This window comes from Nicotiana tomentosiformis, chromosome 3 (assembly GCF_000390325.3).
Source record: "Nicotiana tomentosiformis chromosome 3, ASM39032v3, whole genome shotgun sequence".
NCBI classification, from domain to species: Eukaryota; Viridiplantae; Streptophyta; class Magnoliopsida; order Solanales; family Solanaceae; genus Nicotiana; species Nicotiana tomentosiformis.
This window is the reverse complement of record NC_090814.1, coordinates 28,249,501-28,321,589: the sequence shown is the minus strand read 5'-3', so window position 1 is coordinate 28,321,589 and position 72,089 is coordinate 28,249,501. Positions and strand designations below refer to the sequence as shown.

The 72,089-nt window shown below is 38.5% G+C and overlaps 4 protein-coding genes across 5 annotated transcripts in view; 1 reads left to right on the top strand and 3 right to left on the bottom strand.

Moving 5' to 3' along the window:
- Window positions 1-531, bottom strand: part of LOC138907533 (uncharacterized) — a 573-nt gene extending 42 nt beyond the window's left edge. Inside the window, exon 1 of the mRNA XM_070198132.1 lies at window positions 1-531. This exon is cut by the window's left edge and continues 42 nt beyond it. Coding sequence (XP_070054233.1) covers window positions 1-531 — 531 coding nt within the window.
- A 29,340-nt stretch (window positions 532-29,871) lies between these two features.
- On the bottom strand, window positions 29,872-44,464 carry LOC104104366 (kinesin-like protein KIN-7D, mitochondrial). 2 transcript variants are annotated; one of them, XM_009612430.4, is made up of 25 exons: window positions 43,819-44,464; window positions 43,588-43,685; window positions 43,313-43,402; window positions 42,949-43,001; window positions 42,652-42,717; window positions 42,392-42,445; window positions 41,999-42,058; window positions 40,707-40,785; window positions 40,548-40,615; window positions 38,341-38,397; window positions 38,158-38,262; window positions 37,566-37,670; window positions 37,266-37,373; window positions 37,060-37,191; window positions 36,099-36,281; window positions 35,513-35,656; window positions 34,815-34,955; window positions 34,178-34,297; window positions 34,036-34,086; window positions 33,856-33,903; window positions 33,570-33,713; window positions 31,947-32,693; window positions 30,445-30,574; window positions 30,242-30,363; window positions 29,872-30,151 (listed from the first exon to the last, which is right to left on the bottom strand). In XM_009612430.4, the coding sequence occupies exons 1-24, from the start codon at window positions 44,145-44,147 to the stop codon at window positions 30,281-30,283; spliced, it is 3,195 nt and encodes a 1,064-aa protein (XP_009610725.1). In that variant the 5' UTR covers window positions 44,148-44,464; the 3' UTR covers window positions 29,872-30,151; window positions 30,242-30,280. The 2 variants fall into 2 exon arrangements, with proteins under 2 accessions (XP_009610725.1, XP_009610726.1); XM_009612431.4 differs by having other exon boundaries at window positions 35,513-35,653.
- A 6,942-nt stretch (window positions 44,465-51,406) lies between these two features.
- On the bottom strand, window positions 51,407-51,853 carry LOC138907532 (uncharacterized). Its single transcript, XM_070198131.1, has one exon. It carries the CDS (start codon window positions 51,851-51,853, stop codon window positions 51,407-51,409), a length of 447 nt encoding a protein of 148 aa, XP_070054232.1.
- A 17,674-nt stretch (window positions 51,854-69,527) lies between these two features.
- On the top strand, window positions 69,528-70,070 carry LOC138907531 (uncharacterized). The gene has a single exon (XM_070198130.1). The coding sequence runs from the start codon at window positions 69,528-69,530 to the stop codon at window positions 70,068-70,070; it is 543 nt and encodes a 180-aa protein (XP_070054231.1).
- The last annotated feature ends 2,019 nt before the right edge of the window (window positions 70,071-72,089 follow it).

Sequence of the window (72,089 nt, the reverse complement as noted above, 5' to 3'; positions counted from 1 at the left end):
TTCCACTTGGTAGTCCCCAAGGCATTCCGCTTCTTGGATCGCCTTGGGTAAAGTGTCTACTCTTTGTCTTTGCAGCTCCATAAGGGCATAAGGTTTCAAACCTTCTAGGAATATGAAGAGTTTATCTTTGTCCCCCATATCCCGTATGTTCAGCATAAGTGCGGAGAATTCCCGCACATAATATCGGACTGACTTGGTCTGGCGGAGCTCCCAGAGCTTTCTCTGTGCATTGTACTTAACATTTTTGGGGAAGAACTCTAAGCGTATGGCTGCCTTCAGGTCTCCCCATGTCTCAAGAGTATCTTCACCAGCCCTAATGGCTTCAAATTTCACCCGCCACCAGAGTTTAGCATCACCCTGAAGATACATAGCAGCACTTGCTACCTTTTTTGCTTCTTCTAACTCCCCCACAACATCGAAGTATTGTTCGACGTCAAAGATGAAGGTCTCCTCTTTTTTGGCATTTTGAGCCCCATTGTAGGGCTTTGGTTCAAGAATCATCAGCTTTTGTGACAAAGGGGCGAGGTTCATTGCACCCCCGATGTGGTTTTTGCCTCCTCAGAGTAGGCCTTGTACTGCAGTGTTGACAACATTGACTTGGACCATCAAGTTGTCTATGGTTTGCTGCATGGCAGTCATCCTATTTGCCTCTTGAGCCTTGTAGGCTAAATCCTCGATCCGCTCCTTTTGGAGCCCCTCAAATTTATTGATAATTTCTACTTCCTCTGTGGCTGCCATTTGTCGGTCTCCTTTAGAGTTACCGCTAATGTTAGCAATGTCTTATTTGGCATGCCACATCCTGTGGTCCAGGTCATCCAACCTATGCACTAGGCTAGTTCTTAGACCATGCATTCTATTCACAATGGATCATAATACGTTAACCGTCTCTTCGAGGACCGCAATGCGGTCCCCATGATTCACCATGGTCAAAATGGTGGCAATGACAATTTGTTCCCTTGTCTGATGTCAAGTGTATGCTCTGATACCAACTATTACGTGGCACCTTCCTGAGATATCTTTTAAGGGCGACGTAAGGCTAAGCAACCGATGTCTGTGTGGTTACTATCCGTCAACTAGGGTCCTCTCGGTACGCTAGATGAGATTGTTAGTGTCGTACGGGAAAACCGATGTCAAGAGCAATTGAGAGAACAAAAAGGAGAATGAGAATGAAAGAAAGCTTAATTGCATTAATGAAATCTATTACAGAAGGAAACACGGTGTCAAGGGGGAGAGACACCAATACAGAGAATTATTTTCTTACTTGAAAGTCTGACTACTTGATCCCCTCCCCCCCCCCCCCAAATAATGCTTAAAAAAATAAATCAAAGTTACATAACTTGACATAAATAAGATAGAGAATCAATGGAAATACAGGAAGTAAAACTGCTCTATATTTACAATAAAAAAGGACTTAGATTCCTACAAGGTAAAAACAAGTCTGTTGGAAGTAACCTTGTCTTTAGCATCTGGGTCTGTGCACGCGATGCTGGCTGCACGGCATGGATCGATTGCGCTGACAACGGGCGCGCGTTGGGGCGCAGCCTGCCTAGGAGAGATGTTAGCATCTACTTGCGGCTGGGCGCTGGCAAGGGCTATGGGCTACATAAGCACATGCGCGCTTGTCACTTGACGCGGCCAAGACCATGTGGCCATCCATGGCCCTAGGCATTGGGAGGCTTTCTAGGATGCCATAGGGCACGTCCAAGGGGTCATGGGGCATGGCTAGAAAGCCGCCCAGGACAGTATGCATGTTGCCTCATATTTTACTCAAATTTTATTTATTCTTATGTGTGTTGCAATTAGATGAGCTTTATTTTGTAATTAATGTGTAGGGACAAATCGGGAGGGAAACATAAAGAAAGTGCACAAATGTAAAACTAAAATGAAATAAAATAGAGGAAGTACCATTTCAGCGTCCAGGTTTATGCATTGCACCATCCTGCATGCCAAAGGCAGAAAATAGGAAGCATGAGGAATTTTGGCGCCTAGACTGGTGCCTTGCACCTCTCAAAATGGCAAAGGCAGCGAGAAAAAAAGTTTAGTTGTCGAGGTTGGTGCATTGCGCCCATTATGGCGCCCAATTCCGGGATTTATCCTATTTTGCCCCAGACAAGGTTTTCTCGATCCTATATGCCCCTAACTTGTATAAAAAGGGTTCTAAAACTAATTTGGAGGTATTATTCACGTTGGAGACCTATTGGGAATGCATCATAGCAGCAAAGGTACTTTAGCTGTTATATATAATAAGTAGTCCCAAACTGGAAAAAAGTTACACAATGTTCAAGTAAAAGAGAAATAAAATCAAGCAAAGAAAGCCAATTGCTATTGCTACTAAATATAATGTAGCAGTAGCATACAGATAAATGGAAAGTACTAAGCTGCTAATTTGAAACATCCAATTGTTGCTGACGACAATGAATTCGCACACCAGTTGCAAATAAATTCCTTGTAGCACCTACAAAGCTCTCACCAGGCGCCATTTGTTGCATTCCAAAGGAGTCGGTATGTATTAATCCACTAGTTGTAAAGCAAAGCAATTTGGACATCTTTATTTTGGGGCTGAAGAACTCCAACAGCATTGTTGATACAGAAAACAGGCATTTGATTTTTCTTTGCTTGATATCAAGTTTGAAGTGGTAAAATTTGAACAAACCAGCCAAGGACAATTGAATCACTGGGAAATGACTGTGTTGGTAGCAGCACAATAGCAGTGGAACAACCACTGCAACTCCTTCCATATGGTGAACTATCATACCCAGAATGATCATTGTGAAATGCTAATACCATTGAACAGTTGCCATCTGGTAAATGTCGAGGCAGTGTTGCTTTTGTTACCACTGGGAGGAAGTATTCTAAATTATATACTGGAGGCTGCCTAGTTGATGCATTATTGTTGTATGTTGTCGAATTATCCTCAGATTAAGCATGATAACATACTAATACCACTGGGAGATAGTAAGACAGCACACAAGTAGTTAATACATCCTAAATCACACTAGCCAGAGTAGGTGTAGGATAGAACCAGTTGAGATTTCGCTTCCTGTTAGATGGTGTGTTGTTGATGTATTGACAACAGCAAAACATCAGTTGTAGCAAAACTAGATGATATGTATTTGTGGAGAAACCACTTATGTTTTGGTGTTTCAGATGAAATGTATGAACGTAGTGCTCAATGTTCACTGCTAATGTCCTTTATGTTAGAACAGAACTTAGTTGATGTAGAACTTATAGAATATGGAACCTCCTAATATCCAGAATGTGTGTTAAACCAAGGTAACACCACGCGACAATGAAAAGGTATTCCACTGCTTGTCAGATGTTTGATATCATCTAGAATCCATTGTAATTTTGTTTGAATAACTTGAGTGATAGAAGATGATGAGTAGTTGAAGCTTGCAACTGAATAACTGAAGAGCTTAGAAAACTTCAGTCTGGGGCCTTCCTCTTTGCCACCCTTATCCCAGATTAGGAATATGGGCCTTGTCTAGGTTGATTATCTTCTTACCTGCATTTGGCAACTCAAAAAATGAGTTAAAAGATAATGTACCTGCAAAAGAGAAGGCTAGGTTAGTCAAATAATCTGCCAGTGTGTTGCCTTCCATTGGAAAATCATATTGTAATTGTCTTTCATCCCTTTGATCCTATTCACCTCCTTGCTTATGCACCAGGGTGTTTCCCAGTCTCCTTCTATGATCTGTATCATACCCAATGAGTCTGTCTATATTATTAGAGGGTGAATTTTTTTAGTAACACAGAATGTCAGCCCGTGTGCAATTGCATTTTCTTCTATAACCATGTTAGTGGTAACTTCTATCTTTTCTGCCCTAGCAAAAACTAAATCACCTCTCCAATCTCTAACACATAAACCATATGAGCTCTGGCCAGGATTGCCTCTTGATACTCCATCAGTGTTGTATTTGAATCATCCTTCATAGGTGAATGCTAGAAAACTCTCTTGGTCACTACATATGGTTTGTAGCCTTCAAAGAATGCAATTATTTGTGGCCATAGCAGTGGTATGTTTGATAGCCAGGGATATCTGATTTTTGCCAAGTTATGCAGTGTTTTCTTAACCTCATGGATTACTCTGTTATAGGACATTGTTCCTCCATGCTTCATGTTGTTTCTCCTCTTCCAAAGTTCCCATGTTATCACTGTCGGGGCTGCTTGAAACAGTGGCTTCAATTTGGGACAACATGTTACATTCCACCAAGTTCTTATTGCTTGATGAAGATGTACTAGATTACCTACTATACCTGATGCCTGCCCAAAGGTTTTCCATACTCTGTCAGCTGTTGAGCTTGTAAGGAATAGGTGTTGTGGTGTATCTATTTCAGGTAGCATGCAACACCAACATTTTGACACCACAATGTAATAATTCCTGCTCCACATATCATATATTGGTATTTTGCCTTTCCACAATCTCCAAAGGAAGAAGGATATCTTGAAAGGTAATCCCTTAGTCCATAATTGCTTATATTCAGGAATTGTGGGTGCTCTGTGCCTCATTAATTGTCATGCAGTAGTTACTGAAAATCTCCATGATGCAGTTCGCATCCATTTAGGTGAGTCCCAATTATCAGAATTGTTTTTATAATATAATTCCTTTCTAATATGTTCTGTAATTTCTGCTGGAAAGGTTTGTTCTAGGAGATTTTGATTCCAATCATTTCCTTCTCTCAGTTCAGCTACTTCCTGAATGTTTTCATTGATGACAAAGTCTGGTGGGACAACATGATACAAAGCACTTAGGCTTGTCCAGTTTTCATGCCATATGTTGGTTGTGCCACTGTTCATATCCTATAAGATTTCATGTTCCACTTCTTCCCTTGCCTCCAACATCTTTCTCCAAACATGTGAGCCTTCTCTGAATTAGACAGTAGTGGGTAGTTCTTTTTTGCAGTATTTATTCCACATGAAATTTGACTATAGTGATTTTGTGGTCCTAAACTTCCACCACAGATTACCAAAAAGTGCCTTTGAAACATCAAACAGAGATCTGAAACCCAGTCCACCTTCCTCATGTGGTAAGCACAAATTCTACCACTTATTCCAATGTCTGCTTCTTCCTTCATCTTTGTTGCTCCAGAAGAACCTTGCAAATGTTTTATGTAAATGTTCTATAATGTTGTTTGGTGGATCAAGGACTGATAGTAGGTGAGTGGGCATGATTTGAAGCACAATTGAGATTAAGGTTGCTTTGCCTCCATACGGTAGTAGTTTTCCTTTCCATGAAAGCAATTGAGCCTTGACCTTTTTAATGAGTTCATTGTAGTATTCCTTTCTTCTTTATTTGTAGAATATTGGACATCCAAGATATGTGAAAGAAAATTCCCCTTTTGAAAAGACAGTGAGGGTTCCTACTGTATCAAACAATGCTCCAGCAGTATTTGCATGCATGTAATATGATGTTGTTTCCTTGTTAATCAATTGATCAGAAGTGTGCTCATATCTGGCCAGGACGTCCACAATCCTTTGTATAGAGTAATGATCAGTAGAAGCAAAAATAATAGTGTCATCAACATAGGCTAAGTGGTTATGTGGGTCGGTACACTTAGGCATGCCATATCCTTTGAACCTCTTGTCCACAAATAATCTATTTAAAGATCTAGATAATAGCTCGGTTGATAGTATGAACAGGGCTGGAGAAAGTGGATCACCTTGTTTGACACCTCATGTTGAGTGGAAAAAGTTTGCATCTTGGCCATTAATCAGGATTGAATACCAGTTGTTGGAAATGAGATTTCACACCATGTTGATGAAGCATTCTGCAAATTTCATTTTTCTCAATACATGCATCAAATATTTCCAGGACACCCTATCGTATGCCTTTGCCATGTCAGGTTTGATGACTACATTAGCAGGTTTACCCCTTAATCTTATATTATTAATAATTTCCTGAGTTAACAAGATGTTTTCAAAAATACTTCTCCCGTTAACAAAGTCTGACTGATTGGAAGAAATCAGAAAAGGCAAAATCTTTTCCAGCCTATCATGGATTACTTTGGAGATTACCTTGTTTATGAAGTTGCTCAAACTTATCGGTCTCAAATCAGAGAATGTTTGGACATTTGTATTTTTTGGAAGCAATACAAGGTTTGTGTGAGTTATAGATTTAGGCAAAGATCTTCCCCCGTAAAATAGTTTAATCATATTGTGTATATCTTCAGCTACTATATCCCAGCACACTTGGAAGAAGATACCAGTGAAGCCAACTGGGCCACTTGCACTTTCGCCACTTAACTCAAAAATTATTGCCTTGACCTCCTCTTTTGTTGGAATTCTACAGAGCTCTAAGTTCTTCTCAGTAGATACCATGCTAGGAATATTGTCAAGAAGGTCAAAGTTTGTGGGCTCATCTTGTTGGGTGAATTGCTTCTGGAAAAATTCAGCTGTAGTATCAGCCATAGTTGTCTGTGTATCAGTCCGTGCACCAGCATTATTGTGAATCCCTTTGAGTTGGAATTTCTGCCTCTTACCATTGATATGGTTATGAAAAAATCTGGTATTTCTATCGTCTTCTACAAACCAAGTCATTCCTGCTTTTTGTTTCAAGAATTGTTCCTCAATGCTCGGGTATCTCTTCAATTCAGCTTGGGCCTGCTGAAGTTCAATGCGATTCTCAACTGTTGGATTGTCTTCAAATAACATTTCTTTTACTCTGACTACATTTTCCCTTAAATCCAGTTGTTTGAAGATGTCCCCATAGGTAAGCTTGCTCCATATGGGGAGATCAGTCTTTACTTTCTTTAATTTCTATTTGAACATCAAGAAGGGGTCTACTATGCAATTAGCCTTCCAATTGTGTCTAACTATCTATATAAATGTTTTATGTTTTATCCAGAAATTCAAGAATCTGAATGGTTTGGTAACTTGTAAAGTCTGATCTCCACAGCTCATCAAGAGTGGCACATGATCTGAGCCTGTTCTAATTAGATGCTCCACTTCTGTAGTGGGGAATAAAGTCTGGAAAGGCATGTTGACAAGAATTCTGTCCAATCTTTTGAATAAGCATTCTGCATTTGGTCTCCCATTCCACCAGGTGAATGGGCTGCCTTTATAACCATTGTCAAACAGTCCACATGAGTTTATACAGAAGGCAAAATCTCTTGTATTCTTGAGGGTATACTGGGAGGCCTCCGATTTTCTCTTCTTCATTAAGAACTACATTAAAATCCCCTCCAACCACCCAAGGTAACTCCATGTCACTAGCAAGATAGTATAGATTATCCCATAATTCTAATCTATCCAGAGATGGGCACTTTACATATACAAAGGTCATCATGATGTACTTTCCAAGGTCTTGATGGTATACCTTTATAGTTAGTTGTTGCTCAGTGTCAATCAACAAATCCCACTCAACGACTGCATCTAGAAATAGCCAAATCTTGCCATTGACATTGGATATTGTTGATTCCATTCCTAGTCTTCTCCTGTAGTTCTGAATTAACCTTTACTTTTGGAAACGTTCCATGAGTGCTATAATGAAAAAACCATGTTCCTTTTGCATGTTGATAACTCTTTAAAAGGTTTGTTGAGTCTTGACAAACCTTATGTTCCATATGAGGGTTTTAATCATCATCTAGTCGAGGAGGTTACCCTCTTGGGTAGAATTCTTGTTGGTGGGAGTTGTTCCTTTGATTGAGTTTGCTTCTTTCCTTTCTTTCCATTCCTAGTTGAAACCCTTGGTGATAAATCTCCTTCCCTGGCAATAGCTTTGAAGTTCCCAACAGTAGATTCATCATCAACTTCATCTTGGACTTGTTCTCTATGGTCCTGGACTGTTTGAATTTCCATAGGTAGCTCCTTATGTGTAATAATCTCATGCATTACCAGATTAGGAGATTTCAATGGTACGTTGATTTGAATATGCATTGGAGACCCAGTCCCTGATGCACATTCCAAAGGTACTGGTTGGATGGTACCTATCTCCCTGGAAACTATATCTGACCCTATCTGCTCATACAATATGACTTGATCCTTCCCACCAGCACTTTGGGAATCTGTCTTCATTGTATCTTGTGACTTCTCTACTTCAACATTAGTAGTATGTTCTGATATTAAGTGATCCATTTGGTCAGTAGGTCTTATTGTTGCAGTTGTCTCTGAACTGTACCCATGTTGATACACTGCAGCATGCCCTTGTTGTGTAGAGCATGTATTGTTTCCATTGGACTTAGGAGATTCCAGAAATGTCTGAAAAGGTATTTCTTGGCAAGAGTGGTTTAAGTAACATTATTCTCTCATTGTGCATTCCAAAGCACCTTTGGACCCAATCAATTGTATTATCTTTTGTAGCTGCTTCAGTATTCCCAGTAGTACCTGGAGCAAGGCTCCTGATTATCCCAGGATCTTTAGGATTGGAGCTGGAATTTTCAATTGTCCTGTCTTGTTGGCTCTATTCATTCTTGTTGGTGCTCAAGGTGTGATGGTTCATATATAGAGATTTGTTGTTGGCCTTGACTTTGTTGGCAGAGTCATTAATCACCTTGGTCCCATTTCAACTGCAAGAGATTTCTGGAGGCATTGTTGAGTGGAATCATCAGGGAGTAAGTTATCCATTATGAGGATTTCATGTGCAGCAGCACTGTCATGCAAAATAGTAGAAAAATCCACCACAACTGGAGCTCCTGGCTGATCAGGTGATTCCTCATTAGTCACCTTTCATGCAATTGTTTCAGTAGTAGTAAGAGCAGGAATGGGAACGGGATCTGTCTCAATCTCCACAGCAATTTAGGGAGCATTGTGTAATTTGGAAGCTGGAGCTGTGATATGGAGTGGCCTGGTCCCTTGCGATTTATCTATAAGTGCAGTTGTTTGATTGAGTTTCTGTTGCTTATTTCTTTGGTTGATACTTTTGAAATTCTTCTTCTTTTGAGAGTGCCACTGGTCGTTGGAGTGGTTTACCTTGTTCTGGTTATTGTGGTGTTGCCCTGTGTTCTATTTTTTCTTGTTGTTCCTCACTAGTATTTTGCTCTACCATTTTTTATTTGTGATTCTGATCTTTGTTCTAACCCTGTGACATTTGTTGTTGTTGAGGGTTTTTTCCATTTGATCTTTCAGATTTGTTTATTATGGGATTGGCATAATGTTTAGATATTTCTGTTGCTGCTTTCTTCTTTTCTTATTCTTCCTTTTAGCTAATAGAGCAGGAGTATTCTTCATGTCCCAGGTGCTTGCAGTGTGAGCAGAACTCTGGGATATCTTCATACACAACTTCCAGACACTGGCCATCTCCATTTACATCATGATCTTCATCAAAGCCAAACCAAACATGATGAGCCATGTCTTTAGTCAAGTCTATCTGCATTTTTACTTTTGCTACACTTCCCTTTGTTTTTGCATTGATGCTAGGTCAAGATGTAAGACCTTACCAATTGTTGACAATAATACCGATAAGACCTCCCTGTAGTAGAAATGCCATGGTAGTGCTAGAATGACTATCCAAATAGGGACAATGGGATTATCCTCATTCGGTTTGAAATTGGGTGTCCAAGCCTGTAATTCCATTCTTTGACCCTGGATGTACATGAACATTTTTGTCCACACAGTGGTATGATCATACTCATTGTTGAGGTCGATATACACAATTCTTGCATTGAAATGAGCTATTTAGCTCCTCCTCTGAGTTCTGTTTGTTCTATGAAGCTCCACCTTATTTGTTACATTCTAGGCATTGTGTTAAGGAATTTGCCCACAATTGTGTATTGGCATCTGCTAGCTAGTGTGACCATGTAATCTGTCCCGGTGAAGATAACAACTGGTTGGCCCTGTTTTGTGGTTATTCTGGGTGGTGTGAACTCTATTGGGGCTATCTCTGCAGCTTGCCTAGCTCTTAACTTTTAGCTAGGGATTGAGTGATCGTAGGATGTGGTGGAGCAGGGTAGGTAGTTGGTTTATTTGGCTGGCCAGTGTCAGTGTGTTTTGGTTGATCTAACTTGGCTGAGTTATTTGTGGTTGGTGCAGTGGTTTATTGGATTTGTGCTTTGGCTTGGGGGTTGTGTTTTTTGGCATTAATCTAGGATTTGTGGTTTCCTTGTGTTGGCTTGTAGTTAATATTTGATTCTTAATAGCAGGAGGAGGTTTGTCAAAGTTAGTAGTGATTTTAGAAAAGTGTGATGTGTTGGTATCTGAGGGAGTTGAGGATGTGGCTAAGCATCTACATTCCTAGTTAATGCCTTTTTTGGTTGGGAAAATATGCTACAGAGAGAGTACCTGAGTGTGCTAATTCTGTTGGCAAAGGGGTTGAACACAGTTGATCAGTAGAGTTTGGTTCAAATGTCTTCTCATTATCTACAGCAAGCTGCTTGATTGATCTCTGAGCAGTTGAAAGAGTAGGAAAAGTGTGGGCATTCAGCTGCACAGCATGAAGGATAGCATTTGGTCGAGTACCATTGGTCTGAACTTGTGATTGGAACTGGATATTCCGGAGATTCTCAGCAACCTGTATTGGAACTTTTCCATCCAATTGCATTGGAGGAACTGGGTGAGGCATTTTGTCGAATAGCTTGGGTGGTGGGATTTGTAGATATATTTGTTTTGATTGTTGTATTAATTGAATCGATGCAGGGATGATATGCGTCCTCAGGTATGTTCTCCAAATGGGAAGAATCGATTTTCCATTGGTTTTGATCTGTGTTGTTACCTTCATCGCTGTCTTCACCAGCTTTGGGTTCATAACTGATCTGGGAACGGCTGAAGGTCTCAATTCTCTCAGTCGAAAGCTCTAGAGCTTGGTTGGGAGGGAGTGTTTGAATTGGAAAATAGAATTCACCTCTTTGCGTTGTTCGAATTGAACCAGAGCTGATATGCGCATCTTTTGGAGATTCCAAATGATGCGCCGCTACAGAGGACCCGTCACTTTTTTGTAAATTTGTAACCAAGCGTTTGGAATTTTCGAATGAAACCAATTGTGGTTTGTTCGTTGTGTTACTGGGTCTCGGTTGAGACAAATCTAGAAGAATTCCAAAGCGTAATGGCGGATCTAAGGCCATAAAGGCATTGTATTTTACTGTAGAAATATATCGCCTTTGCTAGAGATAAAAATCGGCGGGGTTTGGGGGGGTTTGGTTTTGCAGCAACAGTACTTGGATCTCGATGACACGAGTTTTTCTTCTCTTCTTTTTTCATTAATTTTATAGTATATTAGTTCTAGGGTTGTGGGTGCTACATGAACCTTTTAGTTGTTGAATTATTCTTATTATTTTTATCATATTGATTTATCTAATTCAATCTTGCATTTAATTATTTGATTGTTTGATCACTAATTGAATATAATCTACGAATCTAGTATTGAACTCGAAAGTGAGAATTCTAGATTTCATATAAGATTGAGTAGAGCAAGATTCTGAACGTGTGCCTCGGGGAACAGATTTATGATTAGGATAGAAATATACCTAATTTCCTTGCTTGGTTACTATACATGAATTATTAATGTGTTCTTGTTAGTTCTAATTCCATAAGAATATAGGTGTTAGATTAGCTTGAATAAGCTAGTAGTACTTCGAGAGAATGCTACGAGTAATATTGACCCTGTCAATCAATAAACCAGATAATTTAATTAGTCAACTTAAGTGAAAAACTCAACGGGATTTTTAGCTGACCTATAATCCTGAAATATTTTCTCTTATTAAGTTCAATCTCTAAGCTTGCCGACTTGTTTTCTTTAATTTTTTAGTTTACTGATCTAGATTAATTTTAGTTAAATAATCAAACTTTAGAAAATCGCTTGAATGGATAAATTTTTTTATTTTAATTTAGTTGATAGTTGACCACAAGTACTCGTGGGATCGATACTCTACTCACTCTTTACTACTTGTCGACAACGTATACTTACGTGTGTATTTGGGAGCAACAAGTTTTTGGCGTTGTTTTCGAGGACTTAGTAATTAACTATTTTTCTAGAATAGATTTTTAGTTTTTATCTATTCAAATTTTTATATTTTGGTTTTGTTTAATATTTTATTTTCTTTCTTGATGTGGAATCTTGCGATGAAAATTTATCGAATAGTGCATGTTCTTATTTTAATAATCCTTGTACATATTATGGAGGACCCCCACTTGTTGCAAAACTGTCAAGAAGTTCCCGATAGTGGATTTTGTGTACTTTCTCAATCCTATGTGTGAAATTTTTGTAATATATATGGTAGTCAAGATGGCTATTGGAATGATTGTCCTAAATCTTTTTATCCTTATCCGAGCACTTATTATGATATTTCTAAAAATATTTGTGAGTCCGATAGGAGCAACAAAGTGAAGGATAAGGAACGTGATACCTGTATTATGGACATGGTGATACAAGTAGCCAAGCAACAAGATAAAATTCAATAACTATAAAAACAATTAGTGTCGCAATCATGAGAATGAAGGGAAAATAGGAAGAATTGGCTGAAGAGAGTGAGTTCCAGCAAGAGAAAAATTGTGAGGAAGTCAAGGCTTTGACCCAAACATGAATAATTGAGGAAGCTTAACAATTAGAAATATATGAGGCTCAACATGAGAAAACTACATATGAGATGAAATGCTCAATAGAAGGAAGAGGTAAGCTTGGGCAAGAGATCAACATATTTGGCATTGATATTCATGACTTGGAGGCTCAACTGAATGCAAAGGTTGTTGCGTCAAATGCCCAACAAATTAGTTATAGGATGTGTGAAGTTGAAAAGGAACTTATAAGCTAGATTGAGGAGATAAAAGTGGAAGTCCAACCAATCAACCATATTGTTATAAATGATGCCTATATTGAGAGAACTACATTAGAATCTAGTGAGTAAGCGAGCAATTTGATTTTTGAAGACTCTAGTATGTGCGTGTTACATCCCGCAATTTCGTACGTTAAAGTTTCGTCGTAAGTTAATCGATGTAAGCTCAGGAATGAGATTATTTTGAGATTATAAGCATTATGCTATTTCAAACCAGTGATAAGTAAATTCGTGAAGGTGAGAGGGCAAGCAAATCGAAGAAAATGAATTTCATCAAAGTTTGACATTTTGGGATAAAATACGGTCCGAACTATAATATCCGGTATTTATGGACTAGTGACATATAAGGTACTACATGACCATGATAGTAAGTTGTATAAGGTGTGATAAAATAAGTAGTATTTTAAGTAATTTCGAATAATTTTTAATTATGTAGATAATTGGGTAATTAATAATTTTTAGTGGGATATTAATTAAAATTTGGATAATTAAAGAATGGGATAAGATTAGACCCTCCCCCTCCCTCCCCACGTGGCAGCAAGCCACCCTAAATATATGAATCTTAAGTCGTAGGAATTATGTGGCAAGATTAAGAATATGTGGTTAAGCCATCACATAAGGTGGGGCCCACATCAATTTTGTTTGCCCACATAAATTTTAACAAAAGACATCTCTAACAAAGAGATATCATATGTAACGTGAGGGCATCTCTACTTCAAGCATATATCAAATGCCAAAATATGGATCTTCAAGAATTCAACGTGATGGCATCTCTACTTTAAGCATATGTCAAATGCCAAAATATGGATCTTCAAGAATTCAACGTGAGATTTCATAGCATCTGATTTTATAGCATCTTCAACATTTCAAAACGTGAGATTTTATAATTATAAGGGAGTACGGTGTAATCTTTATCAAGAATATCATACGGATTTTTTCCTACTCCGATCTTGCCATCACGTGTTTCGTCGCAGTTAACGTGTGTTAGAGGGATTGTCAAGAGAATTGACTCAGGTATGTTAAGGTTATCCCTTCTTTCTTTTTGGCATGATCCATACGATACAAACGATACGAGCAAATGCACAATTTTTATAAATGACTCTATTCATAGAAGTACTAGGGGTGTCTATATTCTTGATTCCCCATGTGAATTATTATTAAATCTTATGTTCATGGGTCTCAGAAAAATACGTATTTGATAAAGTTTATCCGAAAGGCATATTGATTTTTATGACATTTCGAGAAATCTTATTAACGTATTTCTTATGCATTTCATACATTTATACATGTACATTGACCCATGACCAGATGGAGTTATATACGCGTATATTATATGTATATGGAATATGGAAAAAGGTTACGGCGTTATATACGCACCACCACCTGATCAGCTGGTATACGTTGATGATTTTGCCCACAGTGGCCGAGATGATATGATGGAATGCCCTCAGAGGCTTGATGATGTTATGTACGCATATACCTATGCATGGTATGACATTTATACGCATATGAATAGCATTATAAATATGAAATGATTTACAGAGCTATTCAAACTTACATGTTGAGCCTTTTATTCCATGTTTCTCTATGTCTTTTATTTACTGATTTTCATTCCTTACATACTCGGTACATTATTTGTATTGACGTCCCTTTTGCTTGGGGACGCTGTGTTTCATGCCCGTAGGTCCCGATATACAGGTCGAGAGTCCTCCAAGTAGGCTATCAGCTCAGCGGAAGGTGTTGGTGCGCTCCATTTGCACCGGAGTTACTTGTTTGGTCAGTATGATTTAGACGTGTATTTTTTAGTATGGCGAGGCTCTGTCCCGATCTTTATGACAATTATGTAATATTAGAGGCTTGTAGACAGATGTCATGTATGTAAAAGATTGTATGGCCTTGTCGGCCTATGTTCAGTGTACGAGTGATTATTTTGGTCTTATAGGCCCGTGTGTCTTATGTATAAGTTGGTATTTCATGTTATATTCTACTTATCTCACGGTAGCCTCTCTGGCTCAGTTATCTATGATAGTATAATACAAAAAGATATGTTATATTGATACTCGGTTGAGTAAGATATGGGGTGCCCGTCGCGGCCCATCGGTTTGGGTCATGACAGTGCGAAAGAAAGAATATCAAAAGTGAAGCGATGTTGGAGTTAGGACACATTGGTCCCCATTCTAAATATATTTCAACATTATGTTTGGTTGGTAACATGGGAATAGAGACATTTGACCCTATGGAGGAGTCAAGAGAAGAGGAACAAAGTGCATATATTCTAAAAGTTATCATGTCAAAGAGACAAAACAACATTCCTCACTTAAAGGTCAAGAAGTGTAAAATACAATATTGTTTACTTGGTTCTTTTGTATTCGTACCACCACCCCAAAACAATAACCAAAAACTTGAAGTAAAATTGGGGATACAATTTATATCTTCAAGGTGGAGGAAAAAGTAATGAATTTGGTATAAGTCGTGTCACGACTATAAATAGCATGTTGGGAGGCAACCTAACTTTACTGTTTCCTTTTATTTATTTATTTTATTGTGTTACATTTGTAGTGTTGTTTATAATTTTGAAGAAGTAGGAGCATGAAAAACAAAACTATTAGGCGTGTGAAAAAGCAAGTGATGGTTGGAACTAAGTGTGGAGTGCTTACGCAAAAGACTATACCTGGAGAAGTCTGAGTATCCCCTGCGCTGCTAATACTTCGACCATTGACTTGCCACAGAGTCTCTTTTACCCTCTTTTTATTTATGGTATGCATTGAGGGCAATACACAATTTGTTAAGTGTGGGGTGGTAAGATTATTTAGGTAATTTTCTACGCTATCTTAGCTTTGTTGTAGTACTCTTTCGTAGCTTAGTGGATTTTTTATAATAAACCAATTGAAAAAAAGGGAAAAATAAGAAAAATCTGGACTTTTCCCATCGATGGATGTGTTGGACAGCTTTCTTGAGGGATTAAGGTCAAATAAGAAAATCCAAAAATATTTTTATTTTATTTTTTTAGTTAGTATTAGGTAGGTAATAATCCCCCTTGGTTTTTCTTTAGGCATCGGTTTTTTTCTAGGGGATGTAACTTGAACTGAGTATTTTTATCTTTTTAGTTTAGAATAGTAATAGGAAAGAAGACTGAATTTGCTCCCAGATGCCATTTGACTTGTTTGATGCTAGCATATATAGGTTTTGGCATGCAAATTACCTTCCCGACATGTTTTGATGAAAAATTGATGCCTTAATTTAACTGAATAGTCTATTTATGACGCATTCTCTTAGTTTCATGACACGTATGTTCAACTATTGCTTTATTGCTTGATATTTTTTTTTGGCTATGTGATTACTTGCTTTGATTTGAGAGTTAGAATGAAACTGTCCTAAATGGGTCATGTGTGTTGTGTGATGTGAGGTCTAGATTGTATTCTGTGTTATTCTGTATTTGTCTAGAACTTGTCTTGTTTGTTAGCCGAAGCGAAATAATTAAGTTTGTGAGTCTAGGAGATGACATAGGCATTTCTTTGCTTGAACGTGGGGGCAATTTTTCTACCATTGAAAAATATTATTCTTAGTTAGCCCATTTTAACTTGTAAACCTTTTCTTTGGCACCCACATTACAAGTCGAATCTCATTTTTTATTCTTATCCGGATCTTATTGAATTTTTACCTTCGAAAGCACTTACACCGCTAGAAGAGCAAGGAAAGAGTTTGGGGTAGCTTTTGAGTGGAACCATAAAAAAGCCAAAAGGTACACGTATGTTATGAAAGATCACTAACCGGGCAAACCAAACCTATGGAGAGTGGGGGAAAAGAGAGAATAAAAACAAAGAAAAAATCAAAACAATAACCAAAAATAAAAAATACACATCTGATTCTTCTTAATATTGGCTAGTTAATGTATAGATGTACTTATAAAAGGGGCCGAAATGCGTACGATTTTGTGGCAATGCGCTCGAGTTGGTCATGAAGGGTGTGTGCTTGGAAATTAAAGTGTGGTGTATTAAAAGTGTTTAGGAGGATTAGTCACTATTATTCAAATATATTTTACTCATCCCTTAGCCAAGATTACAACCCATAAAGACCTACTTGATCCTAGACTTTGCAAACTTAGATTAGTAGAGATATACACTACGGGCAAGCCTATGGTACAACCACGGGGTGCACATGAATTTCTTTGTGAGAGTGAGTAATGTTTGTTCATATGTGTAATGTCCTTATGTAACGATCCGATCGGTCGTTTTGAGCTTTAGCATTCCATTCGATGGTCTGAGACTTTGAGTAACTTCATATGATGTATTATGACTTGTGTGTTTGGTCAGTTTTGGTTTTCGAGTGGTTCGGGATTGATTTAGAAGAATGACTCTCGAGTTGGAAGCTTTAAGTTGGAAGAGTTTACCAATATTTGACTTTTAGGTAACCGGAATCAGAATTGAGTTTTGATGGTTCCGATAGATTTGTATGATAATTTTGGACTTGTACATATGTTCAGATTTGATTTTAGAGGTTCCTAGAAGAATTCGACATTATTTGTCGAAAGTTGGCAATTTGACGAACTTAAGAGTTTATAAGTTTGACCAAGAGTTGGCTTTGATGTTATTGGACTACAATTGGTGTTCCGAGACTTTGGAGAGGTCTATATAGTTGAGTTGAACTTGTGTTCAAAGTTTGGAAGTAATCTGAAGTGTGTAAGTGTGATTCAGACCCTCTTTTGAAGGGATAAAGATTTAACAACTTAAGAGAAATTCTATTCGGTTTGAGCCTCGATTCTTTGTTGAGATGTTCCTGTGGGTGTTTTGAGGCTTTGGATAAGTTTGGATAATATATTTATACTTGTTTGTATGATTGGATGGTGAACCAAGGGGCTCGGGTGTATTTTGGATCATTGGTTGAGAGACTAGTTAAGTTAAGAATTTGAAGTTTGACCATGGTAAATATCAGGTCAAGATGATCTTTTTTCAGTGTTTTGAGTGCGCGAGCAGGTTGGTAACTTGTTTTATGATTGAAATGCATATATGGTTTGTGCCCAGGAGGTTCAAAATGAGTTTTGGGTGCTAAAACGGAAAAAGAAATATTACTAATTTTTCTGATGTAAATAATAACGAAAATACCAATTATGTCCCTGAAATTTTCAAACTTCCTTTAAAATTTCAAAATATCATATCTCCCACATTTCAAGGCCAAATTGGATGATTCAAAAGGCTATCTTGGGTGTAATCTCGTAAGGAGAATGTTGGGCTTATCAAATATAAGTTTCAAGATCATATAACATCTGATTCAAGTTGGAACAGCTGTTGTATTGTTTTACTTATTTCGGATTTAGTTACTTTTTCTCACAAAGTTTTGGAGCTCGTGAAGAGGCGATTTTGAGGAAGTTTTCAACTACATCATTGTGGTAAGTAAACCTAACTCAAATTTATGATTATAACATGAATCTATCATTGATTTTGGCTCTAAATCAAGGAATCTTAAAAAAGAAAATAGGGTTTTGGCTTGGAAGATAAGAAAGTGCATTATGGAGGTTTTGAAAAAAAATTTCTAAAGTGAATAATTGAGTTTTGAACATCGATTCGGAGTTAGATTTGGATGGAACTTGTATGATTGGACTCATATCCAAATGCATTGTCCGAATTTATGAGTTTTGTTGGGTTTTGCGGTGCATGTCTCGGTTGACTTTTTGGGTTGACTTGAGTATTTGATTAAAGATTCGATCTTTATAGTTTGGGTTTGATTCCTATGGCATTATTTGATATTATTGAGTTATTTTTGGCTAGACTCGAGCCATTCGGAAGTCGATTCGTGCGGAAAGGCGATTTTAGAATATTGATTTACCTTGTTTAAGGTAAGTGTCTTGCCTAACTTTGTTGGAGGAATTTTTCCTAATAAATTATATTGTTTGATATATGCAGGGGTGATGCATATGCGAGCTGACGAGCATATATTCATGTGCAAGGGTTATCCATGCTCGGGGTAAATTATATGCTTCTTTGTACCTTCTTGTACTTTGTGACCTTTTGACCTATGTTTATTTTACTTATGTGACTAAATGAGTTAATTTATCCATGCTAGAGATCCTGTTAAAACATATGACATCTTAAAGGAATTTAATGAGCTATTTTTTAAATTGTCGACGTACTTAACTTGGACGTAGAAATTGTTATATTAAGAACAGACATTTGTACCTGTTATTTCGTATTACTTGAGCTTCTTTATCCATAATAAGAGACTATGATTGGGGACTTAGGGCAATGCTGGCACGATGGGTATTTCAGTGTGGTTTGAAATGAGATTGGCACGTGGGTTTTTTCCGTGCAGAGAGGATGGGAGTTGGACCTTACATTATGGTTACTCATTCCTTAGACACATACATGTACTCTACCTTGATTTATATTTATGTTTTCTACCTTGTGTGTTACTTTCATGTCTATGCTTCCTTACTCAGTTTACTTTTATGTTTCCTATTTGGTTTGTTACTATAGATCTATGTCCCTACCTTGTTTGTTATCGTTACATCTATGCTTTCTACTTGATTTATTACTGTTATATGTACTTACCTATTTTGTGATGTTACTTGTTATGTGCTTTTACTTGCCTTTACTTGTTACCAGACTTTACCTGTAGCATGTATTTACTTGCCACATGTCTTTACTTGCTACATGCCTTCACTTACTACATGCCTTCACTTTCTATATGCCCTTACTTTCTACATGCCCCTATTTGTTACATGATCTCATCGTTTAAATGCCTCTACTTGATACCTTTTTTTTTTACTTGCCATATACCTTTACTCGTTTCATGTCCTACTCTTCTATGCTTAGTCAGATAGGGTGACTATTAGATTGGTTGTTTGTTTATGGTTTGTGAAAGCCTTGTCATTATATATGGGAGACTAACTCTTGGGTACTAGGTTGCACATCTTACTTTGTTTGAGTTTGTATTTTCTAGCTGAATACCGCGTGTTCGTTTTTTTGGTGTTATGTTGTGAACCTTTTTGTGCTTGGTTGTTGTTGTAGTTTCATATGATCTTATTATATATGGGATCGAGTTGCACGCCGCAACGGTATTGATATTATAAATGGGATCGGATTGCACACCGCAACGATATTGATATTATATATGGGATCGGGTTACACACGCACCAATATTTATATATGGGATCGGATTGCACGCTGCAACGGTATTGATATTATATATGGGATCGGGTTGCAATCCACAACGGTATTGGTAATATATATATGTGGATCGGGTTGCACGCCACAACGGAGAAGATATACTATGGTTACTCTTGGTTGTTGATTTCTGTTACCGTATTGTGTTGTGAGATTGAGAAATGGCAATATTTTGGGGCCCTCTGTCATTTATATTCTTGTTTCATTTATTATGTGGTTATTCGTGTCTCTATTTGCTCTTTCTGCTTATCATCTGCACGGATAAAATAATAAGTGAGTATCTTTTAACTTAAACCTCGTCACTACTTCAGCGAGGTTAGTCAAGATACTTACTAAGTACATGAGGTCGGTTGTACTTATACTACAGTTTTGTACCTTGCGTGTAGATCTTGGAGCTGCGTAGCTGTGGAAGACGAAGCCTTGCATTGACGACGTACTAGCATTTCAGATTCAAGATAACTCTTGTTCATAGTAGTTTAATAATTCAATTCTATTTATGTAAACTTCAAATAGATATTATATATTCTTCATATCGGTTTTGTAAATCTAAACCATAGCAGCTCATGACTTGTACAACCAATCCTTGGGATTTCATATAGATTTCAGTTATTTTTATTCTTGTTGTTATTGATCCTTCACTTGAGTTACCTTATTCTATGTTTTGCTTACCTAGCACTGGAGTTAGGTGCCATCACGACTAGGTGAATTTTGGGTCGTAACAAGTTAGTATCAGAGCTCTAGGTTCATAGTCTACGAGTCATGAGCAAGTGTCTAGTAGAGTCTTGTGGATCGGTATGATGACTTTAATACCTATCTTCGAGAGGTTACATGGAATCTAGGAAACATTCCTTCTTTCTTTCCTTATCGTGCTTCTTTGTTTTAGCTTGGAGCCTATATCTTTGATTTCTTCCTATTCACTCGTATATGATGTTGCGCACTCGATATCAACTATGCACTGACGACTTGTTTATGTTGTGGATGGACTACGAGGGGTTATGTATGCTTGATCATTATCTCAAGGTGTTGTATAGGCTTAGATGTGGATGTGTTGGTAGATCTTTCAGTTGTTCATTTGTGGGATGAAGCAAATCCTTGTATCTGGCTGACGAGTACGATCTTAGTAGAATTGATTGGATAGTGGTTGTGATTGTAGAAGTGCCATAGATAGATATCCGTCGGAGGCTAAGCAAATGGGTTAGATCCTACGAAAAGATTTGAGGTTGTGTGATTCGTATGAGGCTTTTATTCAATGGAATGAATATACTACCATTTTAGAGGGATTGAAGAAGTTTGCACGACTATCACAAAGATGAATATGCATTTGGCAGAGTCTTTGGAGTGTTTTATGAGTGGTGTTACAGGAGTTTATAAAGTTGTCAGTTAATTAGAAGTGCGAGATCAGGACAGTTATAAAGGAATGGTACTAGGGGTTACAAATTATATGTTCTATGGGTTTGAGCCAAGTGGGAGAGTCTGCTATCGATGATCGGATTACATGGTCATGCGTATATTAGTTCTTGGAATAGGATGTGCTTGTGGATTGGCTATGATTTGAGAAAGATTTCATCGAGCATGATTTCGAGCAAGGGATAGGTTGGATGTATAATGTACTAAACATTATGGGTATACAGAGGTCTTGGGATGATTCAAGTTTGATACTCATTTTGGAGGTAGTGTGTAAGGCAAAAGGAATCGTTTGGTTGCTTCTTATGGATATTCATGTGCTACTGGAGAGGGGGTCATTCAGTGCGTATTGGATGCGCATTGGGGATTCGAGTAAGGTGAATGACTTTTGAGAAGGTTCCAACGGGATGAGGAATCATATGTGGTATTTAACAATTTTTGGATGTGCGTATTGATAGGACTTGGGACCTGCATTAGATGGTACTGAGACTTGCATTATTTCTATATCATTATTGATTCTACATTGCGGTATTAGGAAGGTGAAAGAAACAACTCTTGATTTATTAAAGGGTTCTTTAGTGCAAGAATTTTCATGTTGAGGTACTCTAGGTTTTAGAAGTCCATGCGACTTGATTGATTTAGAGGGATTTAGTTCTAATGATTTGATTATGTGCAAATGGGTTCCGAAGAGTTGCGATGGTTTGGCCACGACTTGCTTTTGATATACTCCATAGGCACGGTGACTTTGTTATGTGTTGTGACTTTGTTCAACGGAATTGAGTTAGTGGTAGGTTTTCTGTTGATGGGATGTCTATCCTACTTGTAATTCAGATTTGAGAATGGAATCATCGTATTTTCATATGATATCATGATAGAGGTGGTGCGCCATGTGGGATTGATATTTCATGGGCAAGGTTGCAGTTTGGTTTTGAAAGGAAGGTCATGAGTTCTAGACGGCATGGGAGATTTCAGATGTTTAGAGGATATTAGTACAATATTTGTATCGCCTAAGGGATGTATGTGTTAGGAGACGCATTGTATTTTGATTTGCGGATGCTTGACTAATATTACGGTAATCTCTTGGTTGTTAGTTATTGAGGTTCAAGTTTTTCTACGTGGCATAGAAAATTTATGTGAGTATTTTCTACGATATGATTGTGTATAAATTATGTGTCAGTTATTTGAGAAACGGAGTTAGGACATGATTCTTCGTGTGCCTTGCTTCTCCCTTATGAGATGGGTTTATAGCATTGTGCTTTGTGGTGGTATTTGTTGAACTTGTTGGTGCAGTTCTCTTATTTGGCTCTCCTTCCAACTTTGGTTGTATTTGATTTGCTGCTTATTTGGTGCACGTATTACATTGTATGTGACTAGGTGGAATTTGGTGTGGCTTGTCGGTCAAATAGCTTGTGCTGGGGGAGATGAGATCATTGGACATGTAATTTGTGCAATCGGAGTTGGATAAGGTATGTTTGGATAAGAATGTCATTAATCAGCTTAAAGTTTGGCAGTGGTTCTTATCGAGCAAGGGAACTCCACGGCTTGTTGATTGGGTGAGTAGTTATGATTTTCTACATGTTTCTTATATCATTAGCAATATTGTGAAGGTTTGGAACAAGGTTTTATTTGATATGAGGTTTGTTACCAGTACCAGGTTTGGTAGTGGGCAGTTAATATGGTCGAAAAGTATTGCTATAAGCATATGAGTTATGAGGTACATTGTGTGATTTGATATTGGTAGCGTATTGACGGCTTGATGCAACTTTTCGAGATTGATACAGTGTATACATACAAGGACCGGATCATATAAGGAACTCTGGATGTTGGAGCTTGGGTTCTAAGGTTTATGGACTAAGGTTGAAGAAAGGATCTTCAGTTAGGTTGTGTGGACATGCCTATATGGATTGAGGTAACGTGGGATCACCCATAGGTATGTGTATAGTGAGTTTATATAGTAATTTGATGGATTTGGAATGACTCTTGTCACGTTCGAGGACGAACATATGTTTAAGTGTTGTGAGAAAGTAACGACCCGACCGGTCGTTTAGAGCTTTAGCATTCCATTCGGTGGTTTGAGACTTTGTATAACTTCATATAATGTATTATGATTTGCGTGTATCTTCGGTTTTGTTTTTTAAGTGGTTTGGGATTGATTTGGAAGAATGACTCTCGAGTTGGAATCTTTAAGTTAGAAGAGTTAATCAACATTTGACTTTTGGGTAAATGGATTTGGAATTGGATTTTGATGGTTCTAATAGGTTTGTATGATGATTTTGGATTTGTACGTATGTTCAGATTTGATTTTAGAGGTTCTTAGAAGAATTCGACACTATTTGTCGAAAGTTAGCAATTTGAAAAACTTAAGAGTTCATAAGTTTGACCAAGAGTTGACTTTGATGTTATTGGACTCCAACTGGTGTTCCAAGACTTTGGATAGGTCTATGTAGTTAAGTTGAACTTGTGTGCAAAATTTAGAAGTAATCCGAAGTGTGTAAGTGTGATCCGGACACTCTTTTGAAGGGATAAAGATTTAACAACTTAAGAGAAATTCTATTCGGTTTGAGCCTCGATTCATTGTTGTGATGTTCCTGTGGGTGTTTTGAGGCTTTGAATAAGTTTGGATAATGTATTTGTGCTTGTTGGTATGATTGGATGGGGTACCAAGGGGATCGGGTGTGATTTGTATCATGGTTGAGAGACTAGTTAGGTTAAGGATTTGATGTTTGACCATGGTCAATATCGGGTCAAGATGACCTCTTTTCGGTGTTTTGAGTGCGCGAGCAAATTCGTATCGTGTTTTATGACTGAAATGTATGGTTTGTGTCCGTAAGGTTCCGGATGAGTTTTGAGTGCTAAAACGGAAAAAAAATATTGCTGATTTTTCTGGTGTAAATAATTATGAAAATACCAATTTTCAGACTTTCTTTAAAACTTCAAAACATCATATCTCCCTCATTTTAAGCCGAATTGTGTGATTCAAAAAGCTATATTGGGTGTAATCTTGCAAGGATCATGTTGGGCTTATCAAATGTGAGTTTAGAGATAATCTAGCATCTGATTTGAGCTGGAACAGCTACTGTATTTTTTTATTTATTTCAAATTTAGTTATTTTTTCTCACAACGTTTTGGAACTCGGGAAGAGGCGAATGTTTAGGGAGTTTTCATCTACATCATTGGGGTAAGTAAACCTAACTCAAATTTATGATTATAACATGAATCTATCCTTGATTTTGGCTCTAAATCAAGGAATCTTAAAGAAGAAAAGAGGGTTTTGGCTTGGAAGATAAGAAAGTGCATTTTTGGAGATTTTGGCAAAACCTTTCTAAAGTGAATAATTGGGTGTTGAACATCGATTAGGAGTCGAATTTGGATAAAACTTGATGGTTGGACTCATATTCAAATGGGTTATCGGAATTTATGACTTTTGTCGGGTTTCGAGGTACGGGCCCGGGTTGACTTGAGTATTTGATTAAAGATTCGACCTTAATCATTTGGGTTTGATTCCTATAGCATTATTTAATGTTATTGAGTTGTTTTTGGCTAGATTCGAGCCATTCAGAGGTCGATTCGCGCGGAAAGGCATTTTCAGAGTATTAATTTGGCTTGTTTGAGGTAAGTGTCTTGCCTAGCTTTGTTGAGAAATTTTTCCTAATAAATGATATTGTTTGCTACATGCAGGGGGTGATGTATAAGCGAGGTGACGAGCTTATATTCATGTATCAGGGTTATCCATGCTCGGGGTAAATTATATGCTTCTTTGTGCCTTGTTGTACTTTGTGACATTTTGACCTATATTTTATTTACTTCAATGACTAAATGTGTTAATTTATCTATGTTAGAGATCCTGTTAAAATATATGACATCTTAAAGGAATTTAATGAGCTATTTTTGAGATTGTCGACGTACTTAACTTGATCGTAGAAATTCTTATATTAAGAACAGACATATGTACCCGTTATTTTCGTGTTACTTGAGTTTTTTTATTCATAATAAGAGACTATGATTGGGGCCTTAGGGCAATGTTGGCACGATGGGTATTTCCGTGTGGTTTGAAATGAGATTGGCACGTAAGTTCTTTTCGTGCAAAGAGGATGGGAGTTGAACCTTACGTTATAGTTACTTGTTCCTTAGGCACATGCATGTACTCTACCTTGGTTTATATTTATGTTTTCTATCTCGTGTGTTACTTTCATGTCTATGTTTCCTTACTTAATTTACCTCTATATTTCCTATTTGGTTTGTTACTATAGATCTATGTCCCTACCTCGTTTGTTATCGTTACATCTACGCTTTCTACTTGATTTATTATTGTTACATGTACTTACCTATGTTATGCCTTTAATTGTTACGTGCTTTTACTTACCTTTACTTGTTACCAGACTTTACATGTCACATGCCTTTACTTGCCACATGCCTTCACTTACTATATGTCTTCACTTACTATATGCCCTTACATGCTACATGCCCCTATTTGTTACATGATCTCATTTATTAAATGCCTCAACTTGATACCTGTTTTTTTTTTACTTGCCATACACCTTTAATTGTTTCATGTCCTACTCTTCTATGCTTACTCGGATAGGGTGACTATTAGATTGGTTGTGTGTTTATGTTTTGTGGAAGCATTGTCATTATATACGGGAGACTAACTCTTGGGTACTGGGTTGCCCATCCTACTTTGTTTGAGTTTGTATTTCCTAGCTGAATACCACGTTCGTTTTTTTTTGTGTTATGTTGTGAACTTTCCTGTGCTTGGTTGCACGCCGCAACGGTATTGATCGCATCATTATGCTCAATAAAAGGAATGAGGGACACCGCAACGATATTGATATTATATATGGCATCGGGTTGCACACCGCTACGGTATTGGTAATATATATATATATATATATATATATATATATATATATATATATATATATATATATATATATATATATATGGGGGGAGAGTTCAGGTTGCGCGCCGCAACGAAGAAAATGTATTATGGTTATTCTTGGTTGTTTATTTCTGTTACCATATTGTATTGTGAGACTGAGAATTGATAATATTCTGGGGCCCTCTGTCATTTATATTCTTGTTTCATTTATTACATGATTATTCATGTCTCTATTTGCTCTTTCTGCTTATCTTCTGCACAGGTAAAATAATAAGTGAGTATCTTTTAACTTAAACCTCGTCACTACTTCACCAAGGTTAGTCAAGATACTTACTGAGTACATGGGGTCAGTTGTACTTATACTACACTTCTGCACCTTGTGTGTAGATCTTGGACTTGCGTAGCTGTGGAAGACGAAGCCTTGCATTGACGACGTACCAGTATTCCAGATTCAAGTTGCTTCTTGTTCATGGTAGTTTAAGATTTCAATTTTATCTATGTAAACTTCAAACAAATATTGTATTTATTCTTCATATCAGTTTTGTAAATCTAAATCATAGTGACTCATGACTTGTACAACCAGTCCTTGGGATGTCGTATAGATTCCAGTTATTTTCATTCTTGTTGTTATTGATCCTTCACTTGAGTTACCTTATTTTATGTTTGGCTTACCTAGTACTGGAGTTAGGTGCAATCACAACTAGGTAGATTTTGGGTCGTGGCATCTTAAATTATGTTCGGATTCATATTTGAATATGTGGACTATATACTCTGTTATTTATAGTGAGGGCATATGATCTCATGATGGGTATGTGACATTATTAAACTTCTCTTGTTGGGGTGAGTGTGCAAGTTGAGAATGCTTAGTGATGACGAGTCGGTCTTTGATGTAAGGTAATTATGGACAGGTTGTTTAAATGTGTTGAATTGTTTGCTTATAGTTTAGCATATAGAGGTTGAAAGTGTGTGAAATGTGTATTATATAGTGTGCTTAATGGTTATATATTCCCTCGTGATGTGATATTTTGGGTTATTCTTGGGATAACGAAGCTTTAAGTTGCTCAAGTACGAGCAAGAGTTTAAGTATGGGGTGTTGATGTTCGACTAAAAGTATTTACATTTGTATACATATCACCTCCTATTTTACTCAAATCTGGTGTATTTTCACGTGTGTTGCGATTAGCTGAGCTTAATTTTAGTGTTTATATGTGCAGGGACCAATCAGGAGCGAAACAGAACGAAGGCGCACAAGTTTAGAACTACAATGGACAAAAATAAAGGAAGTACCATTTCAGCGTCCAGGTCAGTGCTTTGCACCAACCTGGACACCAAAGGCAGCAAAGAGAAAGCAGCAGGAATTTGGGTGCCCGAGCTGGCGCCCTGCACTTCTCAAAACGCCAAAGGCAGCGAGAAAAAAACTTCAGCGTCTAGATTAACGCCTCGCGCCCATTATGGCGTCCAAATCCGGAATTTGTCCTACTTCGCTCTAGACAAAGTTTTTCGATCATATATATGCTCCTAACTTGTACAAAAGAATTCTAACCTAATTTGAAGGGATTATTCACGTTGGAGACTTGCTGGGAACGCAGTAGAGTAGCAACAGTGCTTGGAGCTCGATGATACGAGTTTTCCTTCTCTTTTCTTTTCTTTAATTTTATAGTTTATTAGTTCTAGGATTGTAGGTGTTACATGAACGTTGTAGTTGAAGCTTGAAAAGTTCTTATTATTTTATCATATTATTTTATTTGATTCAATTATGTGCTTAATTATTTGATTGCTTAATCACCAATTGAATATTATCGACAAATCTAGGATTGAACTCGAAAGTGGGAATTAGATTGCATATAGGATTGAGTAGAGCAAGAATATGAACCTGTGCCTCGGATAATGGATTTGCAGTTAGGATAAAAATATAGACAATCGTCTTACTTGGTTACTCCACAGGAATTATTAATGTGTTCTTGTTAGTTCTAGTTCCATAGAAATATAGGCGTTAAATTAGCTTGAATAGACGAGTAGTACTTCGAGAGAATGCTACGAGTAATATTAATCATGTCAATCAATAAACCAGATAAATTAATTAGGTAATTTAAGTGAAAAACTTAACGGGATTGTTAGCTGACCCATAACCTTAGAATATTTTCTCTCATTAAATTCGTCTCTAAGCTTGCCGACTTATTTCCTTTAATTTCTCAATTTACAACTCTAGATCATTATAGTTAAATAATCAGACTTTAGAAAATCGCTTAAATTAATTAATTATTAGTTGATAGTTGATCACAAGTCCTTGTGGGAACGATACTCTACTTACTCTTTATTACTTGTCGACCACTATGTTTTAGACTTATTTATATCTTTTGGAATATCGAATTGTTGGTTATACTTGTTGACTCGCCTAGTGGGTTGGATTAGGTCCATCACTATCTTTGTGGGATTTTAGATAGTGATCGTTCATGCACGACAACTGGCGTACCTCCCCGACCAGCTAGGCATGTATGCATCGAGGACCCAAGATGACCGACTTACCTCCCGACCGGTTAAGCCAAACACAAGCATCACACAAAAGCATTTCACAATTCATGGCTTTTAGCCGAAATCCATTTCCTTGTCGCAAAATAGCACCAAATTGCTCATTTCATTTTCTTGATTAAAACCAAGTGAAAACGAGTGAAATAATGTCATTTCAAAACGTGCCATGAGCTTCACATCATCAACAAGTCATATAAGATATTCAAGAGTCAAAATGCATTGTAACATTTCGTTTAGTTCATAAGATTATCCCAATATATTTTTCATAAATTCAGCACTTAGCAATTTACGCCGTGACAATATTTATTTAAAATCAAGGAGCAACTCATGCGAGCTTGCCCCTCACGATTTATTTTGTCGTATCAATCGCCTTTGTTGAACAAATTTTGCAAGTGTAGTTTTTCCTGTATATCAAATTTTTAATTAAAAAAACTAACTACTTATCAAGAAGTTGTGTATGCAAATGCGTTTGAGTGCATATAGCTTCTAATGCTTCTTTTTTTTTTTGGTTAGGACGGCCAATATCAAATCCATTGATCTTGAGTACGTTAGTTAATACTTTAGAGCAAAGATCTTTTTTTATACATATGGAAGGTTTGGTTACTTTGGACATATTTCACTATTATTACAAAAATTCCTCATCTACTTTGTGAGCTCAATCACTCTCTATAAGCTGACTTGTTCGAACCAATCAAACTTGGAATACGGCATCAAACCAGATGTGTACTATACCATTTTTGCTATGGATGAGCCACTCTATTTGTAAAGCTAGCGGTAGAGCCCGGTGAGAAAAAAACAATTATTAATACATAAATGAACTTTCTTCCAGTTGCCTGTAATTTGGACTTCTTTATTCACGTCCTTTCTCCATCCATTTAACGGATGTTAGGTGTCAAGATTTAGAAAATCCTTTTTCAGTTAGCTTCTAATTTCATACTTTGAAAGGAATAGAACGTAGATTTTCGATATTGATGCTTGTCAAGGGATCACTCTTTGTGGCATAGAAGATCTGTATCTTCATCAGTAAGTGCCTAATCGTAGAATATGGAAGTTTTTCTGCAAGAGTACAGTGACAATGCTGCTTGGCTAACTTTGGGGACAAGGAAATAGATGGAAAACCACGCACGCTTTCATGAATCAGTTTATCAAATCTTCCTCATTTGATATAATTGACGTTTAGAAATATTTACAGACAATACAACAATAACATGGCATCTTGTATTTGCTTATTTGTTCTATCTATACATTACATTTGACGATCAAGAGGATCATATGGAAACCCCCTGAACTTCAGATTTACTAATTTCCAACCTTTTCTCTTTCCTCTGTTGCTTTGTTTCTTATTCTACAGTTCCTTGGTTAAGTACACAGGAAAAAAATGATATAGCATTTGAATAGCGTTGCAGGAACTTTACATACAGTTGAACTAATTAAAGAATATCATAGAAAATAGCAAGTTGACAAGAATAAACGAACCCCTGCAGTAAAGAGATGAGAGTAAGAAATATTTTTCAGAATGTATGTTTGAACAAAGGTAAGAGCAAAATGTGATTCATGAGGACTCAGACCTTTCGTGCACCATCATTCCAAGCAGGTGAAGCACAAAATCAAGTAAAAGCAAAAATCCTATCTGCAATTTTTGTCCGACAGATTGGACACTCAACGCAGGCAAGGGAACAAGACCTGCACACTGCAATATTAACACCGCATCAGAACAGCCTATGACATGAGAGCACAAATAATGAAAGCACAAAATTAAAAAGTAACTTACAGCAAAAATGTCGGCAAGGAAGAAGCATTGCAGCAGTAGGCGACTCAAAACACACTTTACATATATGTGAATTTGCATCACCATTACCCAAGTACCTGTGTTCCTTCTCCTTCATTTCTTGCATTCGAGCCTGGATATGCAAATGTAAAAACTCATGGAACATTCACATATTTGTTGGAGTCATTATGACACAAAAAAGAAATAACAATAGTTAGCAGCACTTGTACTAAACTAGAACAGTAAGGTGTACTGCCTGATTCTCCATCCTAATTTACATATTACAAAACTTTACTACTGGCACATCCATTTGACATGTTTAAAAAAGTATTTTTTTTAATAGAAGGTGTAAGTTATACAGAAAGTACTATTCTATGCAACTTTCACATATGTCAAGAATCAAATTGACTGTCCAAATGTTTTAGCTGTCCAGTAATATTTTCCCGAAAATACTTACATCTACCACTTTGATTTCTTCCACAACTACAATTAGAATAAACAACAACAACCCAGTAAAAATCCCACAAGTGGGTTCTGGGGAGGGTAGAGAGTAGGCAGACCTTACCCCTACCCCTCCGGAGGGGTAGAGAGGCTATTTCCGAAAGACCCTCGGCTCAAGAAGAAGAAAATAAACAATAGACAATAGATCAGTGACAGCAACAGAAGCCAGAAAAATAAAATAATATCAGCATCGTAAGAAACAAAAAATAAATGTAAAAGCAATAACAATAACCAATACTAATGCCATAGAAAATAGTGTGGAAGCTACATAAACCACTAACAACCCAAGGCGAAACATTATCAGCCTAGTCCCGCCCCCGGAAACAACGTAGAAAAACGCTCGACTCCCTTCTAACCTACAACCCAAATGCTCAACCTCCACATCTTCCTATTCAGAGCCATATCCTCGGAGATCTGAAGTCGCGCCATGTCCTGGCTGATCACCTCACCCCAATACTTCTTAGGCTGCCCTCTACCTCTCATACCTGCCAATGTCAACCGCTCACACCTCCTAACCGGGGCATCTATGCTTCTCCTCCGCACGTGCCTGAACCATCTAAGCCTCGCTTCCCGCATCTTGTCGTCCATGGGAGCCACGCCCACCTTATCCCGAATATCTTCATTCCTAATCTTATCCAGCCTAGTGTGCCACGCCCACCTTATCTCGAATACCATTAGAATAAACAAGTAAAAAAAATTACAAACCGCAGTCAAATGCTTCAAATTGGGTGCAAGGAATAGCATAGAACTATAGAGAGAGTGCCATACCACACAGTAAAGAAAACAGCAAAAATTGCTATCCTACAGTCCTACTTATGATTCTACACAACATTCTACAAGTGTTTATGCAGATAAGTTGGTTTCTGAAGCATGCCGTCAAATGGAAAAATGTGGCTAATAGATAAATATCACCAGAAGATTCAGATTATTGAGAAGGAAATGTCAAACACCTACATTTTGACAAAGGTGCAGAAAACCAATCAGAAAAGGACAAGCTGAATTACCTTCAAGCGGGCGACGAGAGGTTCTTCCTTCGTAACCTCAGCAGCTGCATTTGTATGATCCCCGTCTTGGCTAACATCAGGGATGGGGTCCTTGTGGTCACCATCATTAATTTCTGGATTAATCAAATTGTCTTCTCCACCATTCTGCCAGTCAGCTGCCAGCTTTGAGTCTTGCCTAGCATTATTTTCTTTCTTTAGCTGAGCAACAAGCACCCACATATTTGCCAAATCATTTTCTAAAGAAGCCTCCCTTCTCTTTCCCTCCTCAACTTTTTTCCTGTACTCATCTTCCACAATTTCCTTCTCAGCCAAGGCAGCCTCAAGAAGTGTCTCACGTTGTTTTCTTGCTTGCAACTCCATCTTTAGATCTTCAGGATCTAGGTCCCACGTGTCAAAGTCATCATGAATCGCTCCTGCAAATTCACTTCCTCGGCCAGAGACCCGGCTTTTACGCCCTGGTCTTATGTTTTCACCATGCTTTCTGTTACTAACATTACCAGTTTGTGCAATGGAACTCCTAGAATTCGACATCTCTCGAGCAGCTAACATTTCTTTTTCTAGTTTTGCATTCTGTAACGAGAGCTTTGTGACTTCAGCAGCTAAATTTTTCAGTTCAACAGCAGCAGCAGATGCTAATTCTTTTGCATATGAAGCTTCCTCTGACAATTTCTGGTTCTGCACACGCAACCCACTGTTCTCCTCTGCAATCTGAATATGTTCCAGCTTTAGTTTGTCATTCTCAATATCCTGCTCAAATTGCAAAACAACATATTAGAACCATGATGAATCCATATGAAGCATGTGCAAACAACATTAATGTGCCTGTACAATCATGAAGGCCATATTTGTGTAACATCACAAAAAAAGAGTCGAGAATTAGTCGGATAATAGGGGATAATCCAAGTAATAGAAGATCGAAGGTTTAATATACAAATTCAAGGCAACTTTTATTTTCATAAAATACAGACAACATAAACCTGTATACAAGTTTCATCAAGAAAAAGAAGAGAACAGAAAGTCAATTACAACAAAGAAAATGTGTTTACGCAACATGAAGTGGATTTTTCTGAAGTAAAAGTTTGAGTCACAGAACAGTTAACTATGTCAAAGAGAGATAAAGTTGAAGCTTGCAACACTAACTGAGGGTAAAACGAAGGGAAAAAATAGGCACACCTCATCAGATCCATTAATCAAATCATCCCAATTCCTCAGTTAAAGAAATCTTAAACTAATAATTATTCTGAAACATACCACATCAGGTTCCTATCAATACTAAAATGCATCAACTTGGATAGTGCAGTTTCCTCTTTCTTCTGTTTCAATCAAACTTATATGAAGTTTTCTTATCTTCCTATAGTCCTTGAGTTTCCCTTGTCTTTACTTTGATGCAACGCTAGATGCATTCTGCACCGTGTATTTAAACTTCAGAGATAATCAGGCTTCACTTGCTCCTGAGAGACCCTCCTTCCCGAGGAGGACCACAGCAGAAAAATAATTGCAGAAAATAAAAGAATTTTCTATTCATCAGATCAATAACTACCATCAAAAGTTAATATCTACCTAAAGAACTCGTTAACATATGCAGACCAAATATATTAGAGGGCAGAAAGCTTTAAAAATCACCTGGGACTGAATTCTCCTTCTAAGCTCATCAACATATTCATCAGATAGACATTTTTCTGATGAGGGAAACGATTGTTCTGCCTTGACAGCTAGCTGCCGTTCAAGATGACAAATCTTTTCTTGTAGTTCCTTGTTCTCTAAGCTCTGAAAACAACATAAAATAACAGCCAGATTATGCCTAGGAAAGAAAATTAGCTGTATATGATAAAACAAGTACGGAAAGGTCAATATAATTTAGCAACTAGGCCATTCCATTAGCAACAAGATAAATAATGCCTTTTTTTACCTTGTTTTGCAGCTGTTCCTGGAGAATCCGATTATCTGCGGATTTGATCTGCATCAGAAGGTCAAACTGTAAACACTTCATCTAAAAGAAAGATGCTTACAAACATGTAACAAGAATGAATATTTTATTTTAGATTTAAAAAGGAGGTGTTCTCAGCCGAGCTTTTATAGGGTAACCAACCTCAAGCTCAAAACTCTTCTCACTACAGTGTGTCATCAATTTCATCAAAGTCTGTCAAAGATAGAAATGTGAGACAAAGTATAAAACCACATAAGAGGGGGAGAAAAGCCCACGACAATAGAAAAGGTTAACGTGACATCACCTGTTGCATTTCGACTAAAGATGCATTGGCAACTGATGCTTCACCACTTTCAACAATACGCTGTTCCAACATCCTCATTTGCTTTCTCTTTTCTTGAATTTCATGCTCTAAATTTTGAATCTGTCATACGAGTTAGCACAACAAATAAGTCCAGAACCTTAAAAAGGGACACAACTACTTACAGGATCAAATGAAAATTCCTTTTCTATGTGCTTCAGACAGCAGCAATTGCATAAGGAAGAAACAAATCAGTCGCATTGGAAAAATTCTTACATCTTGTGGTAAGTCATCAAGCATTCAAAATCCTACGAGCTTTGAAGATCAAAGATGCTACGTTGTTTCTAGTGATGATTTCAGAATTAAATATGCTCCACAACTGACACTAATGTAATACACAAGACTTTCTGGAAAGCATCAAATGACAAATTCATTCAAGTTTTAACAACAGAAGATTGAAAGGGGTATACCTTTTGAGAGATACAGAATGCAGAACCTAGTGAGAAGATATTCTATAAGTGACTCACAATCAATTAAGTCCCAGCAGGAAAGCAATCATAAAGATAACAGAGTCTCATTATAACTTGACCAGCACATTGTTATAAAACATTTGAGTCCAGAAAGACAAAAGAGTCTGTACTTGTGTTTTTGAACTCTCTGGATCATCTACGGACTGCTCAACTAAGCGCTTCAATGTACTGGTGCTGAATGCAATCTCTCCAGCAAGCATCTTGACTTGTTCTACGAGGAGGTCCATCTGATCTGACATTGAAATTCCTTCCTATACTCAAATAAAAAGACAATAAAAATGAAAAAGGTAAAGAAATCAAAACCTGATAAATAAGTAACGGACAATATTATTGCACCTTTTTGAGAGTTATTAAACACACTACATAATTGACTAAAAGCTTTACTATCTAAAGCTAGTTTAAATATCAGAGGTACAAGAAGCTCTGTAAATCTATGTAGTGCAAGACTGGACTTGGAATAAATGTAGTATAGCTTATGGGATCCCAAATAACTTCTTGCTCATTATACAAAATGGTGAGCTTGTTGAAATGTAACTTCGGCATAGTAACTTCGTAATTCACAAAGAAAATATATGCAGACACATCAGATTATGCGCAAAGAAAAGACCTCAGAAAGCATATAGAGTAAACTTAAACAACATGAAGCTTAAATATTCAAGTCCTTCAGAGTATTACCATTTAGCAAGATTAAGAACCACTATGGTACTCTCCTCCAATAAAGGGTTTTAAGAATGTGAAATTTAGAGAGGTAAAGACATACTGTGGGCAGCTTTGAACCACAAGCAAAACCAATGATAAGTTCACCCACCTGAGCTGATTCAGTCATTGCACTCCCAACCTGAGATATATCATCATTCCACTTGCTAGAAGATCTTCTGTGTTTGAGATCAGAAGTACATGCTGAAGGGTCTTTCTGATTCTCACCATCTATAAGCATAGAACTGTCCATCTTCTGATGGAAGAACGGGGCAATCAAAGAAAAGAAGATCAATACACAGGAAAAATATTTTTATCATGACATATCATAGAATCTGCAAGCAAGGAATAATATGAAATCTACATATTCTTTGACAGATACTTTTGAAATTGAAAAAAGAATAACAGAAAAAAAAATGTAGCAAGAAGAGGAGTATGTTTAGTCTCCTGGAGTAGATGGATAATCATAAACTGGTATAACAGATGAAAGAAGAAAATTAGTACATGTTAAGTGAAAATATATGTAGTACCTAAACTCAGCTGCAATACTGGGTGAAAGACTTGCGAAAATCAGAAAGCATGATGTATCTTTAAGATCGAATAGAGGATAAAATTCAGAGACTATCTACCAAGGTCCTTGAGGGAACAAACAATGGCATAAAGAAACTGTACTCATGATGAAAGATAGAGCAACCTACATCATCTTCAGAAGGAGGATGACTCCTCTGAGGCCCAGCAACATCACCCAAATACCCAGGGATTGAATTTTTTGAAGAAACAAGGATCAGTTTAGTTAGCCTCTGTATCCTGCTCATTAGAGCTGCCTTGGCTTCCTCCTCCTCTTCCAGTCTTGATTGCATTTTCACTTGCCCTTCTTCCAACTGCAAAAAGACAATGAACAAGTTATACAGCACTAGAAACCAACTACAACCATATATTAATCCCCAAAAGCTAATAAAGCACAGATGTCTTTAAGCATGTAGTTAGCTGAACATAACATATTTGACCTTTAGCTGTAGACGGACTTTACCAAATAGTTTAACTTGAGAAGTTACCCGATGTTTCAAAGTCAAAAGTTCTACAGGATTGACACCTACAAGCATACGCCGACTCATAGTGGGCTAATTCATGAATTGTATCAAGTGGGCCCTTTTACTTTTAACTAATTTGAACTTAATTAAACTAGAGAGTCACGCTCTTTAAACGCCCTATAAGAAGAAAGAGGCTGAAATAAAGAGCTTTCTTATTTCCACGAAAGACCATCCCAACAATTGTTGCAGAGGATATAAATATGAATATGAAAATAAGGGGGGGAAAAAAAGAGGAACCCCCTGGAGAATCGTTTTTTAGTTTTAAGCTATGTTGCGCGGACTCTTCAAAATGCTGTTGCACCTGTGTCGGATCCTCCAAAGGTGTACTATTTTTGGAGGATCCGACACACACCCGGCGATATTTTCGGAAAGTACGGCAACATAGGTTTTAAGTGGAATGTTCACTATCATAATAAGTATTAATTAGGAGAAATGTTATCTCACTACAGAGTAATCCCCAAAAGCTGATAAAGCACAGATGTTTTTAAGCATGTAGTTAATTGAACATGACATATTTGACCTTTAGCTGTAAATAGACTTTACCAAAAAAAATTAATTGACTTGTTACCTGCTGTTTCAAAGTCAAAAGTTCTACAGGATTGACACCTACAAGCATCCCCCTTCTTAGTTGATCAAGCTCTTCTTTAAGACACGAAATTTCCCTTTGATATTTCTTAATCAGGGATTTCTCATCAATAATCTGAAAGAGACATATATCAAGCTTCAGCCTTCACAACTCCAATTCCACAAAACTGAAACAGCAACAGCGCAAACCTTGTTGCGTGATGCATAAATCTCCACACGTTTAGCCCTGCTTGCAAACTTTAACGTATTGTGTGTTTCCTCCATATTGCTCGATGCAGGAGTAACAGTACATATGAGCTACAGAAAACAAGAAAGAAGAGGTGAATTAGACCTATTTGTAATCTTTATCAAGCAACAGGACAATCACGTTAGAACAGATGAAAAGGAGGCTAGGAGGAAAAGATAAACATCAAATAAGGTATAACAGCTGTACAAAGACAAGATAGATCAATAGAATGGAAATGTATAGTATATGCTCATCATACTCACAGACACATGTCCATGCCCACTCAGTGAAGTCTGGAGTAGCCGAGTAAGTTTAGAATCCCGATAAGGAACATGAGATGCCTTCCCTTCACTTAATTTTCCAATGACCTTAATAAATGATAGCACGATCAAAGTGTCAGATTGAAAATTAATAAACATACAAAAATTTACTCTACTCCTCAGTCCAGACCCAAAAATGCAAAAACTGGTAGACCATGAGCAAAAATATATAACTTGTTGAAAGCCAAGAGAATTAAATTTAGTTATTGTTAGAAATTCCTATTCACTTTGTGTTTAGGTTAGTGTCATAGAATATTCTTTCGAATTGTGTCACAATTAGGAATCTAGATATTTAGGTAATTTCCTTATTTAATAGCTTTCGTTGTTTCATTTAAGCTAAATTTGCCTTATTTCTTGCAGCTTAAACTCCTCTATGAGCTGCCCTCTTGTGTATTGTCTACAACCAACTCAAGAAGTAATCTTCTCTCCTTTTTTCCTCTATTTTTCACATAATTGAAATATCACAATATTGTTAAAATGCAACAGTTATAGCAAACTACATAGAAACCATCACCAATGATGGCTTAGTACTTACAGTTCCAAGAGTCAGAAGACTTTTGTTTATATATGATCCTTCCTTTCTCCGCAATCCCGTTGTTTCAGTTTTAGAGCTCTCAGATCCAGCTAAATCAATCAAGTTCTAAGTGGAAAAACAAAAACGTTAGGTGCTATGATGTGCTGTTGTTTAATACTGAACAAATAGTGCCAGTAGTCATACAAGCTGTGAGAAGATCACTCCATCATATTCATCCCCATGAGCACTACTTTCAATCATCTGCACAATTTGTAATAAAGTGGACAATGAGACATGAGTAACAAAACCCAGTAGCAAATATAACCACTAAAATATCTGAACTAGAAGAGTACAAAACTGAAAGTTATAATTAAGGCTATTAAGGAAGATAAACCAAAGTATTTCAGCAATGTGACCTAAATTTCACTAGCAGTTACAGATTGAATACTTTTATTTTTGTATCAAGCAGTTACAGATTGAAGTTTGTATATCAAGATATAAACCATTTAGTGTCACAATGGATGGACCAAACATAATTGAAAGTTTCTCGATAAGGCATAATTGATAGTTTCTTCCACTCAGTATTCACGGAAAGAAAACATTTAGTTACAGCTCCAACAGCTTGTCATCCAACTTTCTAAGAGTGCTAGAGGGTAAATGAGCCTGCAACACAGTTGAATTCCATAATCGCATTTCAGCAGAAGTTTCTTCCCAACACTGAACCGAGGTTTCATGTTATAGAAAAGTTATCTCATCAGTGCTTTACAAATATTCAAGTTGATATAAGACAAAATAAGACATATTTCATGTATATTTCAAGTTGTAAACAAAGACTAAATAAGACATAAGAAAATTTCATATATTTCAGATGATTTTGAGGGCCTCCAGAAAACCATTCATCAACAGTTGCTCGTGCAATTTTCCTAGAACAGGCAGATTAACTGATTATCACAAAGTTTGAGAACTTATTTTGTGATTATGCAAAGGAACAAGATTATGTGGCCAAGCACTTGACAGATTAGTTATCCTGCAAAATCAATAAAACCACGATAAAACATTGCCTAGTTCAAACTTCTATTATGCAATCTCTAGAGTCTAAACAAAAGAGGATACTTCCCATCCAAATAGGATAAGAGTTAAAAACGAAGCTGATTTATTTTAAAAATAAATAAGTAAATAAAATAGAGCATTTTAACTAAGTTCTAACAGTTTTTAGGTCTATTATTCAAAATCCATGAAATGGGCAATTCACATTTACATGGTTAGCAATTTTGGTATTATTCAGTCTAATATCATTTTACCTAGTGTATCTTTTCACAAATGAGTGAAAGAAACCCAAGTTTACTAGGAAGAGTGGCCCAATGCCACAGTAGGTCAAATGCTCCCATCTTACCAATAAGTTATCCATAAGTACTGCATTGAATTGGTGAGAAGGGTCCTTAAGAAAAAACAAAAATTCACGTATGCCTTAAAAGGAAGTGCAACTAACAGCTTGTTTGGATGGTTGTTACCCATTGTATCGAATTGTATTGTTATCCTTATTTAAAATTGATTGTATTGTATTGTTAAATTCATTGTTCCGGAACAATGAAAAGTCCCATTTTATAAAACAACCGATTTGGTGTGGTGGGATTGTTTCCTATTTTTCTTTCCAATTTTATCTTATCCTCTATCTTTTTATTTATTTAATCCACCCAAATACCGTACTTTGTCTTTCTTCTTCCTTCGTCCAACTTTTTGGTTCGTTTTCTTCTTTTTTGTATCGTTTTATCTCAATCTATGTTCTTTGGATACTTTTTGGTGATTAACAACTTAATTTGCTCAGGTTTCAGCCCTTATTTTGAAACTACAGGTACTTGTTTTTGTTCATGACCATATTTTTTTTTGTTCTCCTTATTGTGCTATAACTATGTCTAGTTTTGAAGATTTCATTTTTTATTAAGATATATATTCTACTAATGTAATTTACCAAGTTAAAATTATGGTTTAAAGTTTAGCATAAGCTTATCATGTTTGTTTGCAACTACATCTGGTTTGAAGATCTATATTTACATGTATTTGATTAAACAATATAGTTGGAAATTTGTGCTATGGCATTTGAGGGTATTTTAGTAAATTTATCAATTATAATACAATACGATACAGTCAAACCAAACATAAAAATTTTATTTAATAACAGCAAATGATACTATCTATCCAAACGTTATACTCATAAAAGGATACAATACAATACAATACAATACATTATAAAACGAAGGGTAACAATGATCCAAACAGAGTGTAAGCCGAAAAAGGCTACATATTAGTAACATGATAAAGTCCAGCTTTCATTGGCTTGAAATGTAAGTGCATGATAAAGAAATTTCTGGTCGCAATAAGCAATATATCACAATGAGCCATCATAAACTTACCAGGGTAAATATTGTGTGACTACGGCTACTAAACAAATTGAAATTGTTTGAACCAACATGACGATGCTCTGGAAAAGTCAAATGGTAATCAATACGAATATAGGATAACAAGAACATTGGCTATCAACAAAGACAGACCTGAATAGCTAAACTAATTACCTTCCCCTGCAGCAATGAAAGAAAGTGCATGCCCAGGTGATAAAACAACTTCCTCCTTTATACCTTCAACATAAGTACCCTGCACATACATTGCATGTACAAAGAATCAAGAACTACAGAGCAACATCTGAAAACAAGGACTTTGGGAAGAAGCATAAATATGTCCTAACGTAGATAGAAGAACTTCATTGGAAACATCAGCATTTGTTCTATGGCAATTAGATGTAGGACTTGTAGATTTTGGAAACAACATGTGAGGAAATGAATGATCTCGATCCTTCTTTTACAATAGTGGTGTTGAGGCCAACTTGCATGCACCTCGACTACTCCATTGGATACCTGCTACGTCCCATCAGCAGAGTTACCGGGTAACTTTGCCCAACAGGGCTTAGGCATATTCGAAGAAATCACTTAGTGTTTTTTGTCTCTAATGGGATTTAATGATCTCAACCTTTAAGTTTTTCAAACTTAATCAGCTAACTTCTGCTTCTTATTAATTGCTTTTGAGAAATAAAGAGGACATTATTATTTACTCCCTCCATTTCAATTTAAGTGTCTTAGTTTGACTAGACACGAAGTTTAAGAAAATAAGGAAGACTTTTGAATTATGTGATCTTAAACTAAAGATGTGTATAATGCACCAAAATGCCCTTTGAATCTTGTGACCTTAAATATGCCATGTAGGATATTAGATTTAAAGAGTTACCAAATATAGAAAGAGGCATTCTTTTTCGAAACATACTTTTTTTACAAGTAATGATATTTTATAAATGGTATAACATCACTAAGACAGTGCGTTACAAATTAGATATGATCGAGGCATTGCACTTCTTGACACATACTAAAAAGGAAAGTAACACTTAAATTGAAAGGGAGGGAGTAGTAAATATCATATATAAGTCTCAAACATGTGGACGACGTGCTGGGAGACAAGTTCATCATTTGTCGGATACTAGGCCATTTTCTGTTCCTGAAGTCGAAACAATATTCTCATCTTCAAAGACAAACATATAAATACAACAACAACAACAACAACAACAACAACAACAACAACAACAACAAACTCAGTGTAGTCCCACAAGTAGGGTCTGGGGAGGGTAGAGTGTACGCAGACCTTACCCCTACCTTTCAAAAGGCAGAGAGGCTGTTTCCGGTAGACCCTCGGCTCAGGAAGGACAAAGACAAACATATAAATAAATAAAAAATAAATAAATAAAAATAAGTCTTTGAAACAAATTAAAAACTCTTGTTTGCCCGGATCAGCAACAACTAGTTTTATTAGCAACAAACACCTGATTATCTTCCCTGACACGCAGATTCTGGCCAGTTGGATCCAGCAAGTCGTTGATAACCTGGCACCATAAACATGGTGAACATGGACATCAACTCTAGTTAATATCTGGAATGAGAAACTAAAAAGGGTCTACTGCAGACAAGAGCAATAAAGAGAGATTATAATCTACTTCAGAAATCATTTCACTCTGTATAGCAGCTATTATATAATGTTGCAGGTATAAGGGAATCATAAACTACACTAGCAATCTAAAGATGGATACAGCATTTGCAACAAAGGATGCTCTTCAGATATGATCCATGCAGCAACTCATAATTAATTTTTAATCTCTCTAGTTCAGTACCAATTTCATCATATGTGGAAGTAGCTGGCTGATGTGCACCATACTAACCTCGTTATAGATTTCAAGATATGATACACGAAGTAAGAACTCACATCCAGGAGTCTGAAAGACAAAATTTAAGAGTTAGTCGCACTTTCTCTTTTGGATAAGCAAGAGTAAGTCACACTTTCATAAAGACAATAGAATAGAATTGATATACAAGAATCGTTGTCAAACTTGAAGAAAAGTGAATGCCATAACACTTTAGAGCCATGCTTGAAGTGTGCCATCAAAATTTTAAAATAACATAGATTTGTAAGCTGACTTACATCTTGAATGATGCTAAAAACATCCTTTATCGCCAACGGAATTATACCTGGAGAATTATGATCTCCCTGCGGAAACCAATATCTTAAAATTAACGTTGTGATGACAAAAACTTTCAATTGGTTTGGGGAGGAGAGGGGGGCCTGGACTTGGCAAACAAAGGATGAAAATGAAGTAAATACTTTTTCAATCGTCAAATTTCGACATAGATATAAACTGTTTGCTTGAGATGTAGCAGAAGTCGGAAGTTTCTCTCAAATTCAAGGACAACTGGAGATATCCCAAAAGAATAGACTTACATGCATAGTATGTGTCTTGCCACTACTTGTAACACCATAAGCAAAAACTGTGCCTGCATAATAAGCAGGTCTTGTGTCAGTGAAGCTGAATTGGAAAATGCAACCCCCCACACTCAAATGAAAATACTTCAGCCCAAGAACATAGCCCTTGGAGCTGCGACACTCATCTTGTTCTAGTCAGTACACTAGGCAGATATCTCGACTATTTCCAATGATGGACGGATCACTAGGCACAGATTAGATTTCTTTCAAGCATGCCCTTGAACTGAATTATCTAAAACTAAGTAACTCATGTGCATGTTCCATTTAACTAAAAAAAATCATAAGTGTTAGCAGATCTTGCACGTCAAGTATCAAATCATACCGTTTATGCCTTCCATTGCAGCCTTGACCACAGGTCGAGCAGCTACTTCGTAAACCTCCTGGGTACCCGTATCAGGTCCAAATACTCTATCTACCATCATCAAAATAAAATGACCAGCTTAACAATTTAAACTTCGAATAAAAGGCAATTCCAATTTCTAAGCAATTATCAGGTGCACCATTTAAACTCCATATTATTCCCAAAATAATGCACAAAATTTTTCACAACCAGCAGAATCAAAATCACGAAATGACTCGAAGGTCATAGAATCGTACCAAAGGCATAAGCTGTTGCCGGATTATACTCATTCCGTACGATTTTGTCACCATCAGCATACCACGCGATTTCATCGCCTTTCTGATATTCTCTTTCACTGCCACCATACAATAACACCAAATTCTCACCGCATTGTCAAAAAACTCAATTCGAAACCCTAAAAAACCTCAAACTCCTCCAATAAACCAGCACAAAGATCCAAATTAAATAAACAAGATCTAGCATTTTACCTCAACGGCCGAAACCTAACAGTGACCGAAATACTCTCTCCTGATCTGGACATATCCACCGGTTCACCAATTAAATCCTCAGCCGGCGGATAATTAACCGGCGAGCGGTTCCCGTAACCTCGCGAAGAAGCCAAATAGGTTCGGTTGCGACTCGGAGTCATGGATCTGGAGCCGGAGCCAAAGAAGGATGTCGTTGAAGAGGAGCTCGATCGAGGCATGAGCCGACCATTCATGAAGGAATTTGAAGACGATGAAGATGAAAATGGACTCGATGGCTTACGATAGTGAAACGGCGAGCTACTTCGTCCTCGAGACGAGGAAGCAGCCATTGACCGCTCCACTACTTATGAAAAGAAAAATAATAAAACCAAATCCTCTTGACTTAGTATCGAAGAAAATGTCAAGGCAACAACAATAAATGCGTGCGTGTAAGTGAGTTTTTCGGGTATATGTAGATTGAAGAAGAATTTGTCAGAGGTCACATGGTGTGAATGGAAAAGGGAATAGCGTTGTTTTTTTAATTCCCTTTTCAGGCTTTTTGAGCAAAATGCCTAGTGAGCTGAGAGAGAAACTTTACTGTGGAATGTGGAGCTAATATCTCTAGCTAAAACTTCATAACTTCACCTTTACGACAAAGAAGAACTGCAGAGAAGAGAGGTGCAGTAGACCTGTTATTAACATGTGAGAGTGGGAGGAGAACTAGTACGAATTCATGGAGGGGTTGTTCTTTTTTTTTTTTTTTTTTTGGGGTGAGAAGGCATTTGGCCTACTCATTTTTTTTATTTTTTTTATATTTTTATTTGTTTTTTTTGGTGAGAAAGCATTTGGCCTACTCCCTAAAATAGTTTACATTTAACTTCCATTATACTTTGGATACAAAAATATTTTACCTTTAGCAAAATTATTAAAAATACCCCTATATTTAAACAGAACTCCAGCTAGGACGGAAAAATAAACTTAAAAACATATTTTTGCTAACATGGCTACTTATGTGGCCATATATTTTATTTTTATTTAATATACCACTTGTCTTCTTCCCCAAATTCGACTTCCTCTATGATTGGGCTCAAGCTTCTTCTACGACAATTTCAGAGAAAAAAGGAATTTGATAAAGCATAGATTTAGGACAATAAAAATTGTAAGGAATAAAATGCAATAAAAATAAATGTCGAAAAACGTAGATACCGATGAACTGCAATTTTCCTCTGGTATCTACCAAACTGATAAACTTGTGCTTAATAGAAGAGAAAACAGAAAACTTACATCCATCATTGCCATTGTTGAATGAGAAAATCTAACGTGGCACCTTCTCATGAAGAGTTTCAATTCCCAAAATCTCCTCTTTAAACTTTATGGTGGAAGAAATCAGATTATTTTTGGTAACAATATTTTGATTTGGAAATTTCTGGCCATTGAGTGTCTTACTGTCGGAGCTTTGATCCTACGACAAAGGTCTCTTGAGGAACGAGAGCATTGATTTCTACCGCTGCATTTCAAATTGGTGAGGGTTTAGGGGGGAGAGGGGGGGATAATTGGCGGGATAGGAACTTGTTATTTTTAATTTTAAAATATATGTAAATCTCTCAAAACCTGAAGCGAACTGGTTGTGTATTTGATATTTTTAATTTGTAATTTGATGCCTGATTTTGTTCTTTGTGAAGGCAACAGATGTACTTGAAAAGAGAAAACGTGTTTGAAAAGATTTTCTCTAAATTGTTGTAGAAGAAGCTTGAGGCCCAGCCATGGAGAAAGTCAAATTTGGGGGAAAAGACAAGTGGTATATTTAATAAAAATAAAATATATGGCAACATAAGTAGCCATGTCAGCAAAAATATGTTTTAAAGTTTTTTTTTTCCCGTCCCAACTGGAGTTCTGTTAAAGATAGGGATATTTTTAATAACTTTGCTAACGGTAAGAATGTTTTTGTCCCCAAAGTATAAAGAAAATTAAATGTAGACCATTTTAGAAAGTAGACGAACAAATTTGACCCTTTTTCCTTTTTTTTTTTTGACAATTCATGGAGGGGTTTACCTACGGTGTTTTTTTAAACTTAAAAAGAATAATTTTGTGGGTTTAAGTTGATATTTATTTTTTTAAAAATGAAAACAATAGAGTAAAAGCAATTTATTGCAACTAATTAAATTTATGTTTGTCAAGTCCTATTTTGATCTCTTGGATAGTTGTATATACAATTAGTTTAACAATATCAGTGTGTACATTTTTTTTATATTCGAATTAATTTGTGTGCATCTCAATTATTTTACTTTTGTTATATTATGTACAGATTATTTTTTAACTTTTTTTTAAAAGAGTGGATTCATATTTGTTTGATACATCATATTTCGAGAGTCATTTCTTAATTTTAATTTGCGAATTCGAATATAATTTTTAAAAAATTTTGAAATAAAATTTATATATTAAAATTTTTATAAAATATATCATTAGTCATAATAACTAATAATTTAAAATATTTAAAAGACGTATAAAAAATTATTAATTAAAAAAACTCATTTGACTCATATCAAATAAATTGGGACGAAGGAAGTATAACTCTGCACTTATACGACTGGAGTAAAATATATCTGCTAAACTATAATATTACGTGTGTGCTTGAATCATTTATTGAGATAAATTGAAGCATTGGTTGTAAACTTGTCGCGACGTAGAGACAAGAAGTGGACGGGGCCGCACTCTCGTCGAGGTAGTTTTTATTTGAAAACTTAACATAAAAATATGAGCGGGAATAACCGTGGACGCACCGCTTCTGACAAATTAATACAATGGTAAAATACGTCCATTACAAGGGTATCTAATTTATTAGCATATCATTATCTCTTTAGTCACTCCAACGACACTTTCTAATTTAAGTCTGCTCTCTTACCTAAACATAGAAAACTACAAACATCACATTGCCAGTGCTCAACCGTTGGACCGACAATAAATTAGCCTCCGTGGCCTCTTATGAATTTGGCTGGAGAATAAGTGAATGGTCATTGTTAAATGGTCTATCTCAACTCTCAAGAAATTGGCAACGGAGCTTATTCTGAACAGTGGAGGATTCAATCACATGGGTTCACCACTTTGATTGAACTCATTATTTTAGGATCAAATTTTATATTTGTGCATAAAAAATATAAATAAATTTAAATTTATATTTCAAAATATATTCTCTCACATCAAAATTCACGACGTCTAAATTATGAATGAAATTCTAAAAGTTAACAAATATGTTTATCCGTAAAATGATACAGTTAAATTTATGCGTAATTTATAGACAAGTGAATTAATTTGATCCTAAAATAATAGATGAATTAGACAAAAATATAATACTTAGCCTTGAGATGGAGATAAAATAACATAAATTATAATTCCGAAAGCAGGGCTTCCGGGACAATAACAACGATATCAGTAAACAAGAAGATAAAATTATATTGAGCTTTGAATAGAGTATATCGTATGTTTGTCAGAAAATTCGTATCCCTTACAATGATAACAGAGTTTACTATTTATAGTTGCACACAGGGAACAAAGTCCTAAGATCAAGCCCCTCTTTAATGACAATTAGTAGTCGTACCCGCGCGATGCGCAGATTAAAAAATATTAATTAAATTAAATTGTGATTGGGCTTGTTTGAACATTAGATCGTATTGCTTTAATAAGTTTCAATAGTCATCTTATTTGTCAATACGATATACCAAATAATAAAATCTCTATTAAATTAAAGGGACTAATATAGTCATCGAATAATTTTTTTATTCTGTATTTTCTTTATTATATTACCCAATGTTTAGTATTATTACACTATTAATTAAATTTTTTATTAGCATATTACTTTGTTTAATATTTTATCGTATATTTTATTACTCTTGAAATATTTTTTTTATTTTGAATATTTTTCGATTATTCTCAATAATATTGTCTGATTTTTAATGAATAAAATCTCTATTAAATTGAAGGGACTTATATAGTCATCGAATAATTTTGTTGTTCTGTATATTGATTTATTATATTATCTAATTTTTAGTATTATTACATTGTTAATAGAATTTTTTATTAGCATATTACTTTTTAAATATTTTTGTCTGCTACTTTCTTTTTGTAATATAGTAGAAGAATAGTAAAAATTACTTATCTGTTTATATTTTTAAAAAATTAAAATTAAAATTTGATTTAAATTATGATAGTATTTTGAATTGGCGTTCTTTTTTTTAGAATAATTTTAAAACTCCAAATTTGTTAACTCAAAGAGGGTAACTAATTATTAAAAATACATAATGCATAATTTAAATTTTTAAAAATTTAAATTAAAAAAACTAATTATTACCTAACTTGACTAACTTTATCCTAAATTGCCAAATGACCTATTGCGAGCTTGCCACTTGGCTTAATGTGGAGATTTTTTCCTCTCATTTTAATAATATATATATTATGAGGTCCATTGAAGAATGTATAACGGCAGGCAGTGAATGTCATATTCCTTGTAACGGGCCGCGTATTTAATGCTATGGAATATTCTCATTAAATGCTAACGGGTAGCAGGAATTTATTTCATCTTTATGGATATCATTCTCTCTGGTAGCAGACGAGATTGTTACCTCCGGATTCAACTACCTTCTGTCTTTGGCTCCACGTGTCACTTTCTCATGTGATAATTTAATATAAACATATTTTACCCTATATAGATAGTCCCCCAGCTTTCCGGTGGCATAACTTTGTGTCACCGGAAAGTTGGTAGAAACACCTCTTTTGGCGGAAAATTCTCTGACTCCCTCTGAAAAGTTTCTGACAATTGATTAGACGCACGTCTCTCCATATTTAATGCCCCGAACACGCGTCATCCCACGATTTAGCATCACTTTTGCCGGTTATCGAAGTAATTATGGCCACGATTTTAGCCGTGGCAGGGAAAAAAAAATAAGAGAGCGAAGAATGTCGCTCCCGAGTCGTCTCTGGAAGTTTTGGTGACGAGCCTCCTGCCTGGGTCATCCATAGACATCGTGATGATTGACGATGACGGGGAAGCCAGCAAGGAGTGGACTTCTCTACATAGAAGGCAAAGACCTTCCTCAGCTCAACAGACTGCTCAATCTGTTGAGTTAGTTACACCAACCGAGGACGATGTCTCAACGCTCTGGGGAGAATTTGAGATGGTGAAAAATGCCAACTCCCGCTTCTGGATCCCGATCGTTATGCCCGGTACCGTGAGGCTGAGTACCGGGTCCCTGCCGTATTCGGTTGACGAACAACCAACAACAAGCACTGCGCTTGCCGCATCCACTTCTCATCCCTCAATGCCATCAGCTCCATCACCTTCTTCACCAACTCTTCCTTTACCACCAGCAAATGCTACATCATCTCCACCGACCGTAATTGTCCGAGAAGAGGATGCCCCCTTCCCCAGTCCCCATTTCATGGGAGATTGGGGCAAAATTATGTCGCCCCCTCAAAAGATTCGCAAAGGAGGAAGAGTGTTACTCTCTCGGTCTCTACCGGATACAACCTGATGTCCCGGCCAGTGGAACTTGCTAACTATCTGAAGCCTTTGGCTTCAGAAAAAGATAAGAAAAAGATACAAGCTCTCCCGAGAGAGTGTTTGTTGAACAATGTTATGCACGACGCCGCAGCGGAATATTCTTCGTTTCCTTCGTTATTTCCTCTATCTTTGCTTTAATAATATTTTGAGTTTGTACTTTTCGTTTGGTATGCCAATTTTCTTACTTACGAGGGCCTCCAAAGGTTGATTCGATATAAGGAGGAACTTACCTCCGAGCGGGATCAACTTTTGGCTGAGTAGGACCAAACTGTTGCTCGCCTCTCAGAACTGGAAGCTAAAGTTGCTGAGGCTGTTGTGTTGGAGGCTCGGTTGCAGCAAAGCGAGCAAGAAGTAAAGACCCTTAGCCAAGATGTCGTTCTTACTGCATCCAATCGTGAGGCTGCCTCCGCTGAAAGATTAAATAATTTGGAGGCGGCCTTGAACTCCAAAACTGAAGAGATTGCTGCCGCCGGGGTAAAGTATGCCCAATTGGAGGAGAAGCATAAGAAGACAATTGAGCATAATAGACTTTTCAACTCTATTGTCCGTGATCTAGATGCCAGCCTCCGGTCTGTTAGATCCGCGTAGGAAAATCTTTCTATTGAGGTTGACCAACTTAAAGAAGAACTCAAGCGCTGAGCGGATTCCCTTGTTGTTGAAAAAATATATGCTATGTACAGCATGAGGAGAAAAACTTTGGAAGAGGCTAAAGCGTGTGTCATTGACTTTGATGCTAAAATCGCTAAAGCCCATGAGCTGGAGTCAACTGCTAAAAGGGGTCTTTCGGCCAGGCCTGATGCTACCGATTCTTCTGGTTTCGGTTCTGAATTCTCGGGAACTGAAGAGGAACCGGAAGGCGACGATGCTGAAGTTCAAAATGATGAAGGCCAAGATATCGAACCGGTGATAGATCTACCCACTTCTTCTGGGGGCGCGGATGCTTCTCTTCCTCCGGGTTCTGGAGATACATCAGCTTAATTTTTGATTTCTTTTTCCAATTTTTGTACTTGTACCGTTTGGCACATTCATTGTAAATAAAAACACTTTTTCGCACAAGTATCGTATAAGTTTTCATTCTACATACTTTCGTTTAAATATTTGTGCAAGTTTGATCTTTGCGTCCTTTTTTGTTTAAGTGTTTACGCAAGTTTTACTATTTGTGTCTGATCATGCAAGGCTTTGGGAGTATTTTCCCCCGAAAGCATTTGGATTTCGGGCATAGGTTCTTCCGAAATCAACCCTTTATCGTGAGGGTTTTCATAAGAGAGGACCCTATTATGTTTACGATGCTCTTAAAGAGGACGTCTTATGTTCATTACGGCACTAGCATTTGAAGTACTTGTTTAACTTTCAAATGACTAAATCAATTCATCGTTCAGACAAGAAACAAGATAGAAATAAAAGAACTTTACTTTATTCCTTCAATTTTCAAAAGTATATAAGCATTTGTTGTGCTAAAAAGAAATTGTCATTTCTTGTGACTAACTTGTTCAACTTATTTCTACGGGGCTGGCCGCGCAGTCCCCGGTCCCGATGATGCAACTATGCTTTCGGGTTTCGTATTCCGATCGAAGCGACAGTCGTTGTTGTCGTATCCTCATATCATTCCCCCTAGTGTTAGAATGCGAAGAATGCATATTTGAACACTGGAAGATTTACACTTTCGAGGATTCCACCAATGAATTTCTATATAATCTTCAGTTCGGTAACAAACTTTCCTTCCCCTTAGGAATTTATGCTATCGAGTCAAAGATTATCTAACAATCCCCTAGTGGCTTGCACTTGTGAACGGTCGGGTAACCTTTGTTCGATAGCATACTTAACTTCCTGGTAGGAACTTTGTTATCAAGCAAAAGACTATCTAACCACTCTGGAGTGGTTCTTCACTTGTGTGCCTTGTCATTAAAAGGTCTTATTGTTGCTATTGAAACTTCCTTCGTAGTATGCTTTCCGTTGCTACCTCGTTAAAAAACTTGCCAGAAAAACCTAATTGGGATAAAAATTGGACGAAGGGAAAAAGAGTGCAGCACATACTTTCAGCACAGATGATGTTCATCAGCAATAGTATCTCTTGAGGTGTGCCACGTTCCAGTTGTTTGGCAACTTTTCTCCATCTTGATTCTCCAACTCATATGATCCTTTTCCGGTGATAGCTGAAACCTGGTAGAGGACTTCCCATGTTGGACCTAGCTTCCCTTTATTGCGTTCCCGGGTGTTTTGAGTCACTTTCCTTAACACCAAGTCTCCCACTTTGAAATAACATAGGTTGGCCCTTCGATTGTAATATCTTTCTATTCTCTCCTTTTGAGTTGCCATCCTTATATGCACCAAGTCCCTGCATTCATCAAGCAACTCCAAATTGACCAACATTGCTTCATTGTTTATTTCTTCATTCGCCCGGAAGTATCTCAGGGTAGGATCCCCTACTTCCACCGGGATCAAGGCTTCTTCTGCTCCGTACACAAGGGAGAAAAAAGTCTCTCCCGTGCTCGATTTGGCCATTGTTCGGTATGCCCATAATACACCTAGCAATTCCTCAGTCTATTTACCTTTAGCTGCTTCCAATCTCTTTTTGAGATTTTGTATAATCACATTGTTCGTTGATTCCGCTTGACCATTTGCGCTCGGATGATAGGGCGAATATGTGATCCTTTTGATTTTCAAGTCTTCAAGGAACTTTGTGACCTTTGCGCCTATAAATTGTGGCCCGTTGTCGCAGGCTATCTCTTTTAGTGTCCTAAATCTGCAAATTATGTTCTCCCACAAGAAATCCACCACTTTACGTTCACCGGTATTTTGATAAGGACCTGCTTCAACCCACTTAGAAAAATAGTCAGTTAAAATTAAAAGAAACCTTACCTTACCAGGGTCCGACAGTAGTGGTCCGACGGTATTTATTCTCTACTTCATGAACGGCCATGGAGACAAAGCTGAGTGCAATGGTTCTGCTGGTTGATGTACCAACGGTGCGTAGCGTTGACACTTATCGCATTTTTGAACATAAGCTTTGGCATCTTGTTCCATTCGAGGCCAATAGTATCCTGCCCTTACTAATTTTAGTACCAAGGAATTTGCGCCCGAATAATTTCTACAGATCCCTTCGTGGACTTCTCGCATAACATAATTAGCTTTGGAGGCTCCCAAACATCGGGCTAGCGGGCCTTGCAAAGATTTCCCGTACAATTGACATCTTTTGAAACTATACCGTGCTGCTTTAGCGCGTAGCGCCCGGGATGCCTTGGGATCTTTAGACAACTTTTTGTGCTCGAGGTAATCAATGATCTCATTCCTCCAGTCCTAGACCAAATTAGTCGTGTTTACCTCGTAGTAGCTATCTACGTCTAAAACCAAGTGCATAAGTTGTACGACCATACCGAAGTCTGATCCCTTCATCTCCGTAGACGAGCCAAGGTTAGCCAATACGTCCGCTTCTACATTTTCTTCCCTCGGGATATGCATAATTGACCACTCCCGAAATCGAGCAAGCAGGGTCTGAACCTTCACTACGTATTGTTGCATGTGTTCTTCTTTAACCTCGAAGATCCCATAAACCTAATTTACCACCAGCCGGGAGTCGTATTTGATTTCTATGACCTCCGAATCTAGTCCTCGAGCCAATTTGAGCCCTGCAATCAATGCTTCATACTCTGCTTCGTTGTTAGTCAGAGGAACCATTCTTATGATCTGCCTTAGGATTTCTCCCAAAGGCGTGGTTAATACTATGACAAGCCCGAACCCTTTTATGTTGGAAGCTTCATCCATAAATAGGTTCTAAACTCCTAATGTCGATTCTGACACCATCACTGCTTCTTTGGTCAAAGTAACAATCCCAGACTGAAATCGGCCACAGAGTCGGCCAAAACTTGTGACTTAATCGCAGTCATAGGTTTATATTCTATGTCTAATTCACTTATTTCAATGGCCCACTTGGCCAGCCTACTCGAAAGTTCGGGTTTATGAAGGATATTTTGCAGGGAAAAGGTGGTCACCACAGCTATCGGGTGATATTGGAAGTAAGACCTTAGCTTCCGAGCGACGACTATGAGGGTTAAGGCCAACTTCTCCATATATGGGTAGTGAGTTTTTGCTCCTGTTAAAATTCTACTAACGTAATAAATGGGTGATTGCATACCTTCGTCCTCACAGACCAAAATAGCGCTTACCGCTACCTCCGAGACTTCTAGGTAGATTAATAGGTTTTCGCCTTCCTCTGGCTTCAATAGTAACGGAGGACTTGACAAATACCTTTTCAAATCCCTCAAAGCATGCTGACATTCTGGGGTCCATTCGAAATTGTTCTTCTTTTTGAGTAACGAGAAAAAATGATGTCATTTCTCTGAAGATCGGGAAATGAACATACTCAAAGAGGCCAATTGCCTCGTGAGCCGTTGCACCTCTTTTACACTTGATAGCTGGTTCGGGATGTATTCAATGGATTTAATTTTATCGGGGTTAACCTCAATCCCCCTTTGTGACACCAGGAATCCCAGGAACTTGCCGGAGCTGACCCCGAACGCTCACTTCTCGGGGTTAAGTTTCATGTTATACTTTCTTAAGATGTCAAAAGTTTCTTGCAAGTGTTTAAGATGATCACCTGCGTTCAAAGACTTAATAAGCAAATCGTCTATGTAAACTTCAATGGTTTTACCCATTTTCTTTTCAAACATTTTGTTCACGAGCCGCTGATAAGTGGCTCCAACGTTCTTTAGCCCGAAGGGCATCACATTATAGCAATATGTGCCGAAATTCGTTATGAACGAAATTTTTTCCTGATCCTTCGGGTTTATCTTAATTTGGTTATACCCAGAGTAAGTATCGAGGAAACTCATTAACTCATGCTCGGCCATTACATCAATCATTTGATCAATGTTTGGCAATGGGAACGAGTCTTTTGGGCACGACTTATTTAAGTCCTTATAGTCTATGCACATGCAAAATTTATTCTTCTTCTTTGGAACTACTACTACGTTAGCTAGCATGTCTGGATACTTTACCTCTTGTATTGAACCGATATCAAGTACGCGAGTTACCTCTTCTTTGACGAATTTATTTCTGGCCTCTGCAATAGGATATTTTTTCTGTCTTACCGGAGGAATACTGGGATCCAAACTTAGCTTGTGTATGGCCACTTCCGGTGGGATACCTGTCATATCCGCATGTGACCACGCAAAACAATCGATGTTAAATTTAAGAAATTCAATACCTTAGTTCGGGGTGCAGTCCTGTCCCCAAGTGGAATTTCCTCTCCAAGAACTTTTCAAATAATGCTACTTGCTCAAGCTCTTCTGTTGTGGATTTTGTTGCGTCCGTCTCTTTTGGTACCTGGAAATACCTTGGCACTTGATAAGATTCCGATGCCTCTTCCCCCTGGTTGACTTCACTTGACTCGGGAGCAGGCGTCGGTTCCTGTAATTGCTATGCCGCATGCTCCTTCCCTTTGCTACTGGAGACCGAAATTGCATTCATCTCCCTTGTTGCCGGTTGGTCACCTCTTATTTGTTTAATTCCCTCGGGAGTTCGGAATTTCAGAACCTGGTGATATGTTGATGGCACAACCTTCATCTCGTGCAACCATGGTCTTCCCAGGATAATATTGTAGCCCATATCACCACCCACCACCTCGAAAAGGGTCATCTTCATCACCCTTTCGGCATTCGTGGGCAGCAGGATCTCTCCTCGGGTTGTCACGCTTGCTAGGTTAAAACCCGGCGAGGAGTTTTGTGGCCGGAATGATGCTTCCACTGAGCTTGGCTTACTCCAATACCCTTCATTGTATAATATTGGCCGAACTCCCTGGATCCACTAGAACACGTTTAATTTTAAAATCTAATACATTTAAAGAAATTACCAATGCGTCATTATGCGGTAGCAACAATCCATCTGCATCCTCCTCTGTGAAAGTGATGTCATCTTCAACGACTACCCGGAGCCTCTTGCTGTGGGTTACTGACACCTTCATCTTTTTTGTCGTGGAGAATGTAACCCCGTTAATCTTATTTCCCCCGAAAATCATGTTGATCGTCAGGCGCGGGGGATATTCTCCTGCTTTTAAGGGCTCCGTGTTATCACGATTGCGATTATAATTATTTTTATCCCGATCACTTAAATATTCCCTGAGATGACCATTTTTCAGCAGTGTCGCCACCTCTTCGCGCAGATGCCAGTAGTCCCCGGTCCGGTGACCGTTTGTCTTGTGGTATTCGCACCACAAGTTAGAATCCCTTTGGCTAGGATCGGATCTCATTGGCTTTGGGAACCGTGCTTCTTTAATGTTCCTCATAGCTGATACAAACTCTACTACACTGATGTTGAAGTTATATTCTGAAAGTCTGAGGTAGGAAGAATCTTGAGAACCTGACGTTTCCTTGTCCTATAACAACCTATTATTCCGGCCGTGATCAGTTCTTCTATCGGTAACGAACCTAACCGCCAACCGAAAATCTTTACCGTGTCCTTCGGCCCGTTCATAGGGCAAAAATCGGCTCCTCGAAGACCGTCGATCTGTGTCAAAATTGTCTTTTGATTTCTCTTTATTCTTCTCCCGGTCCCGACCCTTAATCGACGCCGGGAAACCGAGCCGATCATCCTCAATCCTTATCTTTGACTCGTACCGATTTTGAACATCTGCCCAATTTTTCGCTTAGAACTCGAGCAAGCTTTCTTTCAACTTCCGGGAGACATTGGAACTTCTTGGATTCAGATCCATGGTGAATGCTCCAGCCACCCATTCATCCGGAATGACCGATAGCAATATCCTTTCCTTTTGGAACCTGGTTACAAACTCCCGCTACAACTCGGATTCTCCTTGTACAATCCTGAATATATCGGCCTTTCGGGCTTGTACCTTTCTGGCCCTAGCATGGGCCTTAATTAATGAATCTGCGAGCATCTCGAATGAGTCTATGGAATGCTAGGGCAAAAGCGAATACCACGTCAAGGCTCCCTTCGTGAGAGTCTCTCCAAATTTCTTCAGCAAAACAAACTAGATCTCATAGGGAGCTAAATTGCTCCCCTTCACCGTCGTTGTATAGGTGGTCATATGCTCATGAGGATCTAAAGTCCAATCATATTTCGGCACGTCTGGCATTTTAAACTGCTTCAGGATCAATTCTGGTATCGCACTTGGTTTGTACGGCAATTGAGTTTACTTCTTTGAGTCCAGCCTTTTCAACACTGGGGGTGCACCCAGAATTTGGTCCATGCGGGCGTTCACTTCCCTCATGAACCATATGAGTTCGTTTTTGAAGGGATTGCTCTCATTGTTATGATCGGATCCGCTCCCCTGGCCCCATCGAAGCCGACCTCGCCCCTCAGGGTGTTGTTGTCGACCCTTTGCGTTGTTTGATTTGCGGGAGCACTGGGAGGAACTGGACCTCGTCCATTCACGTTATTGGAAGCACCTGATAATGCCTGCTTCAGTTCTGTCATAACCTTATCGTGCTGTGTGAGATGACCTAAAATGACCTCTTGTTGCTCCTGCAACACCCTTGCCACGTGCTCTTCTTCAGCATCATCAGGAGTCGCCTCTCGAACATATCGCGGGTACCGCCTTCCGTGGACCGGTGTGGCCTCGTTCCCCTCACTGCGAGTATTGCTAATTGAATCCTCGTGCTGAGGTTGATTTCCTTGCACCTCAAGGTTGTGTGTGTTGTTAACACCATTATCTGCCATTTTCTATGATTTTTTGCTAAGAACAAATAATCAAACACGTTAGTAAAAGAATCAAGGATCAACTTAATTATACAACTGTCTAAGCCCCACGGTAGGCGCCAAACTGTTTACCCGTAAAACGGTACAGTTGAATTTATACGTGCTTTATAGACAAGTGAATTAATTTGATCCTAAAATAATAGATGAATTAGACAAAAATGTAATACTTAGCCTTGAGATGGAGATAAAATAGCAAAAATTATAATTTCGGGAGCAAGGCTTCCGGGGACAATAACAACGATATCAGTAAACAAGAAGATAAAATTATATTGAGCTTTGAATGGAGTTTAGAGTATGTTTGTCAGAAAATTCGTCCCTTTTACAATGATAATAGAACTTACTATTTATAGTTGCACCTAGGGAACAAGGTCCTAGGATCAAGCCTCTCTTTAATGTCAATTATGAGGGCCATTAAAGGATATGTAACGGCAAGTAGTGAATATCAAATACCTTGTAAGAAGCCGTGTACTTAATGCTGTAGAATATTCCTCATTATATTCTATCGGGTAACAGACATTTATTTCATCTTTATGAGTATCATTCTCTTTGGTAACTGACAGGATCGTTGCGATCGGATTCAACTATCTTCTGTCTTCGGCTCCACGTGTCACTTCCTAATACGATCATTTAATATAAACATATTTTACCCTATACATTCACGTGTCTATAAACCATGTTACAAATTCAACTGTACCGTTTTACAGGTAAGCACTAGTATGTTTTATATCAATGATATCAGAACATTTCAAAGAAGAAAAAAAGAAGGGAAAACAAGCTGCTCTTCGATTAATTCTTAAATTCCAGAAAGCTTCTCGAATAATATCTCCATATGCCATCTTAAGGTACACTTACGGCATATTACCAATTTCGTGACAAAGTTAATCTCAGCTTATCATTTTTAAAAGGTTATAATTTGTCCAAAGCAAATGTCGACTCGAAAAATTTTCATTCTTAAAGAACATGTCAACGTAACTCAAGTGTTATGTCAAACTATACCCTTAACAATTTTTTTGATTTTACCACTGCTTATCTAGAGTAGTTGTAGAGAAATCACGTCCAAAATGGAATATAAGTCATAGCTAATATTTTTGTCTCCAGATTCTATCTCTATTTGATTTCTCACATCCCAATCACAATTCACAGCTGCAGCTCCACCATTTGACTAAATAAAGGAAAAGATGAAACCAAATCGACCTGAAAAAAGAGTAAACACAAGTCATAGTCTTGCTCTAGATTTGTCTTTGAGAATTTGATTCAAATAGTAGTTATAATATTTTCATAATGAATTACGAATACGCGAGAAACCATTTTAGTAGTCATACTTAGTTGGGGATCTAGGAGGTTGAGCAAGGAGATTGTATACGGTAAAATACGTTATGATATGTGGCCGCTTAAGAGAATGACACGTGGAACTTAAGGCGGGATAGTTAGAACCGAAGGCAGTGATCCCGTTTGTCACCGGAAAGAATGACACCCGTAAAGATGCAACAAATACCCTCCGACCGGTAGCATTTAATGAAGAATATTTCACAGCATTTAGTGCACTGCCCGTTACAGAGAATTTGTCATTTATGCTCACTGTTACACCTTCATCAATGACCCTCATAATTGACATTAAAAAAGGGCACGATCCTAGGACCTGTTCCCTAGGCATAGCTATAAATAGTGAGCTCTGTTATCATAGTAAAGGACACGACTTTTCTGGTAAATTTACGCTATAATCGATGAAAAGCTTTACATAATTTTACTTTCTTGTTCCTTGTTTTCATCACTGTTGTGCCCAAAAGCTCTGCCCCGGAATTACTGTTTTTCGTGATTTTACCTTTATTTCAAGGCTAAGTATTGCACATTTCTTTAATTATTTCATTGTTTCAGGATCAAATTAATTCACTTGTCTAGAAACCACGTATAAATTCAACTGTACCATTTTACGGGTAAACAGTTTGGCGCCCACCGTGGGGCCTAGACAACCGTGTAATTAAGTTGATCCTTGCCTCTTTTACTAATGTGTTTTGATTATTTGTCTTACCAAAAAATCATAAGAAATGACTGATAATGGTGTTAACAACACACATAATCCTGAGGTTCAAGGAGACCAGCCTCATCTCGAGGATTCAATCAGTGACACCCACAATGAGGGGAACGATGTCACGCCAGTCCACGACAGGCGGTACCCACGACATGTTCGGGAGGCAACTCCCGATAACGCTAAAGAGGAGCATGTTGTTGATACGGTAAGGGTCCTACAAGAGCAACAAGCGATCATTCTAGGCTACCTCACATGACAGGATAAGGTTATAACGAAGTTGAAGCATGCGTTATCGGGGGCTTCTAATAACGCGAATAGACAAGGTCCAGTTCCTCTCGGTGCTCCCGCAAATCAAACAATGCAGAGGGTTGACAACAATACCCCGAGGGGCGAGGTTGGTTCTGATGGGACTGGGGGGAGCAGATCCGTCCTAAGTAACGGAAACGATCCCTTCAAGAATGAACTCTTACGGTTTATGAGAGAAGTGAACGCCCTCATGGACCAAATTCCGGGTGCACCATCGGTGCTAAAAGGTCCAGACTCAAAGAAGTATACTCAGTTGCCGTACAAACCAAGCGCGATACCAGAATTAATCTCGAAGCGGTTTAAAATGCCCAACGTGCCAAAGTATGATGAAACTTCAGACCCTTAGGAGTATATTATCACCTATACAATGGCGGTGAAGGGGAATGATTTAGCTCCTCACGAGATTGAATCTGTTTTGCTGAAAAAGTTTGGAGAGACTTTCACTAGGGGAGCCTTGACGTGGTATTCGTTGTTACCCTAGCATTCCATAGATTCCTTTGAGATGCTCACAGATTCTTTTATTAAGGCTCGTGCCGGGTCCAGAAAGGTGCAAGCCCAAAAGGCTAACATATTCAGAATTGCACAAGGAGAATCTGAGTTGCTGCGAGAGTTCATTACCCAATTCCAAAAGGAGAGGATGTTTCTCCCAGCTGTTACAGATGAATAGGCGACCGAAGCATTCACTAAGGGTCTAAATTCGAGAAGTTCAGACGCTTCCCGGAAACTGATGGAAAGCTTGCTTGAGTTCCAAGCAATGACTTGGGCGGATGTCCACAACCGGTATAAGTCAAAGATAAGGATCGAAGATGATTAGGTTGGCTTCCCGTTGTCGGCAAAAGCATGGGAGAAGAATAAAAAAAATCAAAAGATGATTTTGGCACGGACAGACGGTCTTCGAGGGGCCGGTGTTTGCCTTACAAACGGACCAAAGGCTGTGGCAGAGGGTTTCGGTCAGCAGACAGGTTCGCTACCGATAGCAGGACTGATCACGCTCGGAACAATAGATTATTGCAGGACAAAAAAGCGTCAGGTACGTGGGATCCTTCCTACCCCAGGATTTCAGTATACAATTTTAACGTTAGTGTAGTAGGGTTGGTATCAGCTATGAGAAACATCAAAGAAGCACGGTTCCCGAAGCCGATGAGATCCAATTCCAGCCAGTGGGATCCTAACTTGTGGTGTGAAAACCACGGGACGAATGACCACCAGACTGGGGACTGCTGACATCTCCGGGAAAAAGTGGCGACACTATTGAAGAATGTGCATCTTAGAGAATTCTTAAGTGACCGGGCCAAGCGGACTTTATGCCGACCTTCATTCCCGAGATTGAAAAAGAACTACTTATAAATACAGGTACCTCTTCAGGAGTCTGGACTCTCTTTACGGGCGGTGCCTCGAACGCGAAGGGGTTTGGACTAGGCATCGTACTAAAATCACCCACAGATAATATAGTTAGACAGTCTATCAGAACTACAAAATTGACTAACAATGAGGTCGAGTATGAGACCATGATTGCAAGTCTCGAACTAGCTAGAAGCTTGGGAGCGGAAGTCGTAGAGGCTAAGTGTGATTCCCTCCTCGTGGTAAACCAAGTTAACGGGACTTTTGAAGTCCGAGAAGATCGAATGAAGAGGTACTTGGACAAACTACAGGTAACTCTACATCGATTTAAGGAATGGACCTTGCAACATGTACCCATAGAACAGAACAACGAGGCCGACGCTCTTGCAAACTTGGGTTCATCGGTCGAAGATGATGAACTCAACTCGGGGACTGTCATACAACTCATGAGATTGGTAATCGAAGAAGGTCACGCCGAGATAAACTCCACAAGTTTAACCTGGGATTGGAGAAACAAATACATAGAGTACTTTAAGAACGGGAAGCTTCCATCAGATCCAAAGGAATCGAGGGCTCTGCACACAAAGGCAGCATATTTCACCTTGTCCGAAGACAGAACGCTATTTAGGAGGACGTTCGATGGACCATTAGCAATATGTTTGGGACCGGGAGATACCAATTACATCCTATGTGAAATTCACGAGGGCACTTGTGGAAATCATTCCGGTGCCGATTCATTGGTCCACAAAGTAATCAGAGCAGGATATTATTGGACGGATATGGACAAAGATGCAAGGGAGTTCATTCGAAAATGCGACAAATGCCAAAGGCATGTGCCCATGATTCATCAACCCAGGGAACTACTCCACTCGGTCCTATCTCCATGGCCTTTCATGAAATAGGGAATGGGCATCGTTGGCCCCCTCTCATCGGCCCCAGATAAAGCTCAGTTTATTTTTTTATGACTGATTATTTCTCTAAATGGGTTGAAGCACATGCTTTTGAGAAAGTCAGGGAAACAAAAGTGATAGACTTCATTTGGGACCACATCATATGTCGATTCGGGATGCCATCCGAGATTGTTTGTGATAATGGAAAACAATTCATCGATATCAAAGTAACTAAATTTCTCGAGGATGACAAGATCAAAAGGATCCTATCAATACCTTATCATCCCAGCGGGAACGGACAAGCCGAATCAACCAACAAAACCATCATCCAAATTCTTAAGAAGAGAATGACCGACGCCAAAGGAAAATGGAGAGAAATACTACCCGAGGTCCTATGGGCATACCGCACAACATCGAAATCCAGTACCAGAGCAACACCATTCTCGTTGGTTTATGGCGCCGAAGCTCTTATCTCGGTCGAGGTCGGAGAGCCTAGCATCAGGTTTCAATATGCAACAGAGGAGTCGAATAACGAAATCATGAATACGAGCCTAGAATTGTTGGACAAAAGATGAGAAGCCGCTCTCGTTCGATTGGCCGCCCAAAAATAGCGGATCGAAAGGTACTACAATCGAAGAACCAATCTTCGACATTTTAACATCGAGGACTTGGTGCTAAGAAAAGTCACCCTCAACACCCAAAATCCGAATGAAGGGAAACTGGGTCTGAACTGAGAAGGAGCGTATCAGGTTCTCTAAGTCGTCGGAGAAGGATCCTACAAGCTCGGTATGATAAACGACAAACAATTATCGAGCAATTGGAACGTATCGCACCTAAAACGATACTTCTGCCAAATCTGCTCGAAGTTTCTCGCTAAGAACTTTGTAGGAGTCACTCTTCTCAGTGAGGTTCCGAACCTCGGCCTCATGCTCCTCTCGGATTTGGAGGAAAGCCTCGTGATACAACACTGAAGCCTACAAACATGGGAAAAAATATTAGAATTATCTACAACTCTAAGTATGAAGGAAATAGCAAAGATGCCATCGAAATTACCCGATTCAGAGCATGCTGGGCCTCGTTGAAAAGGCAGGGGGGTCCTACCGCATTCATCACTGTTTGATCCTCTTCGGTCACCAAAGAGCGAAGGTAACTGGCAATCTTCACGGGGGGAGAGAAAATTCGGGTATCCTCCGGGACGGAGAGCACTATATTCCGCCTACGATCGGGATCAACACTCGGGGCCGGGAACCGGTCCACCAGTTTTGGAACCGATGAAGACCCGGTAGAGCCTGGCCATGATGCTTTTCTTGGTATCGGTAATCCACCGAACCCAATAACTTCCTCCGAGGCAGCCGACTCGAGCCCGTCCAGAAAACCGTGGATATCAGTCGGCTCCTGAATACCCTCGTAGGATCGACCTTCCAACATGTTGGCCTCACGGATCATAGCATCCGAAATCTGAGGGGATCCGCTAATATCAACTATCCCGAGCTCATCCCTCGAGATATCCTATGCTGCCCGAGAAGTCCTACCCTCGGTCTCCCCTTCAACCATCTTAGCTCGAGACGGAATAGTCTCGGCTTTTCCTTGTTCCGGGATTATGGCTAGGGTTCCCTCATTCACCTCCACCGATTCGGAAGATTGTTGTATCACAACATTAGCCCGTACACAGGCTAATTCCTCTTCTCCTTCTTCGGGCTCATCCCTTAATCAACGGATCGATTCCGAAGGCATTACACCAGAGCCCCCCTTTGGCTTGCGAGATTTCTTTGCCGATTTTTTCTTTTCTGAGACCGGGGAACTCAGTACATCTTTTCTCTTCTTTTCTTTAACCTGCTTCATGACAGGAACCTCCTCATCGCCAGATGGGGGCCTCATGGCAATGTCCTTCCCAAGTCCTACAAAGGGAAAAGGGTTTTAAGCAAGTAAAGAAGAGCAAATGACAAACAAATTAAGAAAGAGACTTACCATGACTACGGGCCTCCCATCGACCCTTTGATAATTCCACCCAAGCGCGCTCAGAGTACGGTTTCTGCAGCACCAGACCTTCAACCCATTGTTTAAGATCCGAAATCGGCTCAGGCATCCGAATCATAGATGTGACAATAAAGAAAAAATGGATCAAGAAAATAAAAGGCAGTCATAAAATTAAAATGAACGAAGGGAAATAAGTGCTCACGGTTCATATTCCATTTCTTAGGAAATGGCACGTCATCGGCATGGATCAGGTCCGAGGTTTTGACTCGAACAAATCGACCCATCCAACCTCGATCACGAGTCTCGTCTATACTCGAGAACGACTCTTTGGTGGCTCGACGCGCAAGCTTGATTAACCCTCCTCGATAAAGTCGGGGACTATAAAGGCGCATAAGTTGATCGAGGGTGAAAAGACACCCCTCGATTTTGCTCGAGAAAAATCGGAGAAGAATCATTATTCTCTAAAAAGAAGGATGGATCTGGCCGAGGGTCACGTCGTATCTCTTTCAAAAGGCGACGATGACAGGATCTAAAGGATCCAATGTGAAAGGATAAGTATAAAACCTAGGAACCTTTCCACGTGGGTAGTAATTGATTCATTAGGCGATGGGACTACCACTTGCTTATCGTCCCAGTTGTATTCTTGTTTGACTTTCTCGAGAATTTTCTCGGTGATTGTATACTGGTACCTCAACATCGGCTCACATCAGCCCGATACCGAAGAAGGTTTTTCAACCTTAAAATCACTGACAATTGAACACCCTACAGGAAAGAATTCCTCTGGGCGAGGCTACGCCCCATCCTCACCGCCGGCGGGTCGTGATGAAGAAGTGGCCTCTTTTTGCGCAACGATTTTAGATGTTTTGGCCATCTAAATTTTTGTGAACAAAGAAGAAGGGAGATTGAAGTATTTGGTGTTTTGAGAAGAACAAGCAAAGAAATTCCAAAACCTGGAAATAAGAAGTTTTGGAGAAGGCGAAGGACTGTGAAGATTGGAATGAAAAAAGTTTAAAGGTAAAAGTTTGAAATAATGAAGAAATGGGCTATTTATAGATTTCACAACGACGGTTCAAAATTGAAAGTTGTCGACCATCGATTGTCGCATATTTAATGCCTTGGTAACTGGACCGGCGGGACATTTGTAACATACGTCACAATCGGGCTCGTCGTAGACGTCAGCATTCGTCTAGTCGGAGGTTGAAAAATCGTATCGTTTCTCGCCACTTTCTTTCCGAGAAACGAGGGGACTATCTGTATACGGTCAAAATCGAGTTTGCCCTTCGTGTGATTAATCAAGATTAGAACATGATGGACCGAGGGTCGTCATTATAATATCGAGCTGTGATGAGAATTTCAATATCGAGCTCGAGACCCAGAGACCGATCAATTTCGAGCTTGAGTCAATATCGAGCTCGAGACCCAGAAACCAACCCATACCGAGATCGGCCAAGATCGAGATCGAGCCCAGGGACAAAAGAGCCGTTATAGCCACATTTGTGGAGAGAATCTCGGCGGAAATCAAGAAAAAACTAATTAATTAATCTATCATGGGATTCCACTATGTATTTTTTATTATACCCAAAATGGGATTCCCCCACTATATTAAGAGTGATTATCATTTGTAAGAGGACATTGATTCATACACACATTCATTCCAATATATACAGAAAATAGAGCTAATACTATTCTCTTTTGGCTTTTGGTATTTTAGTCATATTGTTTCTTCTATCAATCGTTCTTCACCCAATTTGGAGGTGATTAAACTCGAACGCTTAGGCTAATTAGTTCATCTGGTTTGCATTCATCTCTTTTATAACTAATTTCAATATATGTTTATTTATCTTTCCCAATTTGTACCAATTTATACCACGTATCCTTAAAACTGCATATAAATTCAACTCTATCCATTTTTCGGGTAAACACACATACATGCGATTGATTTAACAAATAATATATAAAGTATAAATAAATAACGACCACAGGTATTTTGATAAAAATGTAAATGTCTGCTTCACGATTCAAGTATGACTAAGGGCGGAGTTAGAAGTATATAGAAGTATATAGAAGAAATATATAATATATATATATATATTTCTGGAAAACGGGGTTCAGACCCCCTCTAACTCCGCCCTTAGTCATACTTGAATCGTGAAGCAGACATTTACATTTTTATCAAAATACCTGTGGTCGTTATTACAATAAAGACTTATGACAATTGCTAATAATTATAGAAGATCGTAAAATTACTTCAACTCGTTGCTAAATGTGCTGTATATTGTTCAACTAATTATTGCTAATCAATTATTTACAAGATCATTAAACTAACAATAGATCAATAAATGTAATTTTCCATAAGTCAAGGTCGTCAACTCAAACTCATTTCACAACTCTAGTCAACTTTTAAAACGTTGGTAAATTATTTGTCAATATAAAAATATTAAAAATTAATTTATAGTATTGATCACAAAATAATTCTATAGTGCTGTTACATCTGTTAAGTTACTAAATAATTGAAACAGTGCACGAGTGTTTTAGTCATGGCAAAATATGTCACCAAACACAATGAATCAGGCCGATCTTTAGATTATTTTATCAGACTATTTTTTATGTGAAATGATGACAAAAAAACAAAAAAACAAACATTTTATTATTGTAGTTTTAAATAGTTTGTTAATTATTGTCGGGGCTTAATAAATAGTACGAGTGAGTTTCTTAATTAGTAATTAATGATATTTGGGTCCTCCAAATTATTTATTAGTAAATACATAGAATAGTTTGTAATTACACTCGTATATAAAGATGTTCAAGAACATGCAACGTCTTTTTTTTTGTCCCCCTTAGACTGACGTGTATGAACTTTGAAGGAACGGGGACCGGAGGCAACTTTGTCCCCTAATCTCCTTGAAAGACGATTTTGGCAATGTATTTTACAAATGTTTTGGAGTCATACTCCACCAAATACTCACTACAAATCGTATTGGTTCCTTCAATTAAATAATTTTTCATTTTACAAAGCTAGTTAAGGGAATTGACCTATCAAGTATATTGAATAAGGGACGACTCTTGAAAAGTTATCTGTAATTTTTGAGTTGTGATTTGTTATATATCTCTGCAATATTTTCATAAATGACATAGATAATAAACACATGAATTTTGTGTATATATATATATATATATATATATATATATATATATATATATATATATATATATATATATATATATATTTCAGTGCGGAAGAAAAGACCGACCGGTTGATGGACTAAATTACAATTTTTTTATTGCAAAGTATTAAAATTGAGTTAAGAATACATGTCGTGTAGCAAAAAGAAAAAAATAAACTATATACGAAAGATATATATTATATATTCATTATTTAGCATATGTAACTGTATACGGTCGAAATAGATTTCAGCCTTGGCATGTCTGGTACGGTTCGAAGGGTGGTGTATCGAAGTAAGATCCCGAAGGGGGCACGAACTAACCTCGAACCCGGGGAGGCCGGTCCGTGTCGAGATCGATATCATAATCGAACTCGAACAAGAATCGAACCATGACGCGGGTAGATCTATCGTGCTGATAATCCAAAAACCAACCTACATTGATCTGGAATTAATTCGAGGGCTCGAACCAGGGTCGGGCTCGAACCAAGATCACAAGTTCGAGCCGAAATCAAGCTCGAACCAAAATCGAGGATTCTAAGCAAGGTCAAGCTCGCAGACAAAAGCCGTTGCAATCCCACTAGAGGGAATCTTGACAGAAATTATGGAAAACTGATTTATCATGGGTCTCCCACTGAATGTTTATTTTATTATGCTTGGAGCCGAATCCCTCCACTATAAAAGGGCTTGGTTATCGTTTCTGTAGGGTATCATTCATTTTTTCTCTGAGATTTACATTATAATGAAAGTATTATTTCCTCTGCAAGAAAGAGTGGCTATTCCAGTTTCTTAGATTGATTCTATTTATTCAACCCCAAGGTTCACTGTTCTTGATTGCCTTGTCTAGATACATTCTCTCCAATCTATATTCACATTTTATTTATCCTTGCATTTTGTATTAAGTTGTACCACATATCTTCGGAACTGCGTATAAATTCAACTCTACCTATTTTTCGGGTAAACAGTTTGGCGCCCACCGTGGGGCCGAGGCTAACAATGGTCACTTATTTCCGAAAACATCTTCAATTCAGGGTCAGCTACGAATGGCCACCGATCGAATGGCTTCACCGACCGATTACGAAGCCGACCTTCAAGATGAAACCAACAACTTGGCACCACCCGAGGCTCGAATCGAAGTACCCGAGATTCGAGCCGAAGTACCACTGGATGTCAATTCACAAATTGCTTTGGAAGCGAACCAGCGTTCCGAACCGGAAAGTAGCATTCAGGACGGTACTCGATCCGCAGCCCAAGACACCCAAAGCCCAGGGGAAATCGGGGCAAGTTTACGCATGATCTTCGAGATGTTGCAAGCCCAGCAAGTAGCGATAGCTCAGCTACAGAGCCAAACTCGTGCACAGAGCAGGCCGGTTTCCAATCCACTTCGAGATATCACCCCCAGAACAGAGCCTGCCATAGTGAGATCTAACGAGCAAGAATCGGGGACTACTCCCAGAATCACTAAATTGCTCGAAAAACTCACAAAACGAGTCGAAGCCAACGACAAGAGGGTGAAAATGTACAATGCCAGGGTCGACCAAATCCCAGGGGCTCCACCAATGATAAAAGGGCTTGATTCAAAAAAATTCATACAAAAGCCTTTTCTGTCGAGTGCGGCATCGAAGCCAATCCCCAAAAAATTTCGTATGCCCGAAATTCCCAAATATAACGGTACGACCGATCCTAACAAACATGTCACCTCTTACACATGTGCCATAAAAGGCAACGATTTGGAAGACGATGAGATTGAATCCGTGCTGTTGAAAAAGTTCGGGGAGACCCTCTCGAAAGGAGCTATGATCTGGTACTACAATTTACCACCGAATTCCATCGATTCTTTTGCCATGTTAGCAGATTCATTCGTAAAAGCACATGCTGGTGCCATAAAGGTTGCAACGAGAAAATCTGACCTCTTCAAAGTAAGGCAAAGGCACGGAGAAATGCTGAGGGAATTCGTATCCCGATTTCAAATGGAACGCATGGAATTACCCCCGGTGATAGACGACTGGGCCATACAAGCTTTCACCCAAGGGTTGAACGAGCTAAGTTCGACAACATCACATCGGCTGAAATAAAATTTGATCGAGTATCCAGCGGTAACTTGGGCAGATGTGCACAACCGATATCAATCGAAAATTAGGGTCGAGGATGATCAGTCGGGGGCCCCGTACGGACCTGTTCATCAGAACAAGACAGTTATTAATCAAAAGTAGATCGACAGAGAACAAAGGTCGAACAGAGACCGATATCGACCGTATGTTGCAGATCGGGTAAACAATGGTTCAACACGCAACGTAGTTCGGAACAATCAATGAATTCATCGAGGACAAAATTCTCGGGGGCTTATGAGTAAGAGCGGCTTCGATAAATATGCCGGGCCTATAGAAGCACCTCGGCTATCAGAATATAACTTCAGCATGGGTGCATCCGCTCTCGTGTCGGCCATCGGATGCATCGAAGACACTAAATAGCCTCGACCAATGCAGACCGATCCTGCCCGATGAAATCCCAATAAAACGTGCGTATATCATGGTACCTATGGCCACAGAACGGAAGATTGCAAGCAACTAAGAGAGGAAATAGCTCGCCTATTTAACAAAGGGCACCTTCGGGAGTTTCTGAGTGATAGGGCAAAGAGCCATTTTAGAAGTAAGGATTTCAGCAAGCAAAACGAGCAAGAAGAACTATAGCACGTCATCCACATGATCATCGACGGCATCGATACCCCCTGGGGACCAATGCTTAAACGCACTAAAACATCGATGGCGAGGGAAAAGCGACCTCGGACTCAAGATTACGCACCCATGGGGACTCTGTCCTTTGGTGACAAGGATACAGAGGGGGTCATCCAACCTCACAATGACGCGCTGGTAATATCCGTACTTGTAAATAAAACTAAAATTAAGCGTGTGTTAATCGACCCAGGTAGCTCGGCCAACATCATCCGATTGAAGGTAGTGGAGCATCTTGGCCTGCAGGATCAGATCGTACCTGCAACTCTGGTCCTAAACGGGTTCAATATGGCATGCGAAACCACCAAAGGGGAGATAGTCTTACCAATAAATGTGGCCGGAACCGTCCAGGAAGCAAAGTTTCACGTGATCGAAGGCGATATGAGGTATAACGCCCTTTTCGGAAGGCCATGGATCCACAACATGAGAGTTGTGCCTTCGGGAGATGTCAAAATGGTGTACGGAGAACAACCAGCTGTGAAAGAAATGTTCGCCGTCGACAAAGCTAAACCAGTGTCCTCACTTTCACCGATTAAAGGATCGGGCCTGGAAGGAGAACGGGACACCAAATAGCAATCAAAGACATCGGCTTCAACCCAGCCAGACAACCAGAAAATTGAAGAGGATGGAGACCAAAGGGTCCCTCGATCTTTCGTGATTCCCGATGATTCCGACACCACAAAATCGACGATCGAGGAGCTAGAGCAAGTCATATTAATTGAGCGTCAGCCCGAGCAAAAGGTATACTTGGGAACGGGGTTGAGCCCTGAACTCAGGAAGAAACTCGTTCAATTTCTTATCAATAACATTGATTGTTTTGCCTGTCCCATTTAGATATAGCAGGGATCCCGCCGGACATAACGACGCATCAGCTAAGTTTGGACCCCAGGTTCAGACCGGTGAAGCAAAAAAGAAGACCCCAGTCCGATAGAAAGAACGCGTTCATAAAGGATGAGGTAACCAAACTTCTCAAAGTAGGGTCCATTCGGGAGGTAAAATATCCTGAATAGTTAGCCAACGTAGTTGTAGTCCCTAAAAAAGGGGACAAACTTAGAATGTGCGTGGATTTTAAGGATTTGAACAAAGCATGCCCCAAAGATTCTTTTCCGTTGCCCAATATCGATCGCATGATCGATGCCATGGCCGGCCACGAGATCCTCACTTTTCTCGATGCCTATTCCGGGTATAATCAAATACAGATGAACCCGCAGGACCAGGAAAAAATCTCATTTGTCACCAAATATGGAACGTATTGTTATAATATGATGCCTTTCGGGCTAAAAAACGTAGGGGCCACTTACCAACGCCTAGTGAATAAAATGTTCGAAGAACAAATAGGAAAATTAATGGAAGTTTATATTGATGACATGTTAGTCAAGTCCCTGCGCACAGAGGACCATTTAATTCATTTGCAGGAAACGTTTGAAATTCTGAGGAAATACAAAATAAAGCTCAACCCCGAAAAATGTGCCTTCGGGGTCGGTTCGGGCAAGTTTCTCGGCTTCATGGTATCACATCAGGGAATAGAGATTAACCCAGATAAAATCAAGGCCATTGAAGACATCATCGTCGTAGACAACATGAAGGCCGTACAAAGACTAACAGGTCGGATCGCCGCCTTAAGCCGGTTCATCTCGAGATCATCTGATCGAAGTCATAAATTTTTCTCTCTACTCAAAAAGAAGAACGATTTTTCTTGGACCCCGGAGTGCCAACAAGCATTAGAAGAACTAAAGCAATATCTATCAAGCACACCACTACTTCACACTCCAAAAATGGATGAGAAACTTTGTTTGTACTTGGCAGTATCGAAAGTCGCCGTAAGCGGTGTCCTAGTTCGAGAGGAGCAAGGTACGCAATTCCCCATTTATTATACGAGTCGAACCTTAGGAGAGGCGGAAACTAGATATCCGCTCCTAGAAAGGTTGGCGCTTGCACTGATAAGCGCCTCGAGGAAGTTAAGGCCATACTTCCAATATCATCCCATATGTGTATTGTCCACTTACCCGCTTCATAATATTTTGCACAAACCCGAGTTATCAGGCCGACTGGCCAAATGGGCCATCGAACTCAGTGGGTACGATATCGAATATCAACCCCGCATGACCATCAAGTCTCAAGTTTTAGCAGACTTCGTGGCCGATTTCACACCAGCCCTCGTATCCGAAGTCGAAAAAGAACTGTTGAAATCAGGTACATCATCGGGGGTATGGATCCTTTTTACGGACGGGGCTTCGAACGTAAAGGGGTCCGGGCTGGGCATAGTTTTGAAACCACCCACGGGTGGCATTATTAGGCAATCTATTAAAACTATCAGGTTGACTAACAACGAGGCCGAGTATGAAGCCATGATTGCAGGTCTCGAGCTAGCTAAAACTTTGGGAGCAGAAATCATTGAAGCCAACTGCGACTCCTTACTGGTGGTGAGTCAAGTAAACAAAACTTTTGAAGTTCGAGAAGGTAGAATGCAGAGGTATTTAGATAAACTGCTTATCACTTTGCGCCATTTCAAACTATGGACTTTACGGCATGTACCACGAGAACAAAATAATGAGGCCGACACGCTGGCAAATTTGGGTTCGTCAGTCGAGG

What these genes read in the sequence shown, in the direction of transcription:
- LOC138907532 (XM_070198131.1), bottom strand. Translation starts at nt 51,853, where the DNA reads ATGGCCAAATCGAGCACGGGAGAGACTTTTTTCTCCCTTGTGTACGGA.
- LOC138907531 (XM_070198130.1), top strand. Translation starts at nt 69,528, where the DNA reads ATGGCGAGGGAAAAGCGACCTCGGACTCAAGATTACGCACCCATGGGG.
- LOC104104366 (XM_009612430.4), bottom strand. Translation starts at nt 44,147, where the DNA reads ATGGCTGCTTCCTCGTCTCGAGGACGAAGTAGCTCGCCGTTTCACTAT. An exon ending in GTCTTCTGACTCTTGGAACT is followed by an intron (nt 37,671 to 38,157) that starts GTAAGTACTAAG and finishes TCATTTATTAAG; the next exon opens with GTCATTGGAAAATTAAGTGA. An exon ending in TTTTGACTTTGAAACAGCAG is followed by an intron (nt 36,282 to 37,059) that starts GTAACAAGTCAA and finishes GTCTTTTTGCAG; the next exon opens with TTGGAAGAAGGGCAAGTGAA.